We start from the raw sequence: 72089 nt of genomic DNA, 5'->3' as shown, positions 1-72089 counted from the left end.
ATTGTGGTTCCTTCATTATGTCCTAATCCTATGAATTCTAAGGAGAAATCATTGCATTCTTTGGATGCTGTTAGAGCTTTGTATTATTATGTTGAAACTACTAAGTCTTTCCGAAAGACTTCTAGTCTATTTGTCATCTTTTCCGGTTCTAGAAAAGGCCAGAAAGCTTCTGCCATTTCTTTGGCATCTTGGTTGAAATCTTTATTTCATCATGCCTATGTCGAGTCGGGTAAAACTCCGCCTCGAAGGATTACAGCTCATTCTACTAGGTCAGTTTCTACTTCTTGGGCGTTTAGGAATGAAGCTTTGGTTGATCAGATTTGCAAAGCAGCAACTTGGTCCTCTTTGCATACTTTTACTAAATTCTACCATTTTTGATGTGTTTTCTTCTTCTGAAGCAGTTTTTGGTAGGAAAGTACTTCAGGCAGTGGTTTCAGTTTGAATCTTATGCTTATGTTTTCATTAATCTTTATTTTGGGTGTGGATTATTTTCAGCAGGAATTGGCTGTCTTTATTTTATCCCTCCCTCTCTAGTGACTCTTGCGTGGAAAGATCCACATCTTGGGTAGTCATTATCCCATACGTCACTAGCTCATGGACTCTTGCTAATTACATGAAAGAAAACATAATTTATGCAAGAACTTACCTGATAAATTCATTTCTTTCATATTAGCAAGAGTCCATGAGGCCCACCCTTTTTTGTGGTGGTTATGATTTTTTTGTATAAAGCACAATTATTCCAATTCCTTATTTTTTATGCTTTCGCACTTTTTTCTTATCACCCCACTTCTTGGCTATTCGTTAAACTGATTTGTGGGTGTGGTGATGGGTGTATTTATAGGCATTTTAAGGTTTGGGAAACTTTGCCCCTCCTGGTAGGAATGTATATCCCATACGTCACTAGCTCATGGACTCTTGCTAATATGAAAGAAATGAATTTATCAGGTAAGTTCTTACATAAATTATGTTTTCCCTATGGTGGACTTAGGGATTTTACTTATTGAATATTCACAACACCATTAAATTGTTTCAGACTTTTATATTACATCAACTACAAATCAACATCACTAGTAACAAACTTTTTAAATACAAATATTACATTTAAACGGACACAAAAATAATTCAAACTTTTCAGGATTCACAAACAGTACACAATGGGAAACACCTCTCATTTACCTTTATTATTGCATTTCATTTATTCAACTCATATGCTTGCACCAACTGCATATCTACATAGGCTTAACACATGATCAGTCATGGATGCACATACATTACTTTTACCATTCACTCATACATGTGCATTCAAATGATGGGGGAAAAACACATTACATTCTCTATAGGAATCACAAAACAGAACATATGGATTTTAATGTACTTTTAACATCATGATTCCATCACAATAAACCATTAGGAATTACGTACAAGAAGAACATCATTACACAAGATTACAGATGTCACTTTATGGGAAGGAACAACAATGCCAGAACGATATATAGAAGTCAGCATATGTGGGACACAATCACAATATATACGTATATGTACATAACACGCATCACCCATCACGCAACCACAAAGCACACATTTAGATTTTATTCAGCACACAATAACAATGTTGCACAATACAACAACACAATGAGGATTTCTGAACTACATAGGCAGGTTAATAATATGATGACGTCATTAGAAGATTCAACCATACACATTACAGATTCACCACTGTACCGCCCCTTTCTGAACTTTAACACTCAATACTACAATACAACATATACGTAAATAACAGTTTTGAACAGCATTATTAGGGAGATTTGAATGGGACAATTAATAAATATTGTCAGATCGCAAATCACTTATATATACAATACTACAGATGACAACCGGAAGTTATTCAGTATTATTGCGATTTTAAAGGGACGCATACAATATTGACAGCTCGGCAATCACTTATATATATAATACTACAGATGACAGCCGGAAGTTATTCAGTATTAGTGCCATTTGAAAGGGACGCATACAATATTGACAGCTCGGCAATCACTTATATATACAATACTACAGATGGCAGACGGGAAGTTCGGAATTATTATTGCGATTTTAAAGGGACGCATACAATATTGACAGCTCGGCAATCACTTATATATACAATACTACAGATGGCAGACGGGAAGTTCGGAATTATTATTGCGATTTTAAAGGGACGCATACAATATTGACAGCTCGGCAATCACTTATATATACAATACTACAGATGGCAGACGGGAAGTTCGGAATTATTATTGCGATTTTAAAGGGACGCATACAATATTGACAGCTCGGCAATCACTTATATATACAATACTACAGATGGCAGATGTTACTTTATCGTTTTCAAACAATGTTGCAGCAACATTGATCGATCACATTCAATGCACATTATACACAACTATGCACTTTTATTCATGTTAGCCTGGACGTGTGCTTGTTACTATAAGATCGCGTTTAAGAAATATTTATTACGCATATGAACAAACATTACAAACATGCACTGTATGTGTGATATTTGACACTTTCACATTGAGATTCATTGGGGGAAAACAACATTTCAGCCCCCCAAAAAAAAACGCCCACTGTGAAAGCATTCGCGCCGCTCACATACAAACAAGTGAATACAATTAGCAATCATTACAAACTCACTACCATTGGACTAATTGTACTATAAATCCCCCAATCAACATGGCCAAAGCATCACTTGCGATCCACATCAGATCAAGTGCATACCTTGTTACGCTGTTTTGAAAGATGGATGACGATGACATGGTAGACGCTGCTGGTGCTGCTATTGGCGAACTAGCTGTTGGTCGAATCAAGCAGCCTCGGCGGCTCAGACTGAGACGAAGGGGTCGTCTGGTTCGAGGTCCTCATGTCTACAGGGTGAGACCCACCTTGGAAAACATGAGCGACTTTGAGGTTTATGATAAGTATCGGCTCAATCGCGAACAGCTCATTGGCCTTTACGATCTTCTTAAACCTCATTTGGAGCCACGTATAAGAATAAGGACTGCTGTTCCCGGCATGAGTAAGATGCTAAGTTGTCTATACGTCCTGGCCTCCGGGAGTTTTCAATCCGGAGAAATGTACATGCATGGCCTGGCTCAAGGTACATTCTCTGTGGTGTTTGATAACTTTCTGGACGCCATGGTACATATCAGTAAGCATTACATAGGATTCCCACAAAATGATGGTGATTGGAGGCGTCTGAAGCGGGAATTCTTTGATATTGCTCAATTGCCCAATGTCTTGGGAGCCATAGATTGTACCCACATTGCACTGCGTGCTCCAATTGATGACTTGCCCTTCAGAAATCGCAAACATTTTCATAGCCTCAACGTGCAGTATGTTTGTGACGCACAGATGAGGATTATGCATGTGTGTGCGAATTTTGGAGGGGCTTGTCATGATGCCCGCATCCTCGCTCAGTCGTCCCTGTGGAGACCGTTTGAGGAAAGACAAATGCCCCCTGGTTATCTCGTTGGTGAGTATTTGTGCACAACATGGTTAATTAGTTTGACAATTGCCACTGTAGTTTTAAAATGTTAGCGTAATGTTCAGCTATAGGATGCAATTTAACCATTTTTTTTTCCCCGCAAATGTCTAGTTTTAGTTCAATGCAGATATGTAGCATGTCTTACCTTAAATGCTCAGATAGAGAATGCAATGTAACCATTTAGTTTGCATTTTACACAAGGTTTGGTTTAGGAGAAATACGCATATGTAGCATGTCTTAGCTGAAATGGGAAGATATTAGCTCATGCAATTTAACCATGTCATTGTCTCTTTCCGCAAATGTTTAGTTTTAGTTCAATGCAGATATGTAGCATGTCTTACCTTAAATGCTCAGATAGAGAATGCAATGTAACCATTTAGTTTGCATTTTACACAAGGTTTGATTTAGGAGAAATACGCATATGTAGCATGTCTTAGCTGAAATGGGAAGATATTAGCTCATGCAATTTAACCATGTCATTGTCTCTTTCCGCAAATGTTTAGTTTTAGTTCAATGCAGATATGTAGCATGTCTTACCTTAAATGCTCAGATAGAGAATGCAATGTAACCATTTAGTTTGCATTTTACACAAGGTTTGGTTTAGGAGAAATACGCATATGTAGCATGTCTTAGCTGAAATGGGAAGATATTAGCTCATGCAATTTAACAATGTCATTGTCTCTTTCCGCAAATGTTTAGTTTTAGTTCAATGCAGATATTTAGCATGTCTTACCTTAAATGCTCAGATAGAGAATGCAATGTAACCATTTAGTTTGCATTTTACACAAGGTTTGGTTTAGGAGAAATACGCATATGTAGCATGTCTTAGCTGAAATGGGAAGATAGAGAATAAGATTGAACTAGATTATTCTTTTAAAATACAAAAATTTGATAGTGGATTATCGTGTACAAAAACTTTTATTGGAATCAAAATACTATTTTGAGGATTCAGTTTGAATTATGTTCTGTTCATAATTTATAGGTGATTCTGGGTACATGAGCCGGCCTTGGCTTATTACCCCCTTGCGTAGCCCGACTGATGTGTCTGAGGAGCGCTACAATAGGGCTCATAAGAGAACCAGGGCGGTGGTTGAACGGATGTTCGGGCTCCTGAAGATGAGGTTCAGGTGCCTGGACCGGTCGGGAGGAGCCCTCCAGTACAACCCAAATAAGGTGGCTAAGATCGTTGTAGCCTGTAGTGTCCTGCATAATATTGCACAGCGGGCTGGGATGCTGCAGGGCGTCCAGGCGCACTGAAACCTCCTCAGAGATGAGGAGGATAATCCTGTTCTAGAGGGGCCATTCCGGGACGAGGGGCTCAATGTCAGAGCAGACATCATCAACCGCCACTTTAAACGGTAAATAATAGAAGTTAGACTGGATATTGTCAATAGATGTGAACTCTAGGGAAATGACAAGTAGAGAATTGTGCAAACATGTTAGGATTGTTCATCAAATGCTAAAAATGTGTTTGATTTCTTAATATAGGTGATGCTCTGGTCATTGGGTCCTGTAGCGAGTCTTTGCCACCTGGTTTTTAAAGAGGACATCAGCTGGTAAGTATAAATGTATGGACTGTTGCTGGCATGAATTGTACACAAATACATCATATGGTATACATTTTCTAAACTAGTATTTAGTTTACACATTACTTAAAATGTACATACTCAGAAAGGGATCCTCTAGCATAACTATCCTCTAGCATGACTATGGTTCAATGTCACACATTAGAAGTTCATTCTGCTCAATATGACTCATCTTCACACTTGATAGAACATAACACACAATGCTACACACGCTTAGTAAGCTAGTGACAGAAATGTATTCTGAAATGGGGGGTGGTAGAGGGGTACAGAACTGATTCACACACTTGTAGTAATATTTATTCAACTTTTTCTGCCATTAGGGAGCTGACTTAATCTAAAGACTGAAAGGGAAGAATTAGAAGCCTGACAGTGAAGATTGCCCAGACTGACAGTGGAAAAAGCCAAGATTGAAATTGAAGTATACCAATGGGATCATGTCTGGCATTATCTTTCCAATCTGCTGACCTTGAAAAACATACAAAGACATGTTCACATGGTAAGTGCCAACTATTTGATAGAATAAGGCTGTGGAGGCATCCTATTGGAGACACTTAGATTATTTTCAAATTTTTAGATGGTATTTCACAGTCCTCTATTTTTGAAATGATGAATAAGGCACCTATTGAAGATCAACTGTTTACCCCTGAATTGACTTTCAAAGACCATGCATTATCCAGGTTGGTGTACCAATGCATGCTAGTGAAGAATGTTGAATATTAGTAGCTTACATACATTAGTCATATTTAGTTCATAATTAGATATTTAGGGATCACAATCAGACACTTAGATGATTTTACTTTTTTAATTGTAAACATTTTTTATTGTCAAAGAAGTCTCAACATTTGCCAAACAAGACATTTGCAAAATATAGTTAGAATACATCACATAACTGAACAATACATATTAGACGCCCACCACATAACAGTGGTACTGCATATAATATTGGTGTTTAAAGGCAATACATATTGGCCCTCTGACTTTTTATGATGAGCATGAAAAGACTTCCCTAACGATCAATCGCATTTATAATATAAAGAAGAAGAAACGTAGTAACAAGAGAACCTCTGGAGAAGAGGAGAAGAGAAGAGGGAGAGAGAGGAGTAAGAAGAGTTTGAGCACCTGTGGGGTAGTTTTCTTAGAGAGCCTGGTATTTTATAATAATAAGGATCTTCTGGTTTGCATTCTGACTGTATCTTCCCATACTGTCCACTCCTCCCATATCTGCAGGAATTCTTGTCTTTTATCTAGTAAATTAGATGCTATGCTTTCCATCTGGTGATAGAATCTGATTTTATTTAATATGATATCGTAATGGGGTACAGTTATTTTCCAATATTTCGCCATTACCGTTCTAGCAGCCGTACAGATAATATTCACTAGTTTTAAGGAGTGTTTGTGTAGTCCTGCAATAGGGGAATGTAAGAGAGCCTGCTCCATAGTTAATGTAATCTGCCTATTAAAAATCTTACTCAATAAATCCGAAGTCGCCTCCCAAATTTTAGCACTTTCAGGACACTCCCACCACATATGGGTATATGTGCCCTCTGATGGGCAGCCTCGGTAACACTGAGGTAGACCTTCTAACTCTGTTTCTGATTGGAGATGTCTGAATCTACCTGGGTAATTGTACCATCTGTATGTTACCTTAATGTAGTTCTCCTTTAAATTTGCGCTGATGGAGCAGGCTAAACCTCTTTGGATTATGCTTGCCCATTCTGTTAAGTCCCAAGAAAGGTTAGCCTCTTTTTCCCATTTTTTAATGTAGTATGGTTTCTCTGATCTCTGTTTAGTGAACAAAAACTGATATAGGCTAGAGATAGTACCTCTAGTCCTAGTGGTAGAACTGCAGAGTTTCTCATATAGGGTAGTGCTGCTTGACTCTCGTGATCCATGTGCTTCTTCTATGATTTTACTTTTTTAGATGGTATTTCAGTCCTCTATTTTATGAACCGATGAATAAGACACCTATTGAAGATCAACTGTTTACCCCTGAATTGACTTTCAAAGACCATGCATTATCCAGGTTGGTGTACCAATGCATGCTAGTGAAGAATGTTGAATATTAGTAGCTTACATACATTAGTCATATTTAGTTCATAATTAGATATTTAGGGATCACAATCCGAAAAAGGAATACATATTATAGTTGATATAGAGGTATTTGAATGGACATGAAATATTACATTTATGTTCAGCATACATATATATTTATTATTGGAATGTTATATACATTATTATGTATAATTCGAAATTCTGATATTTAAATTTAATTTTTATTACATAATATAATGGTGTATGTTTATTTTATTTATTTTTTAATTTAAATCATAAATATCTTGATAAAATGTTGAACAAAGTTAGAGCATAGACACAAGATGATTGTAAATGTATTTTATGAATATTTGACAACGTGTGTATTAACTTTATAAAAAAAAATATTTTAATTTCAGATTGTCATCTGATGATTTCCAGGAATATTTTTTTGTTTTTGTTTCAAAAACTTTTTTTATTTAAAATGGTAATAATCAACATTTTATTATTAAATACACTCTTTTGAACAGATTATAATAAATATCCATATAATCTGTCAATAAAAAACAATTTGACTCCCATGACTGGTAGTTGTCTATTTGACAAGCACATGCATAAGATCAAATAATGCATTAATTTTAGAAAATCCACTGATTCAGAGAATATTAAATTAAACCATCTTTTTTAAATTAATTGGGGAGTGAGATCCATCGATGCTTTTCTTTTGAAATTCTTAGATGTTAAAATAAATTCGGATATGTAGTCAAAACTTTACATAAATAATTTCGTTTCACTTTTAAGAAGGGGAAGTGGTTCACTTACATTAAAGTGACAGTGTTGTTGAATGTAAAATTAATTTTATAAGATCTTGTATCTTCCTTAGGTATGTCAAAACATTAGTTTATTAAATTTATAAATGTTTACTTTTATAAATGGTAGGTCATTTAACTTCATATTTTTCACAAGCTAGTTATTGGATGCCATGTTAATAGATTTTATTTTCTAGTGGAGTCATTTAAAGGGACATTTAACTATAGTTATTAATATTATGTATTTTTTTAAATATTACCTCTTGGGTTAGACATCACATATCTATATATAATTTTCATTCCCCTTTAGTTTCTTTTGACAATGTTAAATCAACATTCAAAATGTTTTTGTCCTTAAAGGGACATTCACAAAGCATATTGTGTCTTGATTTTTAAAAAATAATAAAAGAATTTAAACATATTTAGAAAGTACTATAGAATTACATTCAGTCTTTAAATATACTTCGAAAAATATACATCAATGCACATATCTTAGTCAATTACATAAGGCATCTATGTGCAACCAACAATCAGCATCAAAATAGCCTATCTAGATATGTATTTAATCCAAGAATATATATAATTACAATCTAATGATTGAATACCAAAACATATTAAGTTGTTCAAATATTATAATCTTATCCAAAATGCATACATAACATATAGCTTAATGTCCCTCTAAGCTGAAGACTGCGAAATACATCCATTACAATATATATTTCAGTCAGTGTGTAAAACAATCCAGAAGTTAATCTAAATATGCTTTACTCATATGTTATACTAATTTAGCAAAAGGAAGGTGCCTAGGTTTATGATTTTTCAAGCATTATTATGAAATGTCTCTTTAAAGGGACATGAACTCAAAATATACTTAAAGGGAGACAGTTAAAAAATTAATGATTTATACATTATGAATGAGTATTCTATTTTAAGCAACTTTAAAAATTGTCTCATTATATTATGTTCCTCGTGATGTTGCTATCATTACTTTAAAAATAAGGCATTAAATAGATAATTTATTTGCTTCAGTACTCTGGATAGACCTTTTTTTTTTTTTGGTTGGATTAATTGATCCAACAATCATCAAGGACAACCCAGGTTTTTTTGCAAAAATTGTCCGTAATCTAAAATATCATTATTGATTTGCAAAGAAAGATAACAAGATAATTCTTAACATTTGAGAATCGGATTAAATTATAAAGTTGCTTAACATTTCATGCTCAATCTGAATCACGAACGCTAAATTTGTTTGGACAGTGTCCCTTTAAGAGATTTAAAGAGAGTATTTACTTCTCTTCTTATCTTGACATACTTTGCTTGAAAAGCATATCGAGATAGGCTCAGTAGATGAAGATTGGTGGATGCACAGAGATGCCTTATGTGATTGGCTCAACCATGTGCATTTAAATTTCTTCTGTTGAGGATATCTAAATACTAAGATAAATTGAGTTACATTTTAAAGTCTAAACAATTTTCTATCTCTACAGATCTTTTGATACAATTGTTTGTTTGTAATGTCTATTTAAAAATAAAGACGCCATTGCACAATAACATATATGAGCACTTCAGACAAATACAAGCTCGAGGTTTATTTAATAATAACAAACAAACCTGTATTTTAACATTTATAAACAGATTATACAAGTTACGGACATTATAACCTGAATTTGAACATTCAGAAAGATTGAGTGAGAAACGGATCTTGAAACACCAGATTTGCATCTTTAAACATTAGAGTCTAATGTCACGCAATAGCACACAATCAATGTGCATTATAAATACATTTAATAGAGCAATGTCAATACTTCACAATAAGTCAACACATTGATTTAATGAACAATAAAGACATACAATATTAAATGTGTAGTTGTATTAAAGAAAAAGACCGTTATTAAACCGAAAAATGTATACAACATTTAATAATGTGATAGTATTAGATTTTAAAGAGAATTTAAACATTAATATTTAACGGATCACGGATATTAAATCTGCGTCACACATATCCGCATGACAGGCCCATGAGTTACAAATAAGTCTACATGAAAAATGAAGTAACAGCACCACCAGGAGGTATGTGTAAGGAAGTTACTAAGATATGAAACATTAAGGAACGGCCAATCAGAGTTTATCACACAACCACAACTTGAGTCAGGATGGTCTCACAGACATTCTAACAATATTTCAAACTTTTATCCAATCAGATGTACAGATAACTTGTCCCATGGTGCATCTCATGTTTACTTCACCATATAAAAGTCCATTACACGTTGCCATCTTTGTCAGTTCTCTAATGCCTGCAGGCAGTATATATTCTAATTATAATATACCGGGATTTATTATACAACCCAGCAGGCATGTCATCTCCCAGGTTCACCAAGCCAGAGAGTGCTGCACTGGTCCACGCCTTCAAGGACTTTTATCCCCAGCTGTTTGGGAACAAGAGGAGGTCAACAAATGCGCATGTTAAGAAGGCCCTCTGGGAGTCTATCACCAATGCGGTTCAATTGGTGTGTGACGTCCAGAGGAGCCAGGATCAAATCATGAGGATATTCGGAGATATGAGGTTGGCTTGACAAAAAAAGTCAACCTCATAAGGGACTGGGTACAAGCCCGTAAAAGAGGGGGCCAAAGAAAGGCCCCGCGGAAACTATACCTACTCCCTTATGAGGTGACTTTATGCGAGCTCCTCAATCTCCGGGTCCCCAAAAGATTTAGATCCTCGCCATCCTCGGCCTCCTCTTCTTCCCTCCCAGCTACGGGATCTGAAAGTCCTGACGCGGGGGGCCAGGGCAGCTGCTTCTCCGTCCGGTGGCCTGGGAGGAGCTGATAGAGAATCTGAACCAGGTAACTATCCAACTTCATATAATATCTTAATATTTGATTTTTTTTTAAAAATGTGTATATAGTCAGATACTAAACCTATACAGATCTCACAACATACACTACATATGATGTTTAGATATCTGATTTTAGATTAGTGACACATGAAATAGCAATGATGTTTCTTGCGCTCTACAGAATATGCGTCACAGAGCGAAAATTGAATTGCGCATACACGTTAACATGAGTTTGCTGTAAGTGGCATTGCTTTATACATGTTGGTCAAATGACAGATGCATAATTCAGCTTGGAATCATTGCGCAATGATCGCGAAAATTAGAATTGCGCATACACGTTAACATGGGTTTGCTGTAAGTGGCATTGCTTTATACATGTTGGTCAAATGACGGATGCGTAATTCAGCTTGGAATCATTGCGCAAGGATCGCGAAAATTAGAATTGCGCATACACGTTAACATGGGTTTGCTGTAAGTGGCATTGCTTTATACATGTTGGTCAAATGACGGATGCGTAATTCAGCTTGGAATCATTGCGCAATGATCGCGAAAATTAGAATTGCGCATACACGTTAACATGGGTTTGCTGTAAGTGGCATTGCTTTATACATGTTGGTCAAAATGAAATGTGAATTATTATATATGTGAAGAATACAGTATTCTTATTTTCAATATTATACATAATAAAAAAAAAGCAGAATCAAAAACAAAAATAACATATGCCCATCAATTGATGAGAATGAAATAACACCAAAAAATAATTAAAGCTACAGTAAACAACACAACTGATTGAAAATAAGAGTACAGGATATATTTATCATGAATTTAATTGAGGAAACAATTAACTCATGGGACTACCAAAAGATTAATAGTTTTTAATTGATTTGCTAATAATGTAAAGATTTTAAACATGGCATGATTTGTATTAATGATATCCAATCCTCATTTAATATATTACAGATCTGGATGTTGGTGCTGGATCCTCAAGCCAGGGCTTGTCACAGTATGGTATGTCTCATTTGAATTGACATTTGTCTTAGAAACATGGACAGAACATTACATACTAAATCCACATTGTTCAATATTTATATGTATCTGCAAAATGGATTAGTAAAATATTTACAAATAAGAATTAAAAAAAAATAAACAGAGGATTACATTGTAAGACTACTCTGAATTTTTAACAAATTTCAAATATCCCATCTATTCTGGATATCTTAATTTTAATGTAAGATTCTTTGAATGTCCAATTTATATTCTTCCCTTGTGTATTGCTTAATCTTATTTGTATAAATTTTAAAAAAAACTCACACACTTTTGCATATGATTTTTTTTATAAAAATATAGATTCCATTTTTTTTTTTTTTAAAAAAATAGTTTTTTATTGAGGTAAAATGGCAAACAAACACAGATTTACAGAAGGAAAAATCATGGCAACATGCCCATTTGTCATACATCAGGATTTGCATAATTAGTTAAACAAGCATGTCTTCACATCTGTAGGATCAAAGCTTAACCCAATCCAAAGATACATTTTCCAGCCATGGGTATTACCTCATTTTACAAAAGTACATGTACAAAAGGACATATAACACAAAACAAACATCTAGCTTTCTATAAGCCTAAATGCAATAACTAATTCGTAACCTATGCAGGCTTGAGCGTGCCCTTGATATCTTCAGCAGAACATATATAACGTACAATATCAGTACTAAAACAATTCAACAAGAATACTAACACTATAGGTGTTCTATACTTTGTCATACACTCCCCCTCAAATATGCTAAAGTATGAATGAGACATACTTCAGTTTACATCTTAAGAATAAATACTGTGGAAGACGTGGGGGGTAAAGTTACAGGGGCCCTCTAGGACCCAACCTATTAGTGAATTCTGTATAAACATTACTACAATTCAACAAGAATATTAACACTATAGGTGCTCTATACTTTGTCATACACTCCCCCTCAAATATGCTAAAGTATGAATGAGACATACCTCAGTTTACATCTTAAGAATAAATACTGTGGAAAACGTAGGGGGTAAAGTTACAGGGGCCCTCTAGGACCCAATCTATTAGTGAATTTTATATAAACATTACTGTCTGTGGTATAGGCCACCATGTAACTCAAAAAAGAGCTTATGAAAGGTATGATAAAGTGGGAATCCACATGCTATTAGTTCTCTTAACCTCCTTACTGCCTTAAGGTCACTCCTGGACCTTAAATATCTATTATGTGTAACCTAGGAGGCAGATAGACAACTGAATAAATAACATTAACCCACAACTGATCAAATCAAATCAAATTCCCCCCAACATTATATTTTCACATATGGGTCAAACTTAAGAGATAGCCGCTAATGTTACTCTGTGGCAAAGTGTGGGAATGATGTTCTGACACAGCAGCAGGCAGTTGGGCAGCTATTACATTATTATATACATCATTCACACTAAAGTTCCTGACTGCGGTAGCACCCATACGCATTATTCAATTATAAGTTGGGGGAAAGCATGCTCATAATAAATAAACCATAGAGTTTCTTAATTAACCCAAAAGAAGGGTCAGATACTGCAGTTCCTGACTGGAGCGTGTATAATTTCCAGAATAGTAAATAGAATCTGAAATTAAATGTTTAGTTAGTTTGGATAACAGCTTAAGAGGGAAAATGATAGGGTAACAATGCCAGGCTTTCGTGCTGAGTGCAACATTATACATGCAAGCATAGGAAGTTGAACTACAGGGATCAACATGTGTGTCGCAAACAAGCAAAACCGCTATTTTAAGCTAGGGGGATCCTGTACTCTATGGGAATGCATCGCTGCCAACCTTAACACCATAATTCAGTCCATGTAGTGGTTAACTTAACATAGGTGAGCCTCAAGGATTTATGTACTGTAAGGCATATACTCAGTTTTTATCCATCCCTTTAGTGCTCCCAAAAGTTACCGGTCTTGAGGTGTAGTGACATGTGGTAGTCCCAGAATGTCACTATCACGGAGCTTCAAAGCACCTCCGGTATCAGCTTTAACCGACACCAACTCTGTGTACCCGCAACCTAAATTGAGTAGCCGTCATAGCTGTGTGTGTTGCGATGGGAGTCTCAGAGCAGTGACAAACATGACGTATGAGACCCAATAAGGTGGCTCCCCCGGCTAAGCTGGATATGTACCTCTCGTGGTGCGAGCAGTCCCTTGTCTCCAGTAAGCTCTCAGTGTGATGCCCCATGCTTTTCTCTGCGGCGCTAATTAAACAAACAGATTCCATGCTTAGCTCAGGCGGGTCGGCCGCCCCCCCATGTGCAGGAACTATAGAGATATGTGAGCATTGGCCACGGGGATCTGTTGCTGTAGGTAGCTCTGCAGTCACCGGGTGTTGAGGACTGTTGCATAGGCCAGCTTCATGCCACTGAGTTGCAGATCCCATGGGTGATACAGTAGCGGGCTCAAAGGGGCTCCTCTTGTCCGCCATGTGTTCCATCATGAAATGTAAGCGGTCAAATCGATCTGACATGTTCCTCTCAAACTCATAAAACAATGCCTGCATGCACGTATACACAGACTCCATGTTTGCAGCCTGATTCTATTACCAGCAAATAAATGCAGAGGCAGGGTGGTTGCTCTGCTTACCCCGGTCCCCCGGGGGGGGTGCTGGAATCTCTGTCCTTGTAGGCCGCCCAGAGATCCCTGCGGTCCAGTCTGGGAAGTCCCTTTTCTCACAATATTAATATATTCCAAACCAGCCAAGCTTTATCTGTTACATACAGGTCAGTTTTGCTCTGGATGGATGCAGAAAGTGTAGATTACAAGGCGGATTGTAATAAATCTTTGTAGAGCTCCCAGTTTTGCTGCCATCTTAGGCCTTAGCCCGGACACGCCCCCGATTCCATTTTTTAAATTGATCACGTCATTTAAGGGACATGCCAACGAAATTTTACATTGAATGATTTGTAAACGTGATTTTATTGTTTTGTTTAAACATTTTATGAGCTACATTGGTTCAGTCTATTGTTTTAGTTCTTCTAAAAACATATTGATTTTGGTTTAGGTTAAACAATGCATTACTGGTATTATCCGGCTGTTTTTTTATGCATAAATTGGCATTGGGTCAAAAGTTAAAATAATGTGTTGAGATAACAGTAGTACATAGTTTAAAAAAGTATACAATTACACATTTAGAGCTTCATGTCCCTTTAATAGATGAAAATTAAATAATTCTTAGGATATCCTTAAATAACATATTAGATTCGAATTGCATGCTCAATCCCATTCATTACATCAACATATGGAGTAGAGAATTCATTAACACCAACCTTGTCAAATCAATATATTTTTATATTAAAGGGACACTGAGCTAAAATTATTAATGTTGTCATTCACATAGAGCATGCAATATTAAGCAACAATTAAATAGAATACTATAATCATATGTGAAATATTCTATTGCTAAATGTATTTTAAAATCAAGAATGTACGTTTATCTGCAGCTCAATTTTGGTTGACCAACCTGGGTTTTTATTGATGATTGGTGGATACCTTCAACAAACAATATTTATTGAATCCAATATTGCTTATCTGCCTTTAAGATTAAAATGTAGCAACATTACAATTATAATAGGAGTCAATGTTAAATCATTTGGAACAGTTTGAACAGTGAAATCAATGATTGAAATAAATCATGTCAGTGTCCCTTTAATAAACAATTGATTCATTAATCATTAGACAATATTGATATATAATTAACATATTCACTGTTGGAGTTACTTTATAGATATAAGCATACTCTAACAGCACCATGATTACATATTTGTACTAATCAATTTGGTTTTGTATTGTGATCAATATGTGTTGTGTCCTAAACAAGATTACTGTACATTGCACAAATGGATCGATGTGCCACATGTCTTTGTTTATATTTGTCAACAGCTGTTATTCAAAATGTGGTTTGTGTGTCTTTGAAGAACATTGCTCAATGGGTATATTTAGATATGCAATAGCATCGTATGAGATGAGTTTGATGTCTAATATAGTCAGAAATTAAACATATGTTCAATACATAATTTTTTACAGAATCCCCTTGATTCAATCAAGCATTTTATTTTATAATGACTGCTCTATTCTTCACATTTTAAAGTTGATTATTCTTATAAATCGATACAGATGTGATTTAGTGCTATCCCAAATGTGTTCACTAATATATATATCTATATCATTCATAGAGAGAGTTGGTGTAGGGAGCCCAGAGGAATCCAGCACTGACACAGAGCCGCCTTTGCGGTCTTCTCGTAAGTCCATTGACTCATTTATATGTCATTGAAGGTGTATTGGTAATCAATATTATGAGCATGATTCTGATGACTACGGATCATTTCCGAAACATGTAAGCCAGTTAGTGCTGCGCCCTCAGCACCTTCCACATCTTTTCTGCTGTGCATCTCCATGTTTGATTTTATTTGAACCAAGAATAAAGGATTTATTTTATGCTACTGGGACTTCCTTTCTTTGATCTTTTCATGATTCTGATGAAGCATAACATTTGAAACAAACATATAATTGACTCCTCTGATTATATATTAATTTTATTTGAATATTGAAAGATTAAGAATTAAAACTTTCTTAGTCTACACCTTTGTTATTCAGAAGATGTATAGCATATGTTTGTTTCCATGTTCATTTTTGACAACAATCATCAAGTGATACACACATGAGAAATCTTAAATGTTCAATGTACTATGCTTTTATGATTTTAAAATTAATACAAACAATAAATAGAAAATCTGAATAATTGATAATAACAAATATAATGTCATTTGTATGCTCCATCAAAATGATGTAAATCATAACTTTGGGTGTGTATATCTTTAATGCAACATTGATGTGTGTCTTTGAGCAACAGTAACATATGTTATAATATCTGATCTTAACGTGTACACAACATGTTATGTTTTACAGAGATTGATTTAACATGTGGGACGGAGGAGGAAGAGGTTCCCTTGGAGTCTGATGGTATGTGAAATATATCTAACATGTATCCAACATGTTTTTTTTATTGGAAATCATTTTATTGAAGACATTCAAAGTCTACAGCTTTTGCACTTTAAAAAGGAATATTATTTGTCTGTTCAAATACACTACTGCCCCCTTTATATATCAGGCAGCATGAAGATATGCTTGGATTTGTTTAAATATTTGGATTGGAAATTCATGCCATCATGATGTCACATGCATATTCTAGGGCAAACCACAATAATAATTTTAGAATTGTACAGACAGTCATTGATATTCATCTGAGTGCCTATATGCATACCATATCCTCATGTCATCATTGTTTAGAAATTCAAACACACTTCTAAGTATATTGCAAACATAATCAAGTTGAAATGCGTTGATTTGATTTCATGATGTATGAGATGTTAATATATTTATTATATTTATTTCAGATGGATCCTCTGCTTCTGGTCATCATTGTTCCTCCCCTGCCCAGTCCCCTGCCCAGCCCCCTGCCCAGCCCCCTGCCCAGTCCCCTGCCCAGCCCCCTGCCCAGTCCCCTGCCAAGCCCCCTGCCCAGCCCCCTGCCCAGTCCCCTTCCCCTCCCGGCCCTTCCCATTTGTCCTGTCTTATCCCTCCCAAAAAACGCCCCTTCGTCCCCCTTCGCCGCTCTCCACGTCTTTTGCCCCGTACAGCTACCCCAGCTGCCCAGCCCCCAACTCACCACTCCCCAGCTGTACGGGCTACCCCAGAGCAGCAGCCAATCCCTCCCCAACCCAATCCCATCCCTCCCCCCTCTCTCAACCTTCATTGTCCTGGGTGTCGGATTGTCCTTCCCAGGCACAGCTGTAAGTATCATTCAAAATCAACATTATAAGATACTTAAAGGTACACTGACTGAAAATGTTTAAATTGTGATTCAAATAGATCATGCAATGTTAATCAAATTTATAATTTACTACTCATCAATTATTCTTCATTCTCTTGCTATCTTTATTGAAACAAAGAAATGCCTATATTTTGTTTTTATTTTTAAAAATATGGACATCATTTCTTTATTGTTGGATGGATGTATCCATCAATCAGCAGGGACAACCAAAGTTGATAAACAAAAATGGCCTGCCCTATAAACTTTAAAATATAGCTCAAGAATTCAAACATTTAAAGAATACGAGTAAATTAATAATTCTTTTTAATGTCATGCTCTATCTGAATCAGTAACTAAAATATTTAGGTTTACTGTCCCTTTAATTTGATATCACTACATATACCAATCAACACTATTTGTATCCAAATATTTATGTCCAAATGATCATACATTATCTCTTGTATAACCCAGTGGGAATGTAATTTCTTCTGGTTGCTATGTTTACACAGCTTGTCCTCAACGCCAAAATGTTTAAGGATAGGTGTGCCTACCACAGTATAACTAAAATCTTAAAATTGCTAATGTAAGTACAATGTAAATCCTTTAACAAGATTTAAGACACTCAAGCTGTAAAAGTGGATCATCAAAAACCAATTAAAGGGGACAACATGTTGGATTAAAATGTCCATTTAATGGTTTAGGTCTGTCTGAATAACATATTTCATGTGTAAATAATCAATGTCAACAAATTAATTTAAAAAATTATTTGTCTTTATGATGACAATGTATATTTGCTTTTTATTTTGTCTGTTGTGTAATTATCATTAATATTTTATTTATTCTTTATTTTAGGCTGTGACTCAACATGGCTCATGCTAGAAGGTATAGCACGTGTAGAGCAGGCCGTGTTGAGGAACGCAGCTGTCCTGAGAGGGATGAACGACACCATGCAGGCCCAGCTCCAGGTTCAGCATTTGACTCTGCGGCAGATCATGCGATTAAATTCAATGCCTGAATCTGGAGCTGGACATGCACAGGATGATGAAGGGGATGACCAGTAAGTGGAGGATCTGGAGATGCTCCAAGGGTGCAGATAAGAATACTCCATCCACATGTTGATGTTTTTGTTATGGTTGCCATTTGGCCTTTTTTTCTTATTATTGTTGTGCCTGTTGCACTCTCTTACCTTGTCATATGGCTCAAATGGGGCTATGCTGGCCCTTGGCAACTCTCTTCATGGACTATGATGCACTCTCTTACCTTGTCATATGGCTCAAATGGGGCTATGCTGGCCCTTGGCAACTCTCTTCATGGACTGTGATGCACTCTCTTACCTTGTCATATGGCTCCAATGGGGCTATGCTGGCCCTTGGCAACTCTCTTCATGGACTGTGATGCACTCTCTTACCTTGTCATATGGCTCCAATGGGGCTATGCTGGCCCTTGGCAACTCTCTTCATGGACTGTGATGCACTCTGTTACCTTGTTATATGGCTCAAATGGGGCTATGCTGGCCCTTGGCAACTCTCTTCATGGACTGTGATGCACTCTCTTACCTTGTCATATGGCTCAAATGGGGCTATGCTGGCCCTTGGCAACTCTCTTCATGGACTGTGATGCACTCTGTTACCTTGTCATATGGCTCCAATGGGGCTATGCTGGCCCTTGGCAACTCTCTTAATGGACTGTGATGCACTCTGTTACCTTGTCATATGGCTCAAATGGGGCTATGCTGGCCCTTGGCAACTCTCTTCATGGACTGTGATGCACTCTCTTACCTTGTCATATGGCTCAAATGGGGCTATGCTGGCCCTTGGCAACTCTTTTCATGGACTGTGATGCACTCTCTTACCTTGTCATATGGCTCCAATGGGACTATGCTGGCCCTTGGCAACTCTCTTCATGGACTGTGATGCACTCTGTTACCTTGTCATATGGCTCCAATGGGGCTATGCTGGCCCTTGGCAACTCTCTTCATGGACTGTGATGCACTCTGTTACCTTGTCATATGGCTCCAATTTTCCTGATATTTACATGATTATTTATAAACGTTGTTGATGTTTTCTGACATACTAATAAAAGACATATCATTGCACGATTCTTTGTCCTCCTTATTCATGTCATTGATTGAAATCTCTAGTTTATCTGGTTGATCCTTAAAGGGTAGAAAATTTTCAAAGAGAACAAACCCAGCTGCATAAAAAAACGTTCCTTTATTAATTTCTTGGTAAAATTGGTGATACACAGCAAAACAGTGGAAGGTGCTGAGGGCGCAGCACTGAACGGCTTACATGTTTCGGAAATGATCCGTAGTCATAGCCCCTTCAGAGGTATAGGCATTGAGACTGCCGGAAGATCCCCCACTCCAGGATACACTGGTGAGTGAAGTTAATGGATGATTCATGAGTGCACGATAAGCTGTTTAGCACATTGACTTTCCTATAGTTGCCTGCTGTGTGCAGCGCTGTGTGACTGTCTCCCAAGTACCGATTTCATATTATTCTTTTACTTCGCATTGCCTGTACATTTTGACGGCCTCACACATACTGGACTGTATTTTACTTGACTTCATTTCATATATAGGATTGCCGTTACAATATTAAGGGTTTCTCTTTGACTTTCTGATCCTTAAAGGGACCTTACCAAAAATAATGGTGTTTCCTGAATCATATATGTAATACAATTGTAAATGACTTTAAGATTAACATCTCCAATGTAATTTTATTATTTGTCTTTATATATTTTTCGAAAAGCTTTATCATTGCATGATTATGATTAGCATAGTAATTGTTTATATATGTATATATAGATAGTTATTTGTGTATATATATGTATATTTCAAATTTCACATCCATGTGTGTATTTATAAACTCTGCATGAATTGATGCAACTTTAACAAATGATCAGAGGATTGATACAATGATATAATCCCTGTAAAGTGTTCATGTTATTGAATTAGTATTGTCTCTGTGTATCCTCTTTTTATAAATAAAAATCATGTCCCTTTAAGTGATGGTGAGCACAATTGTTAATGAATGTATTTCCATTTCTAAAGCGTTTTTGTCCTTTTTACATGAACAAGGACATATAATCTTATTAATAAACAATCTTATTGTAATGTTGACAGCACATGTATTTCATTTTCAATTCTATCTTATTGTAAAAGTGTAACCAAATCAATCTCTGTGTGTAATGTGCATATTTTAGATGAGGAATATTTTTCCCCAAATATTTTTAAAAAATACTTCTCCTCCCATATATGGCTATAGGCAGGCTGACCATATTTCAACTTGAATAAATGACACATTTGATGAATACATGTGTCATTATTGTTATTCCAAAACAATCTAAACATATCTTAAAACATCAATGGCATATGTATTTCTCATGTGTATCTTTTAAATGTTAAAGATATACACCATAGCTATAGTTAAAGGGACAGTCAAGTCCGAAAAGATGATTCATGATTTCGTGACATTCCTAGATAGCAATCTAGACACATACTAGTTACTAAAATATAAATACGTTTCTTATTGATATGCCAAGCTGTCAACTGAGTCCTTGTATTGTCTGCGGTTTTTCAGCGATCTCAGATGCGCCATGTTGCTTAAGACGTCACCTGCCAGGCTGTCCAATGATTCCTTGTATTGAGTGACGTTTTTACGCGATCAAGGATGCGCCTTTTTTGGTTTGCGTTCTTACGCGATCAAGGATGCGCCTTTTTTGGTTTGCGTTCTTACGCGATCAAGGATGCGCCTTTTTTTGGTTTGCGTTCTTACGCGATCAAGGATGCGCCTTTTTTTGGTTTGCGTTCTTACACGATCAAGGATGCGCCTTTTTTTGGTTTGCGTTCTTACGCGATCAAGGATGCGCCTTTTTTTGGTTTGCGTTCTTACGCGATCAAGGATGCGCCTTTTTTTGGTTTGCGTTCTTACGTGATCAAGGAAGCATGCAAAGGTAAAAAAACGTCTGATTGTATTACGTATTCCCGCAATATTTGTTTGTGCACGTTAAACACGTTTGTGAATGAGAAGACAGGTTTAAAAACATGGCGAATATGGATTGTTTGCATCATGTTACATTGTTGACCCATAGCTGATAAAGACCACCACATTCTCTTTTGCTGGATGTCTGGTTGAATAAACGAACGAAAGCAAAATGTTTTCATGCATAAGATATTTCGAGGCAAGTGCAAATCTCTATAGTCCATGTTGTTTAATATGTTGGTCAACAATATGTTCCTTTTTATGAAAAATGACTGTTGTGTTTAATGTTAAAGATATCTAATTAATAAATATGCGCTATTGTGTTAGAATCAAGTAATCAATATGCATTTATCTTTATCATATGCTAAATATATGATGCCGACTTCTTCTAAATGTAATTTCGTCGTATATTTTATTAAAGGTTCATTAGACACTCACATTATAAATCAAAATATTTTATTTGGTCTCTAGTTAGATAGTCCATTGTTTTCAAAATACACGTCTCATTTTGCTTCTGTTCAAATAAAATGTAAGTAATTTTCAGACTCCTCGCCAAGCCTCAAAGTTTCATGTGAGTACCATCTCCAGCTTTCTCCTGTTTGTGTAAAGGGTCTTTTCATATGTTAATGATGGGGTATTGTCTTGTTTTACGGTTGTAATGGGGGTTCATCTATATTTTCAAGAGAGCTAACCCGATTTTCTTTGAAAGTGTTTAAAGCTTTGTAATACTGATATCAGTATATGTTAATCTTGTTGTTTCTAGTACTGTCTATTATATACAGTTCGGTTAAAAATATAGTATACTGTCCCTTTAATGCAAATGCTTATTTTTGTATCATGTATGAGTTCCACATTGGTTAATCTCCAAATATATTATTGTTAGCATATTTTCACCCCCCACTCCTAAAAGGACTTTAAACCATATTCATTGTTAAAACAAATGTCTTTATAAAATAAATTAACACAATAATGTCTCTTTAAGAAAATAGACTTTATTTAACACGTCAATATAAATCTGTTTTCAATATTTATTGTTTGAACAAGTACATGTAGATATACCAACAATCTGCAAATATATGTTAGCATATGTAATTTTGTTAAAGGGACAGTTTAGAAAACAAATCATGTTTTGCATTATTATAAAAGTCAATTTTGTAATTTCAATGATATCAAAGGTTTCTCACCAATTAATCATTTGTCTGTGTTTATTTTAATTTGCTAGCTAAACCTATGAGGTTCGTGTGCTCATTTCTTAGAGCTTGAAGAGTGCATGTAATCATTATGCAATTTGACCACTTGAGGGCATTTGGATAGCATTTGTATATCTAAAAACTTGTGCTCATACAGCATATTATTTACCATGTATTGATCATTGATGTGTAAAATGTTGTTATGTCAGAACAACAAATAAGTGGTCATTTTTCATAGTCATAGATACAAGGGTAAGCACATAAGTCACACGTATTTCTCCATGTTTTGTTGTTTCCAACTTGATAATGCGTAATACAGTGTTTTCTTTGTAATCAATAATTTATTGACTGTCCCTTTAAGCTGTGTTATTGGCATTCAAACAGTAATATGCCATCATGGATAATTGTAATGGTAATTTTGTTTGCGATTCGGGAAACAGTTTGGACATCACATCACAGAAACCAATCAATATCATGAACAAGGATAGGTATGTGATGTGGTTTTCACACACTTATAACCCACACTCTGCAAACAATCTGCCTCCATGGACCCGGTCCCATAGAAGTAGATTATATACAGAGTGTGGTCCACAAGTGTATGAAAACCACATCATTACATACCTATCCATTACACATTAAATAAAAAATAATTAAACATGAAAACAAATACTTACTTCCTCTTCCTTCCCCTCTTCCCACGGGGCTGAGGCTCTGGGAGGGTCAACTGCCGACTCCGACGAGTTCTCATTGGATATGTTGTGGGAAGAGTGGAAGGAAGAGTACTGGGATGAGCAAGGTGAGGAGGAGGAGATGGCCCGGCAGGAGGAGATGGCCCGGCAGGAGAAGATGGGCCGGCAGGAGAAGATGGGCCGGCAGGAGAAGATGGGCCGGCAGGAGAAGATGGCCCGGCAGGAGAAGATGTCCCGGCAGGAGAAGATGGCCTGGCAGGAGAAGATGGCCCGGCAGGAGAAGATGGCCCAGCAGCAGGAGGCCCAGCAGCAGGAGGCCCAGCAGCAGGAGGCGGACCAGGAGGCAGACCAGCATGCGCCTCCTGGAAAAAATTAAACATCTCTTGGTGTAGATTAAAGGTTCTGTTTTGCCCTTCTTCTATTCGAGTGAGTATGTTTATTATTTGGTTTTGGCCTTCAATTATTTTGTTTTGTTCTTCAAGAATTCTTGGTCGGCCTTCTATATTTTGTATCCGGGAGTTACGCATCTGGTCTATGTAGTCTAGTAGAACCCGCACCTCCGCTATTTCCTCTTGCTGTGCTTGGCGGGGTACCCGTGCACAGCAGGGTGCCCGTGCACGGCGGGGTGTGGGTCCTTGAGGGGCCTCTGGTTCCGCGGCCTCCTCCTCTGCTTCCGGGGCCTCTTCATCTGCTTCCGTGCCCTCTTCGTCACGGGGGGGCCTCTTCCCTCCGAGGTGGAAATTCCTCCACACCACTCTCATCCCAGGGAGAAGGAGGAGGCTGTATTTGCTGTGCTGCCTCCTCCCCAGACTCTGTATATTTGAAAAATAAAGAAATGTATATATTAGCATATTTCCAAATCAAGCTTTAAATGACTTAGCTTACGATACAATTACAAATGCAGCCTCATTAATCCACTTTGAAATCTAACAATCAATACGATTTCCGCATTTTCTAAACCGTGTTTGTGATATCTCTGTTCAATCTGCATGTTTTAGCGTTTGTTTTCAGTCTGTTTAAATGCACACCTAACCTATAGCCTAGATACTGATGTAACCGCAAAGTAATTGTGAATGCGTGTAAACAACGTAATAGCATTAATCTGATCCTTAAAGGGACATGAAACCCAATGTTTTATCTTTCATGATTTCGAAGCATACAATTATAATCAACTTTCTAATGTACTTTTCTTATCTAATTAGCTTCATTCTCTGGATATTCTTTGCTGAAAAGCATATCTAAATATGCTTAGGAGATGCTGATTGGTAGCTGAATATAGCTGCCTCCTGTGATTGGTTCACCGTGTGCATGGCTATTTCTTCATTAAAGTATATCTAAAGAATGAATCAAATTAGGTAATATAAGTAAATTGGAATTTTTTTGAAAATTGTATTCTCTACCTCAATCATGAAAGTAAAGGTTTGCGTATAGTGTCCCTTGAAATACATTCGTATGTGAATTTATTCTTAAATGAGCTTACCGTCAGATGAGAATGGCAGGTTCCCGGTATCAATTCCTCCGATACCGACTACATCCACCTCGGAGATGCTGGGACGCAACATTTCCTCCCATCGGCAGTACTCGATTTCCAATGTAGGGCCGCCACCGGTTCCTGTGGAATGTCGGGCCTCCAGGCTTAACTTTTTCTTGAGATCCATCTTGCAGTCCCGGTATCAATGTTTTATAGAGTCCATATCTGTATTCCGTCCACCCACGGCATTGACTGCATTCCTTATCTCATGCCAGAGCTTCCTCTTCTCAGTCGGGGTGGTCTTCTGATGCTGCAGCCTGCTATACCTGGCCATATAGGCTTCTACGAGGGCCTCCTTCTCCATCGAAAACCTCGCCTCCCTAGTCGCCTTGGCCTTCCCCTGTGATGATGCCCTCTGTTTCCCGGACTGTGAAGCCCTACTCTGTCCGCCACTGGGCCCAGCCACTTGTTCATCTTGAACCAAGTGGCTGGGTCCACCCACCGCTTCCACCCCCGCTTCCTGCCCCCCTTCCTGCTCCCCTTCCTGCCCTGTTCCTCTCCCCCTCCCTCGCCTGCCCTCCATCTCTTCCCTAAACTAAACCCCAACTAAGCAAAACAAAAGTGAGTGTGATCAAATGAAAGGGGGTCAAAATAAAGAACTAAAAAGACCAAAAAAAGTGCTGAAAGTGTGAAAGGGATATAAATAAAAGAGGGTAAGGAATATTTAAATTAACAAAATGAAGAAGAAGACTAAAAGGAGGATATGTAAACTAAATGTAACTAGGGGATGGGGATGAGATGGGGTATGGGATAAGAGTAAATGGGATTACAGGGAATGGGAGTACAGGGAATGGGGTATGGAGTGTAGTATGAGAGGGTATGGGGTATGGAGTGTATGTAGTGTTATTGATAAGTGTATGTATGTATTGAATGTGTTTGCGTGTAAATGTGTTAAGTGTACAGAAAAAGCACTCGCTCGCTAACTCACACTACTACTAATTCTCACTAACTCACACTACTACTAATTCTCACTAACTCACACTACCACTAACTCTCACTAACTCCCACTAACTGACTCTATCACACTACCACTAACTCTCACTAACAACTCCCACTACCACTAACTCACTCACGCTCCCACTAACTGACTCTCTCCCACTACCACTAACTCCCACTCACTCACGATAACACTAACAACTGACTCTCTCACACTAACACTAACTCACTCACAATAATGCACAAACTCTCTAATCTTAAACCTCCAATCTCCAAAGACCAACCAGCAACACAGTCAAAGAAGCCATGCTTGTGTGGTGCTTATATACCCTGTGTAAATGTTTAATGATGTACCTATTTGCGTTGTAAATTGTGTTCATGTGTGCTTTATTAGCAATTAGTATTTGTGCAATGTGTATTAGGTGTGTGAATTTGCGCATGCTCATTTTGAGTTAGTATTTGTGGAATGTGTAGAATGCGATGATGTCATAGTGGTCGTTTTCTATAACATTGTCCAATGGTATTATGTTTAAATGCTAATTTGCGATGGTGTGGTATTAGTGAAGTGTTGTATATGTATGTTTGTCCTAATGTATAGTGATATTGAATGCGATTATTTTGCTAGTGTATGTATTATTTTTATTTTTCTTGTTGTTATTTTGCATATTTCCGCATCTTAAAGTATATGCGTATTCCGTGTATTTTATTTCAATAAAATTCACCCCCGCTTGTGAATGTGTAATGCTTCTGTGCTTTGTTTAGTGATTGTTGTTGTGACATTTGCGGCGTGTTATTGTTGTGCATGATGTGGCATGCGTCATATGACCGAGCTGTGCGTATTTCTCGCGAGATCGAGTGTTAGATGAAAAATGCGTGTTTGTTTGCATTTCCATTGATCTCTATGTGAGACTGTCTAACTCGGGCAGGATTCCGCGTGTGAAATACACACGTTAGGAGTATCGATAGAAGGTTTTTTTTAACTCTAAATACCGGAGTCAAACAATGCCGTGCGTTAGACATAAATCACGCGTAGCGTTAACAACCCATCTACCGCCAAACTCCAAATCTAGCCGTAAATGTCTTTTATTTTTGACAGTCTTTTGTAGCTTATCTATTGAAATGTATCTAACAATCATTCACAATCACAATGTATTATCTGTCAAATTAATCCATTGCTTGCATATATGCAAACAGAAAATAAAAAATGGTTGGATTTTTTCCAATTTTACAATAAAATTACCTCAAAATGAGGAAATATTTTTATTTTTGTATATATAAACTAATTACACATATATGGTAGATGAAAAAAAAGGATATGTTTGGATAAACTAAACTCCCAAGAAGGGTGACAAGTCCAGTTCTGAGTTTAACCCTTTAGGAAAAAGGGTAGCACGTTTATATATAATTTCTGATTCTTTCCTCAAAAGCTTAGTTTCAAAATTGCTTCCTCTCCAGTTTCATTTTACTTTGCATATACCCCAAAATTGGAAGTGTTTAATATTTATTGTTATGTGCTTCTCTAAAGTGTTTATACAGATGTGTATCAAGGTTGCCTTTTTCTATATTGAAGAGGCGTTCTCTGATTATATTTCTCAAGATTCCGGTGGTTTCACCAATGTAAAATAGATTACACAAACATTTTATTATTTATATGACTCCTTTTTGGGAACATCTGATCGTATCTTTGATATTAAAATGATCTTCAACGATGGTTTTACTTTTTGTACTGTATCTACAGGCTCTACATGTGTGGCATGAAAAGAAACCACTTATATGCTTCCCTTTCAGGTCCCTCTCAACTAAACCTGTATTGTCTCTTATAAGTTCACTTGGAGCCAGTATCTGTTTAAGGTTTCTGGCCTTTCTGAATATCATCTTAGGTTTATGTGACAGGGCATCACCTATTAATGAGTATTTCTTTAATATACGCCAATGTTTATTTATTATTTTCTTAATGGCTAGATGGTTCTCACTGTAGTCTGTTATAAAGGCTATATTATACTAAGTATTCGCTTGCAAATTTAGGGGTTCAGTTTTCTTATAATTCAACAAAGTACTTCTTTCTGTCTCATGTGCTCTATTTATGGCCCCTTGTATTTCTTGATCTGTATATCCTTTCGTGTTAAACCTTCTCTGTAGAATGTTTACTTGGGTTTCAAAGTCTAGTTGTCTCAAGCAATTTTTTTTTAATTCTTAGAACTTGTCCAGTCGTTATGTTGTCCTTCCATCTTTTGAGATGGCAACTTTTTTTGTGGACATAGTTGTTACAATTTATCATTATCTATGAATATCTCCAAATCTAAAAATGATATTGATTCTTTGCTGTATTCGTAAGTGAAGTTTAACCCCTTATCATTAGAATTCATGCTTTGAAAGAATTTTCTGAGATTGTCTTCTGAATCTCTCCATATAATTAAAATTTCATCAATGTACCTTTTAAAGAGCACGAGATCCGCACCATGCTCATATGCATTAAGGAAATTATCTTCCCAGTCTCCCATGAAAATATTCGCATAGCTTGGTGCGAATCTCGTGCCCATTGCAGTACCTTCTACTTGTAAATAATATTTCTTATTAAACTCAAAATAATTGTTATGTAGTATAAATTTTATACTTTTTAGAAGGAACCCACACAACTCTGGACTTACTTCTTTCTTTGCGTAAGACATTTTCTACTGATTGTAGTCCTTTAGTATGGTCTCACTTTATATAGCGAAGTGATATCACATGTTGCTATAATACGATTATCTTCCCATTTTACATTTTCTACTAGCTGTAGTACGTGTGTGGAGTCCCTAAGAAATGTTCCTAATTTCTTGACATATGTTTTGTAGGTGTATATCTACATATTTGGATAGGTTACAGGTAATGGACCCAATTCCGGAGATAATAGGTCTCCCCAGGGAGGTTTGTGAGGCTTTTATGCACCTTGGGGAGAAAATAAAAAATAGGAATTCTCAGAAACTCTGGGTATAGAAACTTAAATTCACTTTCATTAAGGATGTCTAGGTCTTTACCTACTTGAAGAATAATTTATTTGTTGGGTTTAAGTCTAGTACTTTGTAAGTTTTGGGATCATTTACAATTCTATTTGCTTCTTTAATGTAATTGACCTTGTCCATAATCACCACCCCTCCTCCTTTATCCGCCGGTTTAATTATGACTTGTTTGTTTTTTTGTAAGGAATCAAGAATATCTCTGTCTTTTTATTTAAATTGAAATTAGGTATATATGTTTTTTAGGATCATAGTCTTTTAGATCTTTCAAAACCATTTTTTCGAATGTTTCAAAGTTACATCCTTTAGCATGAATTGGGTAGAATTTTGATTTTTGTCTTAGATTAGTATGAGAATTTATATTATTTAGTCCTCTGTCTGCTTTTGCAAAATTGGAAAAGTTGATTTGTCTTTCGATAGGGTTTTTTATGAAAAATCTCTTAAGTGTAAGTTTTCTTACAAACTGCTTAACGTGTATGTGTGTATCAAATTCATTTAGAAACTTTGTTGCAGCAAAGGACATGCCCTGCCCAAGGACAGGACACATGGATTTGAGTTGTATTGTCTATTAGTGTTATAGTGTCTATCTGTATATTGGTATGGAGGTCTAGAATATGGTTGATATGGTTGATTTTGTTGATAGGGGATCTATAATTTTGTTGTTGTGTTGTATTTTCTAAATAGGGTCTCCATTGGGAGTTCATATGATAGGGTCTATTGTGAGTGTTATCTCCTTTTTATTGGCCTTCTCTGTGTGGCCTTCTCTATAATAGCCTTGATTACCTCCCCTATATTGACCTTGTTGTCTATATCCTTTTCAATTGTTACCTCGGTTATAGTTGACTGTTTTCCAGTCCTCTTGTTGGCCTGTAGTGTCTATGTTAATATGATTTTCTATTTTATCTTGGTTCTCCCTAAGTGGTTATTCATTTCTGTCTCTTTCCAATTTTCTCTATTTTGTGCCTAAAAGTTCATGTTTCAGATCTGTCAAATTTTGTAGTAGGGTGATCCGTCTTTCTTTAAAACCTGGATTTTCTTTTTTGGTTTCTAATCTCTGTTTGTATTCAATGATCTGCTCATTTATTACGCTAAGAGTTTCTTTCCATGATTTTTTAAGAATTTCTATAAGGCTGCATAAAGCTTCCTTTAGAACTGTATCCCATTCCTTCTGATATATGGGATTTAAAGTGAAAGTGCATGCTTTTTTAAATGTTATAGTATGTATGAAGAGAGTGGTGTGTACTCAGTGGACACACCACGCCCTTAGGGGGCGCTTCCTCAGTTCCAATATGATAGGTGATATGGTAGTGCTTGTAATGTCTCGACAGAAAAAAACAGGCCTAAATCTAGAAATATGATAATAGCAACAATTATAAAACTATAAATAAAACCCTAAAAAAATCTAAAATGTGGACATAAGTAAGTAACCACAATGCTGAAAATGATAATAGTAAAAAACTACAGGGAGTGCAGAATTATTAGGCAAATTAGTATTTTGACCACATCATCCTCTTTATGCATGTTGTCTTACTCCAAGCTGTATAAGCTCGAAAGCCTACTACCAATTAAGCATATTAGGTGATGTGCATCTCTGTAATGAGAAGGGGTGTGGTCTAATGACATCAACACCCTATATCAGGTGTGCATAATTATTAGGCAACTTCCTTTCCTTTGGCAAAATGGGTCAAAAGAAGGACTTGACAGGCTCAGAAAAGTAAAAAATAGTGAGATATCTTGCAGAGGGATGCCGCACTCTTAAAATTGCAAAGCTTCTGAAGCGTGATCATCGAACAATCAAGCGTTTCATTCAAAATAGTCAACAGGGTCGCAAGAAGCGTGTGGAAAAACCAAGGGGCAAAATAACTGCCCATGAACTGAGAAAAGTCAAGCGTGCAGCTGCCAAGATGCCACTTGCCACCAGTTTGGCCATATTTCAGAGCTGCAACATCACTGGAGTGCCCAAAAGCACAAGGTGTGCAATACTCAGAGACATGGCCAAGGTAAGAAAGGCTGAAAGACGACCACCACTGAACAAGACACACAAGCTGAAACTTCAAGACTGGGCCAAGAAATATCTCAAGACTGATTTTTCTAAGGTTTTATGGACTGATGAAATGAGAGTGAGTCTTGATGGGCCAGATGGATGGGCCCGTGGCTGGATTGGTAAAGGGCAGAGAGCTCCAGTCCGACTCAGACGCCAGCAAGGTGGAGGTGGAGTACTGGTTTAGGCTGGTATCATCAAAGATGAGCTTGTGGGGCCTTTTCGGGTTAAGGATGGAGTCAAGCTCAACTCCCAGTCCTACTGCCAGTTTCTGGAAGACACCTTCTTCAAGCAGTGGTACAGGAAGAAGTCTGCATCCTTCAAGAAAAACATGATTTTCATGCAGGACAATGCTCCATCACACGCGTCCAAGTACTCCACAGCGTGGCTGGCAAGAAAGGGTATAAAAGAAGAAAATCTAATGACATGGCCTCCTTGTTCACCTGATCTGAACCCCATTGAGAACCTGTGGTCCATCATCAAATGTGAGATTTACAAGGAGGGAAAACAGTACACCTCTCTGAACAGTGTCTGGGAGGCTGTGGTTGCTGCTGCACGCAATGTTGATGGTGAACAGATCAAAACACTGACAGAATCCATGGATGGCAGGCTTTTGAGTGTCCTTGCAAAGAAAGGTGGCTATATTGGTCACTGATTTGTTTTTGTTTTGTTTTTGAATGTCAGAAATGTATATTTGTGAATGTTGAGATGTTATATTGGTTTCACTGGTAAAAATAAATAATTGAAATAGGTATATATTTGTTTTTTGTTAAGTTGCCTAATAATTATGCACAGTAATAGTCACCTGCACACACAGATATCCCCCTAAAATAGCTATAACTAAAAACAAACTAAAAACTACTTCCAAAACTATTCAGCTTTGATATTAATGAGTTTTTTGGGTTCATTGAGAACATGGTTGTTGTTCAATAATAAAATTAATCCTCAAAAATACAACTTTCCTAATAATTCTGCACTCCCTGTATATATATATATATATATATATATATATATATATATATATATATATATATATATGAGAATATATATATATATATTACTAGAATATAAACATAGATTGGAAAAAATATTAAAACCAATTCAAAAACAAATAATGGTAATGTGAAAGTCTATGAGTCCAGGGTAATGGCAATTCCCAGATGTTTGAGGCTGTAGTATGGAATCTAAAAAAGAATAAAAAACAGAGGCGCCACCATGGCCTAATATCGCCAGTACAGGTAAAATGAGCAGCAATATGAGAATGTGAATACTCACAAACATAAAGCACCCCACTGGTGCTAGTAGAGCAGACTGACACTTCTCAGTGGTTCAGCACACTGTATCCAAAGCGCAGAGACAGTCAGGAATCCTCTGACACTCCAATGTATATGTGCCTATGGATAAAGGAAAAAGCAACACGACATGGCCCAATATCATCAAGACAAGGGGAAAATAATACCAATTGCTTGCACTTACAAGATGGTGGGCACCTGCAGGTGCAATCTCAGCAAACTGGAGCCAAAACGTCGCCCAGTAGACTTTTTTAAATGTTAAACCTCTAGGTATCAAATTTAAATCAGTATGTTTGTCTAAAAAAGTTAATTCCATTTTTTGTTTAATTTCCCTCACCATAAGTTTATCTAATTCGTTAACTAATTGGTTCAGATCCATACTGTGTTGATTTTTGTGCCCTTCAGTGATATTAGTGTTGCTTAATTCTAACATAAGGTTATCTCTAAATGAAAAAAGTTCAGAATCCATGGTGATTATATTTACTTAAAATTAGTGTCAAAACTTTGAAATAAAATTGTTTATAGAAAGATCTCAAAAGCAAAATATGAGATCCTTAGATGTTCAAAAAAATATTCAAATACAAAATCTTCAAATAAGGAGCTTTATTAAATATCTAAAATGTGTATCGAAAATGTTGTATCAAAAGTTGTTTTTCAAAAATGTGTAATAAAAAAAAGAATATAAATGTGTGGCCCGCTGCTGTGCTTAAAGACAAGGGAAGGGCTTACAGATACAAACAGACTAAGAACTGCGCTGAGCCCAAAGTTACACCTTTGCCGCTCCCAGACCACCTCCCTCAAAGTGGATACAGAATATGAAAAAATGCAATGGCTACAGAGGATGGCGCTAGATAGCTTGATGTAACAGACAACACTTATTCAGGACTATTAGTCAAGTATTTGTAACGCAATAAAAAAATGTCAATTTTTTTACATTGACATTTGACATTTTTTATTGCTGTCGAAAAATTAAAAGACATTTAGTAATGCTTCATTACAATAAAAAAAATTTTTTTTTGGTAAAATACAATTCTCCAAATATTTTCTGAACCACCTTAAAAGAAATTTTTGCAAAATTCTTTTATACCACCTTACATTGACATTTGACATTTTTTTATTGCGTTACAAATACTTGACTAATAGTCCTGAATTAGTGTGTCTGTTACATTAAGTTATCTAGCGCTATCCTCTGTAGCCATTGCATTTTTTCCTATTCTGTATCCACTTTGAGGGAGGTGGTCTGGGAGCGACAAAGGTGTCACTTTAGGCTCAGCGCAGTTCTTAGTCTGTTTGTATCTGTAAGCCATTCCCTTTAAGCACAGCAGCGAGCCACACATTTATATTCTTTTTTTGATTACACAACTGATAAACAACTTTTGATACAACATTTTCGATACACATTTTAGATATTTAATAAAGCTCCTTATTTGAAGATTTTGTATTTGAATATTTTTTTGAACATCTAAGGATCACACATTTTGTTTTTGAGATCTTTCTATAAACAATTTTATTTCAAAGTTTTGACACTAATTTTAAGTAAATATAATCACCATGGATTCTGAACTTTTTTCATTTAGAGATAACCTTATGTTAGAATTAAGCAACACTAATATCACTGAAGGGCACAAAAATCAACACAGTATGGATCTGAACCAATTAGTTAACAAATTAGTTAACAAATATACTGATTTAAATTTGATACCTAGAGGTTTAAAATTTAAAAATGCATGCACTTTCACTTAAATCCCACATATCAGAAGGAATGGGATACAGTTCTAAAGGAAGCTTCATGTAGCCTCATAGAAATTCTTAAAAAAATCACAGAAAGAAACTCTTAGTGGAGAAGGCCAATATAAAGGAGATAACACTCACAATAGACCCTATCATATGAACTCCCAATGGAGACCCTATTCAGAACATACAACACAACAACAAAATTATAGATCCCCCTATAGACGAAATCAACCATATCAACCATATTCTAGACCTCCATACCAATATACAGATAGACACTATAACACTAATAGACAATTCAACTCAAATCCTTTTTATAAAAATAGGAATTATAACTCAAATTATAACTCTTATCAAAATGAAAGACAATTCTCAAATCAGCCTTATAGGCAAAGAGAAGATAGTTGGAAAGTGGAAACTAATAATAGATATGCACATTCTAATGAAAGAGATAAACATGAGACATATCATTCAAACCAAACAGAATAGAATTTTTTAGAGATCAGCCCTCTGAGGGAGGGCAGTTCCAAAAACCTAGTAATACAAGAAAGGAGAGAAAAATTCTATACCCCACTAAATCTAAAGAAAAGACAACTAGAGGACAAAGAGGAGGAAATAATAGAAGGTGGGGCCAAAAGAGTGAGATAGTAGGGGACTCCAGTGGGATCTTTAATTTAAGCAATGCTGAATTAAATAAAGACGAAATATGTGTCCTGTCCTTGGGCATGTCCTTTGCTCCAACAAAGGTTCTAAATAAATTTGATGCACACATACACGTTAAGCAGTTTGTAAGAAAACTTACACTCGAGATTTTTCATAAAAATCCTATTGAAAGACAAATCAACTTTTCCAATTTTGCAAAAGTAGACAGAGGACTAAATAATACAAATGCTCATACTAATCTAAGACAAAACTCCAAATTCTACCCAATTCATGCTTAAGGATGTAACCTTGAAACCTTCGAAAAAATGGTTTTGAAAGATCTAAAAGACTATGATGATAAAAAACATAGACCTAATTTCAATTTAAATAAAAAAGACAGAGATATTCTTGATTCCTTACAAATAAACAAACAAGTCATAATTAAACCGGCGGATAAAGGAGAAGGGGTGGTGATTATGGACAAGGTCAATTACATTAAAGAAGCAAATAGAATTCGAAATGATCCCAAAACTTACAAAGTACTCGACTTAAACCCAACAAATAAATTTAGAAAAGTTATTCTTCAAGAAGGTAAAGACCTAGACATCCTTAATGAAAGTGAATTTAAGTTTCTATACCCAGAGTTTCCGAGAATTCCTATTTTTTATTTTCTCCCCAAGGTGCATAAAAGCCTCACAAACCCCCCGGGGAGACCTATTATCTCCGGAATTGGGTCCATTACCTGTAACCTATCCAAATATGTAGATATACACCTACAAAAATATATCAAGAAATTAGGAACATTTCTTAGGGACTCCACACATGTACTACAGCTAGTAGAAAATGTAAAATGGGAAGATAATCGTATTATAGCAACATGTGTGTCACTTCACTATATACAGTGATAGACCATACTTAAGGACTACAAGCAGTGGAAAATTTCTTACGCAAAGACAAAGAAGAAAGTCCAGAGTTGTGTGGGTTCCTTCTAAAAAGTATTACATTTATACTACATAACAATTATTTTGAGTTTAATAAGAAATATTATTTACAAGTAGAAGGTACCGCAATGGGCACGAGATTCGCACCAAGCTATGCGAATATTTTCATGGGAGACTGGGAAGATAATTTCCTTAATGCACATGAGCATGGTGCGGATCTCATGCTCTTTAAAAGGTACATTGATTATATTTTAATTATATGGAGAGGTTCAGAAGACAATCTCAGAAAGTTCTTTCAAAGCATGAATTCTAATGATAAAGGGTTAAACTTCACTTACGAATACAGCAAAGAATCAATATAATTTTTAGATTTGGAGATATTCATAGATAATGATAAATTTGCTACTAAAACTTTTTTTAAAAAAAGTTGATTGTAACAACTATGTCCACAAAAAAAGTTGCCATCTCAAAAGATGGAAGGACAACATACCGACTGGACAATTTCTAAGAATTAAAAAAAAAAGCTTGAGACAAATAGACTTTGAAACCCAAGTAAACATTCTACAGAGAAGGTTTAACACGAGAGGATATACAGATCAAGAAATACAAGGGGCCATAAATAGAGCACATGAGACAGAAAGAAGTACTTTGTTGAATTATAAGAAAACTGAACCCCTAAATTTGCAAGCGAATAGTGAGTATAATAAAGCCTTTATAACAGACTACAGTGAGAACCATCTAGCCATTATGAAAATAATAAATAAACATTGGCATATATTAAAGAAAGACTCATTAATAGATGATGCCCTGTCACATAAACCTAAGATGATATTCTGAAAGGCCAGAAACCTTTAACAGATACTGGCTCCTAGTGAACTTAAAAGAGACAATACAGGTTTAGTTGAGAGGGACCTGAAAGGGAAGAATATAAGTGGTTTCTTTCCATGCCACACATGCAGAGCCTGTAGATACAGTACAAAAAGTAAAACCATCATTTTACCAAGAACTGAAGATACTTTTAATATCAAAGATATGATCAGATGTTCCCAAAAAGGGGTCATATATATAATAAAATGTTTGTGTTATCTATTTTACATTGGTGAAACCACCAGAATCTTGAGAGATAGAATCAGAGAACACCTCTGCAATATTGAAAAAGCAACCTTGATACACATCTGTATAAACACTTTAGAGAAGCACATAACAATAATATTAAACACTTCCAATTTTGGGGTATATGCAAAGTAAAAGGAAACTGGAGAGGAGGCAATTTTGAAACTAAGCGTTTGAGGAAAGAATCAGAAATGATATATAAACTTGATACCCTTTTTCCTAAAGGGTTAAACTCAGAACTGGACTTGTCACCCTTCTTGGGAGTTTAGTTTATCCAAACATATCCTTTTTTCATCTATCAAATATGTGTAATTAGTTTATATATACAAAAATAAAAATATTTCCTTATTTTGAGGTAATTTTATTGTAAAATTTAAAAAATCCAACCATTTTTTATTTTCTGTTTGCATATATGCAAGCAATGGATTAATTTAACAGATAATACATTGTGAATGATTGTTAGATACAATTCAATAGATAAGGTATAAAAGGCTGTCAAAAATAAAAGACATTTAGTAAATTATCTTGCTGAAATGTTTAATTACAAGAAAATTTTTTTTTTGGTAAAATACAAGTTTCCAAATATTTTCTATACCACCTTAAAATATATTTTTGCCAAATTCTTTTATACCACCTTAAGGAGCTTTTAACTAAGTATCATGAATCCTAAAGAATTAGAAGACTTTTGACACCACCTTAAAGAACATTCAAAATCCACCTTAAAAATCAATTAAACACACAAACCATCAACCAATGGAAAATAAGCAGCAGGTTTTTAAACTTGGCTTCCAGGAACAGCTGCTATCTTGAGAAAGCCCAATACCCTGGGTGAAACGCGTTGAAGTTAAGCTGTTGTCCTGCAAATTTTGCCTTTTTTCATCACTTGGTACCTAGTATCCCGTGCGTGTTACATGCTAAGATCGGGTTATTTTGTTGCAAAGAACCATCTGATTGAGTCTGCCATCCTCACTGATGTTTCAATACCGACCGGAACTTGAATACAGAAGCCGTTACACTGGAGGAAGAGGGGTGAGTAAGATTACTCCAAATTGTCTCCAGAAGGCGAGTGTTTGTTCCAATCCTTGCTCAGTTTATAATCTGCAGAGCAGTTTCCACAAGGCATACTATACAGCATACATTTTTAAAGAGGTAATTTACATGATGAAAGATTTGTATGTTTCTTATTATCAGGAAAATATGACATACTGTTTATCCTGCTGAATTTGGCTTTAGTGTGGTGTCTGGTGTTCAATCTGCAGAGCAGTTTTCTATACGGTGTGCTATAATTGCATGAACTTTAAAGAAGTCATTTATGTATATGACTAACCATTTGTAGCTTCATATTATCCAGGGAAATATGACACACTGTTTACCCTGCTGAGATTTGATGCATTGCTGCAACATTATATAACGCTGAAAAACTATACAGCATTCTCAATTGGATACAAATACAGCCACTATATAAAATTTTCATAATTGGGAATTAACGTCTAAGGACACATTTTATTACAAGGATCCAATTAAGACTCAATATCATTGTATTATTATTTCTTTCATGTAATTGGCAACAGTCCATGAGCTAGTGACGTACGGGATATACATTCCTACCAGGAGGGGCAAAGTTTCCCAAACCTCAAAATGCCCATAAATACACCCCCCACCACACCCACAATTCAGTTTTACAAACTTTGCCTCCTATGGAGATGGTGAAGTAAGTTTGTGCTAGATTTCTACATTGATATTGTAATATCTTTATCTTAACCAATATGCAACAACAATGAATATTTATTATTTGGAAGAAGTTCACCACAAAAATTAGTAATGTGTCACAGTAGTTACCTTTAGTGAGGATTTCCCTAGTAACATGTGTGACTTAATATAGCCATATGCAAAACCACTGGTATCAATGTTAACAATATCAGCAGAAAGGTTAAGGCATAAAAATGATCAGAAATAAGTTCAAGTCCTACCTCTGTTCCAATGAGGATGTGTGTAGCTCAGATCAGGAGGAAATTTACTCACAGAGAGATATCCAAATGTAGCTGCAAGCAAAAGGAAGCGTTCCGGACTTTACCCGGCAAGCTGCGATGAGAGAGACACAGCCAGCAGCTATCCGTCCGTAGCTGATGACGTAATTAGGCTGCTGTGAGGATCCGGCTGTCTGAACAAGGTAACGGAATGCCAAGAGGTGGAAGTAAGGCTCTGTGCAATTAGTTTAGCAATCTGTGAGAGAGAATTCAAGAGAGATCACAAGGTGAAGTGAAAACCACTTAGGCTGTCTGTGTTGAAGTTCCGGTGTAGGCTTCAATTAACCAGCAATGAGCTGCTGAGAGGAAGTCCTTTTTATAGGTAAGAAGGTGATCTCCTTAAAGGTACAGTAAGCAAGGCAAAAGGTGAGTATAATCCTTACATAGGCCCCCCATCAAGGAAACCACAGCGAGGTTTCACGGACGAGGTCTGTCAGGGTGCCGCCTATGGAAAAGCGAGACTAGACGAGGGGCCGAGAGATTAGAGGCAGGCTCCCAAGAGTCATCGTCATGCCCGTAACCCATCCAATGGACAAGATAATACAGTTGACCACGAAGATGACGGGAATCAAGTATGCTATGAACCTGGAACTCCTCCAGGGAGCCCAACCCCAGCTTGGGAGGTAGTGGAACAGGAGTGGTAACATCCGAGTTACAGGGTTTGATCAACGAGACGTGGAAGGTGGGGTGTACCCTCAAAATCGGGGGAAGATCCAAAGTTACAGTAACTGGATTATGGATGGCCTTGATGGCATAAGGTCCAGTAAAAGTACGTGCAAGTAGTGATGGGTGTGGGGAGCGCTCTAAAAGAGCTGTGAGTATAAACTATGATTTGAAGTGTGTATACACTGTGATAGAATGTATGGATTTACCAAATATAATTTCTTTGAATAAATATAATTACTTTGAATCATAAATTTTTGTGTGGTTCTGGTGTTATATAGTGTCTCTCCAAAAAATGTGAACAAATAAACAAACAAAAACAAAACGTTGATTCTTAAAATTCTTCAAGGACAATTTTATAAAATCCTTCTATTTATTCAAAATGTGTATGCTCGGTGTATTATCACTGTACCTTTAAATAAATTGATGTGCCTCTAAATAAATTGATACACAAATTGTGCTTCAAAATGGATAGACTAACAAATCGTTATGAATTTGAGACGTGATGAATTTAAAACGTGATGAATTTAAATGAATAAACAAACAAATCGTGATGAAAAAAATGACTTAACTTCTAGATGAATAAACAAACAAATCGTGATAAATTTAAAAAACTTTACTAAGATAAAAAACAGTATAAGATCGTTTCAATCGTATTTTATGGTTATACCATACAATGAATCTGTTTAGAGCATGTGGGGGTACATCTTTATCGTAAAACAATGCTAAAAGTTCGGATTTTTAATCCTTATGGTGGAAGTTCGGATTTGTAATCCTTATGGTTTTCTTAAGTTGTGGCCACAACCAATTTTAAAACAGTTAAAATCCAAATGTAGTACTGTGCTGTTGTTAATTTTGCAGTTTATTCTCCCCCTAACCGGACCTCTGATATTCCTTACCTCCGTGTTTTCTTTGTATTACCTTGGGTTCTGGGAAGAGTGCTTTTTGTAAGTAGGTCGAGTTCTCCAAGCGGCTTTGCATTGAATTTCCTCCGCAACTACTTCCTACCCTGATGTGCGTGTGACGTTGACGTTGTACACGGAGGACCAATCAGGCAACCGGATCGTGGGGGGAGTGTTTCTTGTACTGGAGCCAATCTTTCCACACTCGATGTCAGGTTTTCTACGCGTTTCAGCGCCGTAACTTGCGCCTTTATCAAGACTGTATTCTATACATCTGATATTGGGAGCATATCAGATTTGGGGAAGCTAGTTGAGTCCTATCTACATATCACTCCACACTTTCCTTTTCTTCCAGTAAAAGTACGTCCCAACTTCTTGCAGGAATAGTGCAATTTCAGATTCTTAGTTGACAACCAAACCCGTTGCCCGACAGTATAAGGTGGATTATTTCTATGAGGTAAGTTGTAGTATCTGCTCTGGGAAGCTTGGGCTTCTTGAATATGAGTCCGCACAGAGGAAAAGATCCGCAAGATGTCGTTCACTGTGTCATTTACCTGAGGGCAAGGTGAATCAATCTTAGGCAGAAGATCGCAACGAGGATGCAAACCATAGTTGATGAAGAAAGGACTAAATCCAGTGGACGCATTCACATGATTGTTGTGAGCGAACTCAGCCAAAGGTAAGAAAGTTGCCCAGGTATCCTGTTCCTGAGAGCAATAACATCTCAAATACTGTTCCACCTCCTGGTTTTTCTGCTCAGTCTGCCCATTCGATTGGGGATGAAACGAAGTCGTGAGGCATTGTTCTATATGCAGAGCATTGCAGAGGTGTTTCCAAAACCTGGATGTGAACTGCGTCCCACGGTCGCTAACCACAGATTTTGGTATCCCATGCAACGAATGATTTCTTTTATGAAAAGTTCAGAAGTATGTTTGGAAGTAGGAAGAACAGTAGTAGGGATAAAATGGGCCATTTTAGAAAAAAGGTCTGTGACAACAAATATGGTATTGAATCCGTTAGATCTTGGTAACTCTACAATAAAATCCATCGAGATTTTATCCCACGGTCTGTTGGGTACTTGAAGAGGTTGCAATAACCCAACAGGTCGTTGTTTCGAATGTTTTGAGGTCGCACAAACAATGCACTCTGTTAAGAATGTCAATACAGATTTTCTAATTCCTGGCCACCAGTACGAACGAAGGATAAGTTCAGTAGTCTTTGTTGTGCCCATATGACCGGCTAAAGGTGATTCGTGAACATTCTTCAAAATCCTTTGACGAAATGTAGTGGGCACATACAGTTTTCCGCTTTTGTAGTACAAGCCATCAGTGTGCATAGTAAGATTTTCTAAAGGCATGTTTCTGTCGGATCTCTGAGCTTCTTTTAACTGCAGTATGATGTCCACTAACATTCCTAGGAAACATTCTTGTGGAATTACAGTGGTGGGATTATTGTCAGGTATGAACTTTGAGTGTTGTCTTGAGAGGGCATCTGCCTTTCCATTCTTTTCTCCAGGCCTATAAGTGATGATGTAGTGGAACCTTGAGAAATAAAGGCTCCATCTGAGTTGTCTGGAAGAGAGAGTTTTATTGGATTGAAGATATTGCAGGTTTTTGTGGTCTGTAAAAATAATAATAGGGTGAACAGCACCCTCCAATAGATGCCTCCAATGATCAAATGAACTTTTAATTGCCAGCAACTCCTTCTCCCCGACAGGGTAGTTCAATTCAGCAGGTTGAAGTATTCTGGAGAAATAAGCAACTGGATGCAATGGATCCTTGAAGGAAGGTCGTTGGGAAAGAATCGCGCCTATAGCGTAATCAGAAGCGTCAACCTCTAACACGAACTGGTGGTTCATATCAGGGAAGCTTAGAATGGGTGTTGTTGAAAACCTTTGTTTTAAGTGATCGAAAGCTTCCTGAGCTTGAGGGGTCCAAAGAAAAGGACTGTGGATTTTAGTGAGTTCTGTGAGGGGTTTAGATATAGCAGCAAACCCTGGAATGAACTTCCTATAAAAGTTAGAGAAGCCTAGGAAGCGTTGAACTTCCTTCCTTGAAGTAGGGTTCGGCCAATCCAGTACAGCTTGTACTTTTTTGTTATCCATTGAAATTCCCTGCACAGTAATATGGTACCCAAGGAAAGTGATGTCTTGAGTCTCAAAAATACATTTTTCAAGCTTAGCATATAGGCTATTCTTTCTTAATCTAGTTAGAACTTCTTTGACATGAATTCTATGCTGATCAAGGTCTTGTGAGTAAATTAAAATGTCATCCAGATAGACAACTATATACACGTCCAAAATGTCCCTGAAAAGATCATTGATAAAACACTGAAATGTTGGTGGGGCATTACAAAGGCCGAATGGCATTACAGTATACTCATAGAGACCGTATCTGGCCCTAAATGCTGTAAGCCATTCGTCCCCAGATCTCATTCTGATAAGATTATAGGCGCCCCTGAGATCCAATTTGGTGAATATCGAGGCACCACACAATCTTTCTATCAGCTCAGGAATTAAAGGGAGTGGGTACCAATTTTTTCTTGTGCGTTTATTTAATTCTCTATAGTCTATTATAGGTCTAAGAGAACCGTCCTTATTAGTGACGAAAAACATACCCGCACCAGCTGGTGAAGTGCTGGGTCTTATAAAACCTTTCTTAAGGTTCTCGTCTATATAATTCTTCAAATGTTCCAATTCAGGTTTGGACAGGGGATAAAGGTGTCCAAAAGGTATAGTAACCCCAGGAAGCAGATCTATGGGGCAATCGTAGGCCCTGTGGGGTGGTAAGGATTCTGCTTCTTTTTTGTCAAACACATCAGTGAACTCATGATATTGAGGGGGTAAAATACTGTCAGAATCAGAATCAGAAAAACAAATTGCATTACATTTTGTAAGGTCAACTTTCTGATGTTCTGGGAATGTGATGCTAAGGGTTGACCAATCTATGTGTGGTTTGTGTAGACTCAACCATTTAATGCCTAGGATAACTTTGAACATAGGAGAGGATATAACATCTAGCGTTATCTGTTCAGTATGATTTTTTTCGGTGTGTAACTGAAGGGGAATGGTTTGATGTGTGAGTGGACCACTTGGTAACAAATTACCATCAATAACCTTCACAGAGACTGGTATTTGTTTAGTGAGCAAAGGAATTTTATTTATTTTCACAAAATTCACGTCAATGAAGTTCCCACAGGAACCTGTGTCAATTATGGCTGTAGTCCTGATCTTGTAATGTTCCCACTGCAGAGAAATGGACAAAGTTAGATATGTAGTGGGTGCAGTTTTGGAGAAAAAACTGTTCATAGGAACAGCAATCTTACCTAATTTCTGTTTCGCCAGTAGGGGGCATTCTTTTACCTCATGCTTTGGAGATGCACAGTATAGGCAAAGATGTAGTGTCTTCCTTCTAGTTTTCTCCTGTGGGGATAAAGGTCCTTTGATGAAACCTATTTCCATAGGTTGAGGGAGATCCTTTCCAGGAGAAGGAGATGTAACTGGTGTTCTTTTTGTGAGACTCATTCTTTCAGATCGTCTCTCCCTCAGACGTCTGTCAATGGAAATGGATACCGTATAGAGTTCCTCTAAAGTATCCGGAATCCCAATTCGTGATAGCTCATCTTTAAGTTCCTCACTTAATCCTAGGCGAAACTGATTCTTAAGTGAGATATCATTCCACATGGAGTCTGTGGCATAAATTTTAAACTGTGTTATATAGGTTTCTACGGCATGTTTCTGTTGCTTCAATGCTCTGAGATTATTTTTGGCAGAGATTAGCTTATAGGGATCATCATAGAGGGTGAACATTTCAGTAAAGAAAGCGTCCAATGATCCCAGAATAGAATCCTGTTTTTCAAAAAAGGTGTCTGCCCATGCCCTGGGCTCTCCCCTTAAATAGGATATCACAGTTAGAACTCTCGTTCTCTCAGAAGCATATGTCCTAGGTTTTAGTTCAAACAACAACATGCATGAATTTCTGAACTCTCTGAACTGAGAGCGATTTCCAGAAAATTTCTCTGGTGTGGATACAGCAGGTTCAGGGAGGTGCTCGTTTTGGTTTGATTTAGCAGAAAGGCTTTCTCTGAGACAGGCTTTCAAAGCCTGATTCTCAACCTGTAATTCATGAAACGAGTTTGCAAGCAACTCTACCCTGTCTGACAAAGTTTTCATATGTTCAGTCATGGTATTGAGATCCATTTTAGAAATTTGTTTAACAGGTCTGGTTATAACCTTTTCAATTTTTACCAAATCCTATTATTCCTTTATGGCTGGTTAATTATGTAATATCTTTATCTTAACCAATATGCAACAACAATGAATATTTATTATTTGGAAGAAGTTCACCACAAAAATTAGTAATGTGTCACAGTATTTACCTTTAGTGAGGATTTCCCTAGTAACATGTGTGACTTAATATAGCCATATGCAAAACCACTGGTATCAATGTTAACAATATCAGCAGAAAGGTTAAGGCATGATAATGATCAGAAATAAGTTCAAGTCCTACCTCTGTTCCAATGAGGATGTGTGTAGCTCAGATCAGGAGGAAATTTACTCACAGAGAGATATCCAAATGTAGCGGCAAGCAAAAGGAAGCGTTCCGCACTTTACCCGGCAAGCTGTGATGAGAGAGACACAGCCAGCAGCTATCCGTCCGTAGCTGATGACGTAATTAGGCTGCTGTGAGGATCCGGCTGTCTGAACAAGGTAACAGAATGCCAAGAGGTGGAAGTAAGGCTCCGTGCAACTAACCTGGTTAGGAGTAAGTTTAGAGATTAGTTTAGCAATCTGTGAGAGAGAATTCAAGAGAGATCACAAGGTGAAGTGAAAACCACTTAGGCTGTCTGTGTTGAAGTTCCGGTGTAGGCTTCAACTAACCAGCAATGAGCTGCTGAGAGGAAGTCCTTTTTATAGGTAAGAAGGTGATCTCCTTAAAGGTACAGTAATCAAGGCAAAAGGTGAGTGTAATCCTTACAGATATGCACTTCTCAGCATGCTGAAGCCCGGTTCCTCTCAGAGTGCAGTGAATGACAGAGGGATGTGAAGGGAGTATTACCTATTGAATGCAATGGTCATCCTAACGGGGATCTATTTCATAGGTTCTCTGTTATCGGTCGTAGAGATTCATCTCCTACCTCCCTTTTCAGATCGATGATATACTCTTATATACCAATACCTCTGCTGATTCTCGTTTCAGTACTGGTTTGGCTATCTACTTTATGTAGATGAGTGTCTTTTGGTAAGTATGTTTTCCTTTATTAAGACACTTTCAGCTATAGTTTGGCACTTTATATCAGGTTTATCAGTATATTTCCTTTTTGCAGACTGTCAGTTTCATTTCGGGAAATGCACATAAAAAAAAAAAATATTCTTTCCTGAAGATTTCAAATTGACTTTCTTTTCTAAATTGCGGGATGTTAGGCTCATGGGTGCGCAAAATGCTATAATTTATTGCGTCATTCTTGGCGCGAGACTTTTTTGGTGCGAGAGTTACGTTTGTTGACGTATTTTCGTCATTTCCGGTGCCTTAGTTGGCGCCGAGAATCACGTAGTTGCGTCATCTATGACGCTCGTGTTTGTTGCAGAGGTTTTTGGCGCCAAAAATATTTTGTCAGTTGTGGGCGTAATACTTGGCGTCAGACTTTTGACATTATTTAAGTCTTCATTTATTTTTGCTTCTGGTTTCCATAGGCTTATTTTGTTTTGCATTTCTTTCCCATTCCTGAAACTGTCATATAAGGAAATTGATATTTTGCTTTTTATGTTGTTTTTTTTCTCTTACATTTGCAAGATATCTCAAAACTGTTCCTGTATCAGAAAACACTGTTGGATTCCTGCTGACTGATATCAGTCCTACCAAAGCTAAGTTCATTTATTTTAATGTTATCAATTTTTATCTTTAGCTATGGTTTGTAGTAAGTTATCATGATAAACTTTTCATGCAGAGAAAATGTCCATCAGTATTAATGCATTGTCTGTTGCTATTCTTTTAACATCTAATGTACTAGATATACCTGGGAGTTTATAAGAATATTTTTCTGATTCTATTCAGAAGGCTTTGTCTGCCATCCCGCCTTCTAATAAAATGTAAAGGTCTTTTTTAAACTTCTCATTTTAGTTGATGAATTTTCAAATGACCGACAACATACTGAATTATCCTTCTCTGATTAAGATTTATCTGATTCAGAATATCCTTCATCAGATATTGACACTAACAAATCTACTTTTTTATTTTTAAATGGAGTACATTCGTTCTTTGTTGAAAAAGTGTTGATTTTATTGGATATTAAGGAGTCTAGTCCTTTTTAAGGCTGGCTATCATTTAAATTCTGTTTATTAACCTCCTGTGGTTACTTCAGAGGTTTTTTTCCAGTTCCTAATACTAGGGAATGGAATAGGCCTGGTACTTCTTTTTAAAAAAAAAGAAAAAAAAAAAAAGAAAAATTGTATCCTTTGCCAGCAGTTTGGAGTTTTGGGAAAAGATCCCCAAAGTTAATGGGGCTATCACTACTCTTGCTAAACCTACTACTATTTCTATGGAAAATAGTATTTATTTTAAAGATCCTTCAGATCGGAAACTTGTATCTTATCTAAGGAAAATTAATTTATTTTCAGGTCCTTTTCTTAGGCCTGCAATTTCTTCTTCGGATTATGATTTGTTTAGCATTGTTAACTTGATTCAACATGCTAATAATTTCATTTGTGATGCAATGTTTTGATATTATCAAAATTGAGGTTAAATCTATGTATTTAGCTATTTTAGCTAGAGGAACTTTGTGGCCAAAATCTTGGAATGCTGATTTGATTTCTAAATCCAGATTTCTATTTTCTTTCCTTCCAAGGTAATACATTATTTGGTTCACAGTTGGTTTCAATACTTTTAACTGTTACTGTGGGGAAGGGAGTTTTTTTTTTGCCTCAAGATTAAGTTCTAAGGGTACATCTTAAGCTTTATTTCCATTTTTGTTCTTAATAAGGAACAGAAACCTAATTCTTCCCCAAGTAATGTGTTTCTAATTGGAAGCTTTCTTCAAAATGGAATGAATTCAAGCCATTTAAGAGATCAAAGCCAGCCCCCAAATTTGCATGAAGGTGCAGCATTTATTCCAGCTTAGCTGGTAGGCGGCAGGTTAAGATTTTTCTAAAGTTGTTTGGTTCAATTCGGTCCAAACTCCTTAGATTGGATACAGAATAGGATTCAGAGTAAGACCGCCTGTGAGAAGTCTTTTTCTCTCTCACATATTCCAGCAATCCCAGTAAAGGCTCAGACTTTCCTGAAGTGTGTTTCAGACCTGGCGTTATCTGGGGTATTCATACCAGTTCCGTTTCAGGAACGGGGTCTGGGGTTTTATTCAGAACTATTTATTGTCTCAAAGAAAGAAAATCTTTTGAATTGTCATGTAAGTGTATCATCTTTCAGAATGGTGATTTTAAGGTCTATTCTGCCTTTTGTTCAGCAAGGTCATTATTTGCTCACAATAGACTTACAGGAGGCATATCTTCATATTCTGTTTCATTCAGATTATTTTCATTTTCTGAAATTCTCTTTTTTTGGACAATCATTACCAATTTGTTGCTCTTCCTTTCTGGCCTAGCGACAGCTCTAGGAATCTTTTCAAAGGTTCTCAATGTTTCCTTATTTGGACGATATCTTGGTACTTGCTCAGTCTTTTCGTTCTGCAGAATCTCATATGATTCAACTTCTGTTGTTTCTTCAAAGACATGGTTGGAGGTTCTTTTTACCAAAAAGTTCCTTGATTCCTCAGACAAGGGTCCCCTTTTTTAGGTTTCCAGATAGATTTGTCTGTTAGAAATAAAGACATTGACACAGAGACAATTTATATTGGGTTCAGTTTGTTGTAACCTTCAGTTTCTTTTATTTCCTTCAGTAGCTATATGCATGGAAGTTTTAGGTCTCATGACTGCAGCATCGGACTCGATTCCCTTTGCTCGTTTTTCATATGAGACCTCTCCAGTTTTTAATACTGAATTAATGGTGCAGGAATTATTCTAGGATATCACATTTAATATCCTTGAATCCCAATATTCAACTATCTCTGTCTTGGTGGTTAGATCACCATTGTATAGTTCTACGGGTCTCTTTGGTTCATCCAACCTGGACCGTGATCACAACAGATGCGAGTCTTTTAGGTTGGGAAGCTGTCTGGGGGATTTCTGACAGCACAAGGGGTTTGGAAATCTCAAGAGGCCAGATTACCAACCAATATTTTGGAACTCCGTGCGATTCTCAGAGCTCTTCAGTTTTGGCTTCTATTGAAGAGAGAGACGTTTATTGGTTTTCAGACAGACAATGTCACAACTGTGGCATATGTCAATCATCAGGGTGGGACTCATAGTCCTCAGGTTATGAAAGAAGTATCTTGTATACTTTCTTGGGCAGAATCCAGCTCCTGTCTAATTTCTGCAGTCCATATCCCAGGTATAGACAATTGGGAAGCGGATTATCTCAGTCGTCAAGCTTTACATCCGGAAGAGTGGTCTCTTCACCCAGATGTGTTTTTTCAATTTGTTCAGATGTGGGGGCTTCCAGAAATAGATCTGATGGCATCTCATCTAAACAAGAAACTTCTCAGGTACCTATCCTGGTCCAGGGATCCTCAGGTGGAAGCAATGGATGTATTGACACTTCCTTGGAGTTATCAACCTGCCTATATTTTTTTGCCTCTAGTTCTTCATCCAAGAGTGATTTTCAAAATCATCATGGAGCAATCGTTTGTGCTGCTGGTGGCTTCTGCATGGCTGCACAGGTTTTGGAATGTGGATCGGATGTCCAGTTGCCAACCTTGGCCACTTCCATTAAGGCCAGACCTTATATCTCAAGGTTCGTTTTTCCATCAGGATTTCAAATCATTAAATTTGATGGTATGGAAATTGAACGCTTAGTGCTTAGTCATAGAGGTTTCTCTGACTCAGTAATTAATATTATGTTGCAGGCTAATAAATCTGTGTCTTGAAAGATTTATTAGCGAGTTTGGAAGACTTACATCTCATAATGCTCTTCTCATAAATTCTCTTAGTATTCTTTTTAGATTTCCTAGAATTTTTACAGTTTCTTCAGGATGGTTTAGATAAAGGTTTGTTTGCAAGTTCTTTGTAAGGACAAATCTCTGCTCTTTCTGTTCTGTTCCACAAAAAAATTGCTAAACTTCCTGATATTCATTGTTTTTGCACAGGCTTTGGTTTGTATCAAGCCTGTCATTAAATCATTTTCTCCTCCTTGGAGTCTTAATTTGGTTTTGAAGGCTTTACAGGATCCTTCGTTTGAGCCTATGCATTCTCTGGACATTAAATTACTTTCTTGGAAAGTATTGTTCTTTTTGGCCATCCCTTCTGCTAGAAGAGTTTCTGAATTATCTGCTCTTTCTTGTGAGTCTCATTTTCTGATTTTTCATCAGGATAAGGCGGTTTTGCGGACTTCGTTTAAATTTTTACCTAAAGTTGTGAACTCCATCAACATTAGTAGAGAAATTGTTGTCCCTTCTTTGTGTCCAAATCCTAAGAATTCTCTGGAGAGATCTTTACATTCTTTGGATGTGGTAAGAGCTTTGAAATATTATGTTGAAGCTACTAAAGATTTCAGGAAGACTTCTAGTCTATTTGTTATCTTTTCTGGTTCTAGGAAAGGTCAGAAGGCTTCTGCATTTTCTTTGGCATCTTGGTTAAAGCTTTTGTTTCATCATGCTTACTTGGAATCGGGTAAATCCCCGCCTCAGAGGATTACGGCTCATTCTACTAGGTCAGTTTCTACTTCCTGGGCTTTTAAGAATGAAGCTTCTGTTGATCAGATTTGCAAAGCAGCAATTTGGTCTTCTTTGTATACTTTTACTAAATTCTACCATTTTGATGTTTTCTCTTATTCAGAAGCAGTTTTTGGTAGAAAAATATTTCAGGCAGCTGTTTCACTTTGATTCTTCTGCTTATATTTTCAGTTTTTTTCATTATAAAGGATTAAAACTTTTGATTTGGGTTGTGGATTAATTTTTCAGCGGAATTGGCTGTCTTTATTTTTATCCCTCCCTCTCTAGTGACTCTTGCGTGGAGTTCCACATCTTGGGTATTTGCTATCCCATACGTCACTAGCTCATGGACTCTTGCCAATTACATGAAAGAAAACACAATTTATGTAAGAATTTACCTGATAAATTCATTTCTTTCATATTGGCAAGAGTCCATGAGACCCACCATTTTTATGGTGGTTATGATTTTTATGTATAAAGCACAATTATTCCAATTCCTTGTTGATGCTTTCGCTCCTTTCTTATCACCCCACTTCTTCGCTATTCATTAAACTGAATTGTGGGTGTGGTGGGGGTGTATTTATGGGCATTTTGAGGTTTGGGAAACTTTGCCCCTCCTGGTAGGAATGTATATCCCATACGTCACTAGTTCATGGACTCTTGCCAATATGAAAGAAATGAATTTATCAGGTAAATTCTTACATAAATTATGTTTTTTTTAAATTTTTATATCTTTTTTTTTATATTCAATTTTTCGCTTCTTTTTAAGGTGGTATAATATATACATTTTTTTCATTGATTTTACCTACATTTCCATTTTTATTTTATTGCACAATTGCTTTTTAATTGCAAGGGAGACGTCCCTGTTATCATCTCATTCATACTTTGATTACCATTATAAATAAATACAATTTCATAAGAAATACTTCTTATTGCATGAATGTTTACATTTTTTATTGCGTTACAAATATTTGACTAATAGTCCTGAATTAGTGTTTCTATTACATCATGCTATCTAGCACCATCCTCTGTACCCATTGCATTTTTTTATATTATAGCTGCACAACAGGTTTGTTTGAGTTTTAAACATATCTTAGTATGTGTTAGCCTGTCTTGGCATGTCTGGGCATGTCTTAAAAAAAAGGCATTACTTTACATGTCTTGACATGTTTGTGGATTAAACTCTACCACAAATTGCCCTGTGTTTTCTTTTCTTTTTTTTTGTTAGAAAGCTATATGCAGCACTTGTTATATCACTGCTTATTTCAATACTTCCTTTTTTGTATATATTAGCACTGTTTATTTATTTTTTGCAACTATGTCTCAAACTAAACCTGTCTCAGAAATTACCAAAGAAACTAAGTTGCCTGAACATATTTCTACAAAAAGATATGTGTGTTTCTTGTTAAAGGCTGATCTAATTTCTTCAGCTCAATTATGTGGCTATTGTCTTAATATTTTGTTACATTCTGACTATATTTTTATGAGTATAAATGCCATCACTGTTAATAAATCCCAGTCTAATGCAGAGGGCAATTCTGCAGCAATGAAAGATTTTATTTTTACAGCCATAGAGAAGGCTATGTCTGCTATTCCGCCTTCAAATAAAGGTTAAAGGGTTTTGCATTATGTTCTTAAATCTAGTGAATTTCATACTGACTGGCAGCATACTGATGTATCTTCTACTGATGGGGGTTCCTCTGATTCAGAGGATCTTACATCAGAGGCAGAGATTAACAAATCTTCTTTTTTGTTTAAAATTGAATATATTTTTAAGGAAGTATTATTTACTTTAGGGATTGAGGAGCCTAAAACTCCTGATGATAGACCTAGTAATCATTTAAATTCTGTATTTAAGACTATTATTATTACTCCTAGAGTATTTCCTATTCCAGACGCTATCTCTAATCTCATTGCTAAAAAATGGCCTGGTTCTTCTTTTAATCCTTCTTCTAGGTTTTAAAAATTGTATCCTTTACCTTTTGCTAATTTAGACCTTTGGGAAACAGTCCCTAAAGTTGATGGGGCTATTTTTACTCTTGCCAAAGGTACTATTATTCCTATAGAAGACAGAACCTCTTTTTAAACCCTTTAGATAGAAAATTTGCATACTGGCTATATTCTTAGACCAAATCATTTTATTTGCGATGCTAACCTTTGATGGCGTGAAACTTAACATCAAATCTTTGTCTTTAGCTATTCTTACTAGAACTTTATGGAATGCTGACATGATATATAAACAAGATTGCTATCTCTTTCTTTTAAAGGTAAAGAATCTTTTTGGTTCTCAATTGGATTCTATTATTTCCACTATCACTGGGGGAAGGGAGTTTTCTGCCCCAAGAAAAAATCTAAGGGTAAATTGAAAGCTCCCAATCGTTTTTGTTCCTTTCGTCAGATTAGAGAACAATCAACCACTCCTTTCCCTAAGGCTTTTGGCTTTAATTTAAGACCATCTCTGAATTGGAATAAATCCAAGTCTTAAAAAAAACCATAACCTGCCCCTAAACCTCCATGAAGGTATGGGCCTCAAGCCAGTTCTTCTGGTAGGGGGCAGACTAAAGCTATTTCAAAGAGTTTGTACAGACTCTGTCCAAAATCAGTGGATTCAGAATATAATTTCTCAGGGGTATCGAATAGGATTCAGAATAAGACATCCCTTGGGAAGATTCTTTCTTACCCTTGTACCAAGAAACCCAGTAAAAGCTTAAGCCTTTCTGAAATGTGTTTCAGATCTAGAACTTTCAAGGGTAATTGTCCCAGCTCCACAGCAGGAACAATGATTGGGTTTTTATTCAAATCTATTCATTGTACCAAAGAAGGAAAATTATTTCAGACCAATTTTAGATCTGAAAACTTTAAATCGTTTTGTAAAAGTCCCAACTTTCAAGATGGTGACTATAAGGACTATTCTGCCTTTTGTTCAGCAAGGTCACTTTATTTCCACAATAGACTTACTGGACGCTTACCTTCACATTCTGATTCATCCAGATCACTATCGTTTTCTGCGATTGTCTTTTCTAAGCAAGCATTACCAATTTGTCGCTCTTCCGTTTGGCCTTGCCACAGCACCAAAAATATTCTCAAGAGGGTGCCCTTCTGTCTGTAATCAGAGAGCAGGGTATTGCAGTGTTTCTTCATATGGACAATATCTTTGTACTAGCGCAATCTTTTCATTTAGCAGAATCTCACACAAAACAACTTCTGTTATTGTTTCAAAGACATGGTTGGAGGATCAAATTACCAAAGAGTTTCTTGATTCCTCAGACAAAGGTCACCTTTTTAGGTTTCCAGATAGATTCAGTGTCCATGACTCTATCCCTTATAGAAAAGAGACGTTTAAATTTGGTTTTAGCTTGTCTAAACCTTCAGTCCCTATAATTCCCTTCAGTGGCTATAAGCATGGAAGTTTTAGGTCTCATGATTGCAGCATCGGAAGCGATCCCTTTTGCTCGCTTTCATATGAGACCTCTACAGCTTTTCATGTTGCACCAATGGTGCAGGGATTATACTCAGATATCACAACTGAATGATATACTTAAATACCAACACTCAATTCTCTCTGACTTGGTGGTTAAACCATCACCTTATTGTTCAAGGGGCCTCCTTTGTTCGTCCTACCTGGACTGTTATCCCAACAGATGTAAGTCTCACAGGTTGGGGAGCTGTTTGGGGGTCTCTGACATCACAAGGAGTTTGAAATCCTTGAGAGGCGAGGTTACCAATCAATATCTTAGAACTCTTTTCAGAGCTCTTCAGGCTTGGCTTCTATTAAAGAGAAAATTGTATATTTGGTTTCAAACAGACAATGTCACAACAGTGGCATATGTCAATCATCAAGGGAGGACTTGCAGTCCCCTAGCAATGAAAGAAGTATCTCTAATACTTTCTTGGGTGGAATCCAACTCTTCTCAAATCACTGTGATTCATATACCAGGTGTAGACAATTGGGAAGCGGATTATCTCAGCCGTCAGACTCTACATCCGGAGGAGTTGTCTCTTCATCCAGATGTGTTCTTACAGATTGTGCAGATGTGGGGTCTTCCAGACATAGATCTGATGGCCTCTCATCTAAACAAGAAACTTCCCAGATACCTCTCCAGGTCCAGGGATCCTCAGGCGGAATCGATGGATGCTTTAGCAGTTCCATGGTTTTACTAACCTGCTTAAATATTTCCACCTCTGGTTCTTCTTCCAAGAGTGATCTCAAATATCATAATGAAATAATCTTATATGTTTCTGATAGCACCAGCATAGACTCACAGGTTCTGGTATGCAGACCTTGTCCGAATGTCCAGTTGCCAACCTTCGTCACTTCCTCTAAAACCAGACCTTCTGTCTCAAGGGCCCATTTTTTAATCCGGATCTCAAATCTCTAAATTTGAAGGCATGGAATTTGAATGCTTGATCCTTAGTCATAGAGTTTTCTCTGACTCTGTGATTAACACTATGATACAGGCTTGTAAGCCTATTTCAAGGAAAATATATCACAAGGTTTGAAAAACCTATATATCATAGTGTTCCACTCAGGATTATTCTTGGCATTCTTTTAGAATTCCTTGGATTCTACAGTTTCTTCAGGATGGTTTAGATAAAGGTTTGTCTGCCAATACTTTGAAAGGACAAATCTCTGCTCTTTCTGTTTTATTTCACAGAATGATTGCTAATCTTCCTGATGTTCACTGTTTCGTACAGGCTTTGACTTGCATCAAACCTGTCTCTCCTCCTTGGAGTCTGAATTTGGTATTAAAGACTTTGCAGGCTCCTCCTTTTGAGCCTAAGCATTCTTTGGACATTAAACTACTTTCTTGGACAGTGTTATTTCTCTTGGCTGTCTCTTCTGCTAGAAGAGTTTCTGAATTGTCTGCTCTATCTTGCGAGTCTCCTTATCTGAATTTCCATCAAGATAAAGCTATTTTGTAGACTTCGGTTAAATTTTTGCCTAAAATTGTGAATTCTAACAACATTAATAGGGAAATTATTGTTCTTTCCTTGTGTCCTAATCCTAAGAATACTCTTGAAAGGTCTCCAGAATCACTTTTGTGTGCATTGGGGTAAGACTTTTTACTTCTTTTAAGTATATTTCTTTAGCGTTCACTGTGCCAACTGTTTGGCGAGCCAAACCTAACTAGTGGCCTATATCAGAGTTGGACATGCCTTGCTCACTCATCTTTATCATTTCCAACTTTTGTCATCACCAGGGCCATTGCAGAAATGTAGAAATTAAACAGCAAAGACTACAATACAAAACAGAGATGATACTGGGAGAGTGAATTTTGAAAAAATTATGAAAAAAAATCATATGAAAAAAATAAAGGTTGTCTGCTCCTATTGCAATGATTGGCTATTTTTTTTTACAAATAAAAATGCATTAATTCACACAAGGATTGCATGTTATTATTATTATTATCATTTATTTGTATAGTACCTCCAAATTCTGTAGCGCTGGTACAATGATAGGGGTATACAATGACAAGGATTTGTGATAAAATACAAAGCATAACAAAACTAAACAAATCTAGTACAGGAGGAAAAGGGCCCTGCTCCGGAGAGCTCACAGTCTACAGGTTTAGGGTGCAGAGACATAAGGTTGGGGTAGCGTGTCACATCAGTTGTATTTGCAGCAGTGAGTCAGGCAGTTCATGTATTAGTTTGGTTCGGATGAGGGATGGAGGAGAGATGGTAAGCCTCTCTGAAAAGTAGGTTTTCAAGGAGCGTCTGAAGCTATGCAAGGTTGGAGACAGTCTTATGGAGCGGGGTAGAGAGTTCCAGATGACACGAGCAGCACGTGCAAAGTCTTGGAGGCGGGAGTAGGACGTAGAGATTGTTAAGATTACTGCAGCTTTTATTGTATCTTTGCACTAACTTTGTCTAATCATTATATGTTAGAAGTGCTGCAGCTTTAAGCTCAGCTCACCACACCCTCTGGGTGTGTCTGGGTCTCTGTGACATCATCAGAAGCCATGTTAGTTTTTACTGAGTACCCTTTAGTAAAGAAGCCATGTGGTTGTAGCTGAATAAAAGTTTGTCTAAAGTACCTGCTGCAGCGCCTCAGTGATATGTGCAAGAAACATCAGACACAAGGTAACAACACACAACTGAATGTTCTAATCCTGACTACACAGAGAACATAACAGCTGGCGACGAGGGTTTGTGGTCTAACCCTATAATGGCACTTATTGGCACCTTACCTGTGTTTGCTGCAGACACAGACAGATGGGACACATGGGTTGAACAGTTTGAACTATATTGAACAGCAAATAACATAGGAACTGATAAGCAAGTGGCTGTGTTTCTGACAACTATAGGCTCGGCAGCTTACACTACATTAAGGCACATTCTCTCACCAGATAAACCTAATGCTAAACCTCTGTCTGGCCTGCCTGTTAGCTGACCACTACCTACCTAAGCCTCTGGAGATAGCAGAACGCTTTAAATTTTGCACACGCAAGCAATTGCAGCATGAGGACATTAAAACTTATGTGATCAGTTTAAAACAACTAGCAAGTAGCTGCAGATTTGGGGATTATTTAAACACTGCTTTACGTGATATATTTGTTATTGGACTCATGGGGGCCCATTTATCTAGCTCCGAACGGAGCTTGTGGGCCCGGGTTTCTGGTGAGTCTTCAGACTCACCAGAAACAGCAGTTATGAAGCAGTGGTCTAAAGACCGCTGCTCCATAACCCTGTCCATCTGCTCTAATGAGGCGGACAGGAATCGCCGGAATTCAACCCGATCGAGTACGATCGGGTTGATTGACACCTCCCTGCTGGCGGACGATTGGCCGCGAGTCAGCAGGGGGCGGCGTTGCACCAGCAGCTCTTGTGAGCTGCTGTTGCAATGTTAAATGCGGAGAACGTATTGCTCTCCGCATTCAGTGAGGTCTTGCGGACCTGATCCGCACTGTCGGATCAGGTCTGCAAGACCTTTGATAAATAGGCCCCATGGACTGTACAGTACAAAAGAGACTATTAGCAGAGGATGATTTAACACTAAAGCGTGCTATAGAGATAGCTACAGTCATGGGACTTGCTGCTAAAGATGCACAAATGCTCCAGGCCCCAGCACAGGCAGTTTGTGCACCTAAATAAACAGTATCCAGCTAGACAAGGGTCACAGACAGCCTGTTACAGATGTTGTGACACGAATCACACAACAAATTCCTGCAGGTTTAGGAACAGCACCTGCTATGGGTGTAGGAAGATTGGTCATACAAAGAGAGTGTGCAAAAGTTCCTTAGAGAGAGATAAAAGTAAGAAAGGCAGCAAGTCAAGTGCAGCTTTTCATGTGCAAGTAGATACACCACACACAGATTCAGAGGAAGACATACCATTTTACACATTACAGATCTACAGCCTTGAAAATAAAATTCCAGAACTACAAGCAAAGATGAATATAGATGGTAAACCTCTCATTATGGAAGTTGATACAGGAGCAGCAGTCTCGGTTATCACAGCTGCTGATTGGAACCGCCTGGGACTAAGGCAACCAATTGCTCCAACAGCTGTCACCATGCAAACATATTCAAATTAAATAATAAAGCCTATTGGGTGTGTTTCACCTACAGTGACATTTAATGATATAACTAAAAAGCTACACCTCTACATTTTACCTTAAGGAGGACCATCTTTGTTTGGTAGATCCTGGATCCAAGCAAATTTGGGCATGCCAAAGTTACCACAACAGTTACCGCTTAACAAACTGTATTTGATGGGACCGTAGGTTTAGTGAAAGGCAAGCAGATTCAGCTTCACCTAAAAGAAAATGCTATTCCAAAATTTTGTAAAAGAGTTGTACCATTTGCACTTAAACCTAACATTGAAGCAGAACTAGAAAGACTATGAAATCAGGGGATTATTGTTCCAGTTTCTAGCAGTGAATGGGCTTCCCCAATAGTTCCTGTCAGAAAAAAAATGGGGAAATTCGCATCTGCTGAGATTTCAGAGTGGGCCTTAACCCTCAATTACTTGTGGATCAGTATCCTTTACCACGGATTAAAGAATTGTTTAGTACTCTAAAAGGGGGTGAAAAGTTTACAAAAATTAACTTGCATCAAGCGTACTTACAGTTAGAGGTGCATCCAGACTCCAGACACCTGTTAACTATCAACACTCACAAAGGACTTTTTCAGTATATGCGGATGGTGTTTGGCATTGTCCCAGCACCTGCAGTGTGGCAACGGATAATGGATGAGATCCTGGCAGGTATTCTACATACTCCCTGTATGTTAGATGACATGCTTATCACTGGCGAAAATGCTGCTGCTCATAAAGCCAATGTTGAAGCTGTTTTACAGTGCCTACAGGAATTCGGACTGAAAGTTAACATGGAAAAGTGTGAGTTCTTCCGTGAAAGTTTAGAATATTGTGCACATGTAGTGGACAAGACTGATCTCCCACACAACTGCTGAAAAAGTGAAAGCGCTGGTCCATGCTCCCACCCCTGTTAATGTATCTCAGCTACGTTCTTATTTGGGGTTGCTCAATTACTATCACAGATTTTTACCAAATTTGGCTCATTTACTATATCCACTACGCCGCCTTTTAGATAATAAAAACCAGTGGGCCTGGACTGACTTATGTACACGAGCATTTGAATGCTCTAAGCAACTTCTTCTGGAATCAAGACTCCTTGTCCACTATGACCTTAAGAAGCCTTTGGTACTAGCCTGTGCTGCTTCACCATATGGTTTAGGCGCAGTACTTTCACACATTATGCCCAATGGTTCTGAACGTCCTGTGTCTTTTGCGTCCAGATCTCTAACTCCATCTGAGAGAAATTATGCCCAGATTGATCGGCAGGCTTTAGCAATAATTTGGGCTGTGAAGAAATTCCACATTTATATATATGGCAGACCTTTTACTCTGATCACGGATTATAAACCACTTTTGTCCATTTTGCACCCTCAGAAGGGTATCTCCAACACAACAGCTTCTCGACTTCAACGCTATGCACTTCAGCTGGCGGCTTACAACTACTCCATTAAATATCGATGCCACACAGTGATCATACGAATGTCGATATGTTTTCAAGATTACCAATGGTACATCATATGACAGCATCTTCTAAAATCTTAGAAACCCCTCCACAGCCTTTAAATCTAAATTCTAAAGTGATTGCTACTTATACATGCTCTGATTCTACCTTACAGGAAATTAAGTCTTTTGTTCAACATGGGTGGCCTAAAGCAGTTTGCTCTGACCTTCAGCCATATTTTACAAGGAAGAAGGAAATTGTGCATGACTCAGGCTGTCTGTTATGGGGGTTACGAGTGATAATTCCGACCTTACTGCAAACATTAGCATTAAAGATACGACACAGCTCACATCAGGGTGTAGTAAAAATGAAGCAAAGAGCACGAGAATATTTTTGGTGGCCTAAATTGGATACAGATATTGCTTCTTATGTAGCTGCTTGCAATGCATGTGCACAGACACAGCGGAATCCCAGCAGGGACACCTCAAAAACTTGGCCATGGCCAAATGAACCTTGGACAAGAATCCATGTTGATTTTGCAGGGCCAGTGGATGAACGAATGTATTTGGTGGCTGTGGATGCTCATTTCAAGTGGCCAGAAGTAGTTCAAATGTCAAGTACTACAACACAAAAAACCATTGTCGTTCTTTCCAGTATGTTTGCAAGATTTGGACTGCCACAAACTTTAGTCGCAGACAATCGTCCACAGTTCATATCACATGAATTTGAAACATTTCTAGCTACAAATAACATCAAACACTGTAAGACAGCTCCAACAAGGGGTCATGAGCTCAAGCTAAAGGGTAGTAGATTCAGGAGTAATTTGAGGAAGCACTACTTTACAGAAGAGTGATTGATTTATGGAATAAACGTCCTCAAGAGGTAGTAGCAACAAACACTGTGGGGGACTTTAAAAATGCATGGGACAAGCATAAGGCTATCATACAAACTAGATAAGTTTATACTGTTAGGTAATATTGGGCAGACTTGCTGGGCCTATGGCTCTTATCTGCCGTCAATATCTATGTTTCTATATTTTTCAGCCTCTAATGGACAGTCTGAAAGATTTGTACAAACTTTAAAACGCCACTTAGCTGTCTCTCACAAATCAAAATTTAATCCAAACTCCCTTTCTAACTTTTTGTTTAACTATCGAAACACTCCCCATGCCACTACTGGGCTATCACCAGCAATGTTAATGTTTGGAAGATGCCTGAGAACTTCATTGGATAAAGTTAGACCAGAACATTCCAAACAAGAATTGAACACTTCTAGTGTTTTGGAATATGTTCTTCATGACAGAGTATGGGTTAGAAACTACCGTGTCCCAAATAAATGGATTCCAGCTATCATAATACAAGGCATGGGCAACAGAATGTTTAAAGTTCAACTACAAGCTGGTGGTACAGTTTCCTGCCATGTAGTACAAATGAGACATAGATCTCAACCAGCTACACAATTATCCAATGATTCAGATGGTGAGGATATCTGGCATGGAGTGTGGTGCCCACCTGAGTCTTCTGAGGATGAAAATACAATGAACACAACTGAAACAGATCAACCTCAGAATGATTCTGTCCAACAACAAAATATCACAGGTGATCAACAAGCGTTGGGTACTCCTCCACAGACAATTTCTCCTGAACCAAATACTCTACGGCCCTCTAGACACAGGCCACTTTTGAGATGGCAATGTGAGGATTCAGTGAGAGATTATTCATCAAGGAATGACCTTATCCAAGGCAGACTTATCACAGAAAACATAACTGTGATTAAAATCTAGGCTGTGACCTAGGTCTTGTGCACATAGACTATAGAGATAAACTGTTCTAAGTTGAAGTGTATGGTTTAGTGATAAACATGTATGTCTATTACTTGTTGTATGTTTCAATATTAGCCACTGTCATTTATTTGTATTTATTTTTATATATTTATTTTTTAGAAAAAAGGGGATGTTAAGATTACTGCAGCTTTTACTGTATCTTTGCACTTACCTTGTCTCATCATTATATGTTAGAAGTGCTGCAGCTTTAAGCTCAGCTAACCACACCCTCTGGGTGTGTCTGGGTCTCTGTGACATCATCAGAAGCCATGTTAGTTTTTACTGAGGAACCTGTTAGTAAAGAAGTCATGTGGTTGTAGCTGAATAAAAGTTTCTCTAAAGTACCTGCTGCAGCACCTCAGTGATATGTGCAAAATCAGGCAAAAGGTAACAGCACACAACTGAATGTTCTAATCCTGACTACACAGAGAAAATAACAGAGATAACAGGAGTGGAGAGACGTAGGTCAGAGGTTCATCAAAGAGGACGGGATGGGGAATATTTCATGATGAGAGAGGAAATATAGTTGGGAGTTAGACTGTTGAGTGTTTTTTAAGTTAGGATTAATACTTTAAATTGTATTCTGGAGTGTATGGAGAGCCAGTGTAGAAACTTGCAGAGAGGAGCAGCTGATGTGGATTAGGTGGATGAGTCTAGCAAAAGCATTCATAATAGATTGGAGGAAGGAGAGGCAGTGTTTTGGAAGGCTATTTAGGAGTAGATTGCAATAATCAATGCGTGGCAAAATGAGGGAATGAATAAGTATTTTTGTAGTTTTTTGAGTAAGGAAGGTACAAATTCTGGAAATGTTGTGTAGGTGTGAACGGCAGGATTTGGTAAGTGCTTGTATATGTGGGTTGAATGTGAGTCTAGTGTAACCCCAAGACAGCAGACCTGGGGTGAGGTGTTGAGAATAGAGTCTCCAACCATCAGAGAAATGTCAGGTGTTGGATGTCTCGAAGCGGGGGGAATAATAAGCAGCTGAGTTTTGGACAGATTGAGTTGGAGGTAGTGTGAAGACATCCAAGAGGAAAGTGCAGAGAGGAAATTTGGTTGAGCAAAGAGGGAGAGATATCAGGAGAGTTAAGATAGATTTGGGTATCATCAGCATATAAGTGATACTGGAATCCAAAGGAGGCTATAAGTTTTCCAAGGGAGGATGTATAGAGAGAGAAAAGCAAGGGGCACAAGACAGAGCCTTGCGGTACTCCAACTGAGAGAGGCATAAGATTGCAAGATATGTTGCTAAAGGAAACTGAAAACGAGCGGTTTGAGAGATATGAGTCAAACAAAAAAGGGCTGTATCTTGGATGCCAAATGAATGTAGTATTTTTAGGAGGAGAGGATGGTCAACTGTGTCAAAAGCAGCAGATAGGTCAAGAAGAACTAGTAAGGAGTAGTGGCCTTTTGCTTTAGCTGATAACAGGTCATTTGTTACTTTAGCAAGAGCAGTTTTTGTTGAGTGTTTAGGGTGGATACCAGATTGTAGTGGATCAAGTAAGGAGTTAGTTGTGAGAAATTGAGTTAGCCAATTATAGACCAGTAGTTCCAATAATTTTGAAGCAAAGGGAAGAAAACATAATTTATGTAAGAACTTACCTGATAAATTCATTTCTTTCATATTAGCAAGAGTCCATGAGCTAGTGACGTATGGGATATACATTCCTACCAGGAGGGGCAAAGTTTCCCAAACCTTAAAATGCCTATAAATACACCCCTCACCACACCCACAATTCAGTTTAACGAATAGCCAAGAAGTGGGGTGATAAGAAAAAAGTGCGAAAGCATATAAAATAAGGAATTGGAATAATTGTGCTTTATACAAAAAAATCAAAACCACCACAAAAAAGGGCGGGCCTCATGGACTCTTGCTAATATGAAAGAAATGAATTTATCAGGTAAGTTCTTACATAAATTATGTTTTCTTTCATGTAATTAGCAAGAGTCCATGAGCTAGTGACGTATGGGATAATGATTACCCAAGATGTGGATCTTTCCACACAAGAGTCACTAGAGAGGGAGGGATAAAATAAAGACAGCCAATTCCTGCTGAAAATAATCCACACCCAGAATAAAATTTCTAATGAAAAACATAAGCAGAAGATTCAAACTGAAACCACTGCCTGAAGTACGTTTCTACCAAAAAACTGCATCAGAAGAAGAAAACACATCAAAATGGTAGAATTTAGTAAAAGTATGCAAAGAGGACCAAGTTGCTGTTTTGCAAATCTGATCAACCGAAGCTTCATTCTTAAACGCCCAGGAAGTAGAAACTAACCTAGTAGAATGAGCTGTAATCCTTTGAGGCGGAGTGTTACCCGACTCAACATAGGCATGATGAAATAAAGATTTCAACCAAGATGCCAAAGAAATGGCAGAAGCTTTCTGGTCTTTTCTAGAACCGGAAAAGATGACAAATAGACTGGAAGTCTTTCGGAAAGACTTAATAGCTTCAACATAATATTACAAAGCTCTAACAGCATCCAAAGAATGCAATGATTTCTCCTTAGAATTCATAGGATTAGGACATAATGAAGGAACCACAATTTCTCTACTAATGTTGTTAGAATTCACAACCTTAGGTAAAAAATTCAAAAGAAGTTCGCAGCACCGCCTTATCCTGATGCAAAATCAGAAAAGGAGACTCACAAAAAAAGAGTAGATAATTCAGAGACTCTTCTGGCAGAAGAGATGGCCAAAAGAAACAAAACTTTCCAAGAAAGTAATATAATGACCAAAGAATGCATAGGTTCAAAAGGAGGAGCTTGAAGAGCCCCCAGAACCAAATTCAAACTCCAAGGAGGAGAAATTGACTTAATGACAGGTTTTATACGAACCAAAGCTTGTACAAAACAATGAATATCAGGAAGATTAGCAATCCTTCTGTGAAAAAGAACAGAAAGAGCAGAGATTTGTCTTTCAAGAATCTTGCGGACAAACCTTTATCTAAACCATCCTGAAGAAATATGTCTTCCAGACTCTATAATATATCTCTCTAGATACAGATTTACGAGCCTGTCACATAGTATCAATCACAGAGTCAGAGAAACCTCTTTGACCAAGAATCAAGCGTTCAAACTCCACACCTTAAAATTAAGGTTTTGAGATCCTGATGGAAAAAAGAACCTTGAGACAGAAAAACTGGTCTTAACGGAAGAGTCCACAGCTGGCAAGAGGCCATCCGGACAAGATCCGCATACCAAAACCTGTGAGGCCATGCTGGAGCTACCAGCAGGACAAACGAGCATTCCTTAGAATATTGGAGAATACCCTTGGAAGAAGAACTAGAGGCGGAAAGATATAGGCAGGATGACACTTGTAAGGAAGAGATAATGCATCCACTGCCTCCGCCCGAGGATCCCTGGATCCGGACAGATACCAGGGAAGTTTCTTGTTTAGATGAGAAGCCATCAGATCTATTTCTGGGAGTTCCCACATTTGAATAATCTGAGGAAATACCTCTGGGTGAAGACCATTCGCCCAGGTGCAACGTTTGGCGACTGAGATAATCCGCTTTCCAATTGTCCATACCTGGGATATGAACCGCAGAGATTAGACAGTAGCTGGATTCCGCCCAAACCAAAATTCGAGATACTTCTTTCATAGCCAGAGGACTGTGAGTCCCTCCTTGATGATTGGTGTATGCCACAGTTGTGACATTGTCTATCTGAAAACAAATGAACAACTCTCTCTTCAGAAGAGGCCAAGACTGAAGAGCTCTGAAATTGCATGGAGTTCCAAAATATTGATCGGAAATCTCACCTCCTGAGATTCCCAAACCCCTTGTGCCGTCAGATACCCCCACACAGCTCCCCAACCTGTAAGACTTGCATCTGTTGAGATTATAGTCCAGGTCGGAAGAACAAAGAAGCCTCCTGAACTAAACGATGGTGATCTGTCCACCATGTCAGAGAGTGTCGTATAATCGGTTTAAAGATATTAAGTGAGATATCTTTGAGTAATCCCTGCACCATTGGTTCAGCATACAGAGCTGAAGAGGTCGCATGTGAAAACGAGCAAAGGAGATCGCATCTGATGCGGCAGTCCTAAGACCTAAAATTTCCATGCATAAGGCTACCAAAGGGAATGATTGTGACTGAAGGTTTTGACAAGCTGAAATCAATGTTAAACTTCTCTTGTCTGACAAGGACAGAGTCATAGACACTGAATCTATTCTAGAAACCTAAAAAGGTTACCCTTGTCTGAGGAATCAATGAACTGATTGGTAAATTGATCCTCCAACCATGAACTTGAAGAAACAACACAAGTCGATTCATGTGAGATTCTTCGAAAATGAGAAGACTGAGCAAGTACCCAGATATCGTCCAATAAGGAAATACCAAAACCCTGTTCTCTGATTACAGAAAGAAGGGCACCGAGAACCTTTGAAAAAAATTCTTGGAACTGAGGCTAGAGCCACAAAACTGGTAATGCTTGTCTAAAAAGAGAATCTCAGACACTAAAAGTGATCTGGATGAATTGGAATATGCAGATACACATCCTGTAAATCTATTGTAGACATATAATGCCCTTGCTAAACAAAAGGCAGGACAGTCCTACAGAAACTGAATGTTGGAATCCTTACATAACGATTCAATATTGATAGATCCGGAACTGGTCTGAAGGAATTGACCTTCTTTGGTACAATGAAGAGATAAAATAAAACCCCAGCCCCTGTTCCAGAACTGGAACTGGCATAATTACTCCAGCCAACTCTAGATCTGAAACACATTTCAGAAATGCTGAGCCTTTGCTGTGTTAACTGGGACACGGGAAAAAAAAAAAATCTCTTAGCAGGAGGCCTTAACTGAAGCCAATGCTGTACCTTTCTGAAACAATGTTCTAAAACCAGAAATTGAGAATGGAATTGATCAAAATTTCTTTGAAGAAAACGTAATCTGCCCCATACCAGCTGAGCTGGAATAAGGTCCGCACCTTCATGGGTACTTAGGAGCTGGCTATAGGTTTTCTATAAGGCTTGGATATATTCCAAACTGGAAATAGTTTCCAAACTGATACCGCTCCTGAGGATGAAGGATCAGGCTTTTGTTCCTTATTGTGAGGAAAGGAACGAAAAATGATTATTAGACCTAAATTTACCTTAGATTTTTTATCCTTTGGTAAAAAAGTTCCCTTCCTTCCAGAAACAGTTGAAATAATAATTTATTACCCTGGAAAGAAAAGGAAAGCAAAGTTGACTTAGAAGACATATCAGCATTCCAAGTTTAATCCATAAAGCTTTTCTAGCTAAAATAGCTAGAGACATATACCTGACATCAACTCTAATGATATCAAAAGATGGTATCACCAATAAAATTATTAGCATGTTATAGAATAATAATAATGCTATAAAATTATGATCTGTTACTTGTTGCGCTAAAGCTTCTAACCAAAAAGTTGAAGCTGCAGCAACATCCGCTAAAAATATAGCAGGTCTAAGAAGATTACCTGAACATAAGTAAGCTTTTCTTAGAAAGGATTCAATTTTTCTATCTAAAGGATCCTTAAAATGAATTACTATCTACCGTAGGAATAGTAGCACATTTAGCAGGAGTAGAGACAGCCCCATAACCTTAGGGATTTTGTCCCAAAAAAACTCTAATCTGTCAGATGGCACAGGATATAATTGCTTAAACGTTTAGAAGGAGTAAAAGAATTACCCAAATTATTCCATTTCCTGGAAATTACTTCAGAAATAGCATCAGGGAGATTAAACACTTCTGGAATAACTACAGGAGATTTAAAAACCTTATTTAAACGTTTAGATTTAGTATCAAGAGGACCAGAATCCTCTATTTCTAATGCAATTAATACTTCTTTAAATAAAGAACGAATAAATTCCATCTTGAACAAATACAAAGATTTATCAGCATCAACCTCTGAGACAGAAACCTCTGAACCAGAAGAACCATTATCAGTATCAGAATGATGATGTTCATTTAAAAATTCATCTGAAAAAAGAGAAGTTTTAAAAGACTTTTATGTAAACTAGAAGGAGAAATAACAGACATAGCCTTCTTAATGGATTTAAAAAATAAAATCTCTTATGTTTATCAGGAACACTCTGAAAATTAGATGTTGACGGAACAGCAACAGGTAATGTAACAGTACTAAAGGAAATTTTATCTGCATTAATAAGTTTGTCATGACATGCAATACAAACAACAGCTGGAGAAACAGATACCAAAAATTATAGCAGATACACTTAGCTTGGTAGCTCCAGCACTAGACAGCGATTTTCCTGTAGTATCTTCTGACTCAGATGCAACGTGAGACATCTTGCAATATGTAAGAGAAAAAACAACATATAAAGCAAAATTGATCAAATTCCTTAAATGACAGTTTCAGGAATGGGAAAAAATGCCAAAAAACAAGCTTCTAGCAACCAGAAGCAATGAAAAAATAAGACTTAAATAATGTGGAGACAAAAGCGACGCCCTTATTTTTTAGCGCCAAATAAGACGCCCACATTATTTGGCGCCTAAATGCTTTTGGCGCCAAAAATGACGCCACATCCGGAACGCCGACATTTTTGGCGCAAAATAACGTCAAAAAATGACGCAACTTCCGGCGACACGTATGACGCCGGAAACGGAAAAGAATTTTTGCGCCAAAAAAGTCCGCGCCAAGAATGACGCAATAAAATGAAGCATTTTCAGCCCCCGCGAGCCTAACAGCCCACAGGAAAAAAAGAGTCAAATTTTTGAAGGTAAGAAAAAATGATTAATTCAAATGCATTATCCCAAATATGAAACTGACTGTCTGAAAAATAAGGAAAGTTGAACATTCTGAGTCAAGGCAAATAAATGTTTGAATACATATATTTAGAACTTTATAAACAAAGTGCCCAACCATAGCTTAGAGTGTCACAGAAAATAAGATTTACTTACCCCAGGACACTCATCTACATGTTTGTAGAAAGCCAAACCAGTACTGAAACGAGAATCAGCAGAGGTAATGGTATATATAAGAGTATATCGTCGATCTGAAAAGGGAGGTAAGAGATGAATCTCTACGACCGATAACAGAGAACCTATGAAATAGACCCCGTAGAAGGAGATCACTGCATTCAAATAGGCAATACTCTCCTCACATCCCTCTGACATTCACTGCACGCTGAGAGGAAAACCGGGCTCCAACTTGCTGCGGAGCGCATATCAACGTAGAATCTAGCACAAACTTACTTCACCACCTCCATCGGAGGCAAAGTTTGTAAAACTGAATTGTGGGTGTGGTGAGGGGTGTATTTATAGGCATTTTAAGGTTTGGGAAACTTTGCCCCTCCTGGTAGGAATGTATATCCCATACGTCACTAGCTCATGGACTCTTGCTAATTACATGAAAGAAAGGAGACCGGTCGATAGTTAGAAAGCGGGGAGGGGTCAAGTGAGGACCTTTTTAGAATTTGTATGATTGACGCATGCTTGTATGTATAAGGAAATGTGCCAGCAGTGAGAGATTGGTAAAAAAGATGAGTTAGGGTAGGGGTTAGTGAAGCAGAGAGAGAGGGAAGAAGTCATGATGGAATAGGGTCAAGTGGGCAGGTTGTGAGATGAGCCAAGTATAGGAGTACAGAGACTTCTTCCTCTGTTACAGGAGGGAAGTAGCATAGAGTTTTGTTAATAGAAGGGGTGGGTAGGATTGCTGGGTTTGAGGCACAGATATCTTTTCTAATGGTGTCAATTTTATTTTTGAAGTGATCAGCAATAATATGAGCAGTGAAGTTGGTAATGTGCGGGGGTTCAGGCGGACATACAAGGGAGTTAAAGGTTGAGAATAGCATTCTTGGCTTGGATGCGTGAGATGACACAAGGGAGGAAAAATAGACTTGTTTGGCCAGGCTGAGCGCAGATTTGTAGGACTTAAGGATTAATTTATAATGCCGGAAGTCAGCACAGGTGCTTGATTTCCTCCACTGCCGTTCAGCAGCCCTTGAACATCGCTGAAGATATCTGGTCTGTTTGGTGTGCCACGGTTGCCGTCGAGTGATTGATGTACGGCGAACATTGGAGGGTGCAGCTTTGTCAAGTGTTGATTTTAGTGCTGAATTTTACTGTAAAGAAACAAGGTTTGGGCAAGAGAGGGATGAAATGTCAGAGAGCAGAGGATTCAGTTGAGTGGAAAAGTCTGTGAGATCCAAGTAATTTAAATTCCTGTAAGGTAGCAGTTTCTTGGGGGCTTGCAAAGATGTAGCAGGAAGAGTAAGAGAGAAAGTTAGTAGATGGTGGTCAGAGAGAGGAAAGGGGAAGTTAAGGGGAAAGTAAACCCAAAAACAAGCATTTTTTTTTTAACCTCTAGAAAAATGAGCATGTTGGGTTCTTTTTCTTAAAGTAGACAACCCGCAGAGTGACCAGCAATTATTTTTAACAAACAGTCAAACCAGCAGTGCGCTCTTTCCTCCCTCACCGCATAAGGCAGTACTTCCGGGTTACGGCACACAGGAGAGTGGGGATGACGTCAAGTCACAGAAGCCGGCAAAGGAACTGCAGTGCATCCGTCCCATACGCTAAAGTGCAGGTAATCCAGAATACAGAATAATGTCCCAGAAGCCGGCAATATAAGAATATATCCAATCTTTATTTGAGCAAGTATAAAAACAGCATACGGTTCAGTCCATCAGTACAACAGCACAAACTGACCAAAATTATTTTTAACCCCTAGACTAACAATCACATTTTTTTGTTCTTATAACAGATTAATCGCAGGAGATGCAAAGGTGAAAAGCAACAGCAATTAAGGATGTGACTAAAGTTAATTATTAACATCCTAAGTTGCTGTTGCTTTTAATCTTTGCAGCTCCTGGGATTAATCTGTTTTTAAGAACAAAAAAATTTGCTTGTTAGTCTAGGGGTTAAAAATAATTGCTGGTCACGATTTGTCTACTTTAAGAAATAAAAACCAACATGCTCGTTTGTCTAGGGGTTAAAAAAATACTCGTTAGTCTAGAAGTTGACTTCATTTGACTAAAATCAAATTAACTTGCTCGTTAGCCTAGGGGTACTTATTATACTTACCTAAGGTATAAGCCCCTGTAGTATGTGGACACTATTGACATTCGCAACCTCGCGCATGCAAGGTTTCAATAAAGAGCGTCCTTTAAATATTTAAATAAGATGGGCAGAAACAATTGCCTATTGGATGTTGATGATCAGTTAATTTTGCATAAACTCTGCCTATTTTAAGGGCGGTTGCTACTGCTTGTTGCATGTGAATTTTAAAGTTTAATTAAAGATATTAAAAAGCTTCTTCTTTTCAGAAAAAAAGTAAGTTGCTTTTATTGCATGTATATCTCTAATTACAATTATGTATTTTGTTTTGCTAATACTTGGCAAAGATTTCTAACCCTTTAAGGAAGTTGGAAGCGGCACAGAGATTAGTGGAGACCAGGTCTATGGAGTTGCCTTCACAGTGGGTTATAATACCTTTGTGCTTACCTTGAATAGTACAGGTAAGAATCTCATATGCCTCCTTCATCTCATATGCCTATATCATACCATACCATAGCATAAAACATAACCTAATGTACTCTACTCTACCTGCACTGTATGACAGATCTGACACCAAGCCATACAGTACTGTACAGTACTAAAGTAGGTTATGTTTTATGATATGATTTAGGCATATGAGATGAAGGAGGCATAAGAAATGCTTACCTGTACTATTCAAGGTAAGCACAAAGGTATTATAACAATAATATGCATAACTGTGCTAGTAGAAGTCCCACCTGCTAATACCTGTACAGTACAACAGCATTTAGGGGACTGGGAAGAGAGAGGAGAAATAGAATTACAGTACAGGTACTGCACTTTACTGTATTTAATGTATTTATATTTTGTTTCATACAATACCTGTACCTTTAATGGCCAAAGTGTAAAGTGACTGAACTGTACTTGTGTGTACAGTAACACTGCATATACTGCCACCTGTACCTTTAATGGCCAAACAAATAGTGCTTATAAAGAACTTGGGGTCTATTTATCATTGTGCGGATGGACATGATCCGCTATAGAGAACCATGTCCGCTGCACATTGATAAATGCTTACAGCATACGCTGTCGGCATTTATCATTGCACCAGTAGTTCTTGTGAACTGCTGGTGCAATGCCGCCCCCTGCAGATTCGCGGCCAATCAAGCCAGCAGGAGGTATCAATCAACCCGATAGTATTGGATTGGGTTGATTTCCGGCGATGTCTGTCCGCCGCCTCAGAGCAGGTGGACAGGTTATGGAGCAGCGGTCTTTAGAGCTTGATAAATAGACCCCTATGTGTGTACAGTACTAATGTACAGTATATAATGCACTTACCAAATTATCTTGTACCGTACAATACTGCACAGTTCTAGCAACCCCAACAGAGTCTTGCCAGCGCGAGCTGTAATAAGAGAGACCGCATGCAATTTTGTGCAATCTCCTGACTCGAGGTCAATTTTAAAGAGCCGTGCTGAGAAACAACTTCCGGGTTTGCGACAGCACCGTATTAGCGGATCGCCATAAAGCGGGGTTTACCTAGCGTACTAAGTTTAAATAGGTACTTAGAGGAGGCCTCTTTCACAGTTTAGATATTATTGGATACAATAACTTTTTTATATTACGTAAGAAAATGAACATTTCAGAAATAAAATATAACTTTTATTGGGCAAATATAAAAAGATCTAGATTTCGACCGGACCAAACGCTCACAGTTAAATAAAAAAATAATACACTGGGGAATGCAGAGTAAATGAGGTTATTTATATGATAACAAGTACTAAGGAATAGTGAACTATTATTCAGATATGAGAGCAAAGTACAGCTGGTAATTGGTGAGTCGTGTATCTGCATTTAAATGTCCTTTGATAGAAATACATTATGATTGCTTTCCTCTTTCACAATTAGCCCCAATATAATGTTCACACCAAGTTTCTCATGTAAATGCAACTAGCAAATATGTTTTGTTACAGCACCTTTTACATAAATATAGTGTAGATATTTTTTTATGGATTTCTAGTTGATCTATCTATAATTATGCATCACAATGTGCAGGTGTTTTAAAAATAGATGATGATAATAATAGTAAAAAATTCCTACTTAAAGGGATAGGAAAGTCGAAATTAAACTTGCATGAATGAGATAGAGTATGTCATTTTAAAACCCTTTTAAATTATTCAAATGTACTTTATGCTCTTGGTATTCCTTGCTGAAAAATGATTTGTACATATCCTACACAAGT

This window comes from Bombina bombina, chromosome 2, assembly GCF_027579735.1.
Source record: "Bombina bombina isolate aBomBom1 chromosome 2, aBomBom1.pri, whole genome shotgun sequence".
Lineage (NCBI taxonomy): Eukaryota > Metazoa > Chordata > Amphibia > Anura > Bombinatoridae > Bombina > Bombina bombina.
This window is presented reverse-complemented; position numbering follows the sequence as displayed.